This window comes from Equus caballus, chromosome 1 (assembly GCF_041296265.1).
Source record: "Equus caballus isolate H_3958 breed thoroughbred chromosome 1, TB-T2T, whole genome shotgun sequence".
In the NCBI taxonomy this organism is placed as follows: Eukaryota; Metazoa; Chordata; class Mammalia; order Perissodactyla; family Equidae; genus Equus; species Equus caballus.
The window spans coordinates 86,721,910-86,793,998 of NC_091684.1; the positions used below are offsets into that span (position 1 = coordinate 86,721,910).

At 44.4% G+C, this 72,089-nt stretch overlaps 1 protein-coding gene across 2 annotated transcripts; it reads right to left on the reverse strand.

The window, feature by feature from the left end:
• Positions 1 to 1,426: 1,426 nt before the first annotated feature.
• EDARADD (EDAR associated death domain) lies at positions 1,427 to 58,706 on the reverse strand. Of its 2 annotated transcripts, XM_005602664.4 has the most exons (6): positions 58,053 to 58,706; positions 48,666 to 48,724; positions 44,612 to 44,651; positions 36,818 to 36,876; positions 14,462 to 14,507; positions 1,427 to 3,387 (listed from the first exon to the last, which is right to left on the reverse strand). In XM_005602664.4, exons 1-6 carry the CDS (start codon positions 58,081 to 58,083, stop codon positions 3,005 to 3,007), a joined length of 618 nt encoding a protein of 205 aa, XP_005602721.2. In that variant the 5' UTR covers positions 58,084 to 58,706; the 3' UTR covers positions 1,427 to 3,004. The 2 variants fall into 2 exon arrangements, with proteins under 2 accessions (XP_005602721.2, XP_070084960.1); XM_070228859.1 differs by lacking the exons at positions 44,612 to 44,651; positions 48,666 to 48,724; positions 58,053 to 58,706 and adding an exon at positions 37,169 to 37,289.
• Between the last annotated feature and the right edge of the window lie 13,383 nt (positions 58,707 to 72,089).

Consider the following 72,089-nt stretch of genomic DNA (forward strand, 5'->3'; position numbering starts at 1 on the left):
CAATCAGGACTTTGGAAATAATGATGCCAAACGGAGAGAGGAGGGGGTGGTGTTCTGTGGTCACAAGGTTTTCCTGTAATTCCTGAATTTAAAGATAAAGGAGCACTTGGCTCTGCCCGCCTCTGAGCTGCCTGAATTCTGTGTCTTAACCTTTCTGATCCAACTCAAACGTAAGTTCAGCTGACACTTATGAACAACAGCCATGTTCAAGATATGTATGATGAGAAGTTCAGTGTAAAGTCAGTTTCGAGATTGGAATTTTGAGTGCGGAATTTTGGAGCCACGTCCCATGGAAGCAGCGCCGACAGGGACCCATGTTCCCAAGCCAGCCCACAAAAAGCTTTTAATTCAGAAATGTGTGAAATATAGAACTGACGGTTCTATAGAAACTAATCACTATTTATATCAGCATTTTCATGGGAAAATTTTCATCCCATTTTCTAGATTTTAAATCTGGGATATTAGGAACCTGTTTTGATTTTTCATTTGTAGCCGTGGCCTTATTGGAGGGAGTTAGAAGCCTGCCTCCCTCAGCTGCTGTTCCAAGGCACCGAGATGGCCCTCGGCCTGCTGTGGCCTCCAGTCAGCAGGGCCTCAGGGAGCTGGGAACTAGGGAGAAGACCAGGGCAGCGCGTGGGGGCAGCAGGGGAAGGAGGGCAGGGTGTTATTCCCATCCCCTCCCCCCTCAGGCTGCCCTTTCTTTTTGCTGCTGCTCTGCCCCCTGTCAATCACAGGTGGGGGGAGGCTCCGGAAATAAGGGAAGCCTTCCCAGCCTTCCTCCGTAGGAATGATGGCTGGGGCTGGGGGCGGAGGTGCCACCTGTTGCGCTTTCCTGTCTCCGGGGAGGTTGAGGCCTAGACGTGGGAGGAGGAAGGCGCAGGCTGAGGGAAGGGAGCAAGAAGGGGTTTTCCCTCCTCCCCTCCTCCCGCTCTCCTCTCCCACTGCCTCTATGTGGTCACAGAGCCTGAAGGCTGGTGTCGAGCTGAGGTGACAAGTATGCCTGGGTGGGATGAGGGAGGGGCTGTGAAAGGAAAGGAGTGGAGGCAGCTCCCCAGCAGTGTGGCGAGGGAAGGGACTTTCTGGCCAGGCAGCAGTTAGCAGGACATTTGTCAGGCTGGGACCCACTCCTGACATCCCAGGGGGTGTAGGGTCCAAGGAGTGATGCCCGTCTGACTGCCGGGGGTCTGGGACCACAGAACGAGAAATAATCACCCCCTTTTAGTTCCATTTCCCTAAAATGTCAGCAATGAATGCCAGAAGCTCATCTATATTTTCCCACAGTCAATTTTGGGCTAACATATGAGGACGTGTCCCACGTAGAGGACATGAGAACATGGTACATAAAACCAAATTCCTAGAAGACAAGTTCTATACGGGGCCTAGAACGTGGCTGACAATAAATATTTAACAACCACCTCATTAAACATCAAGTTGCAAAAGAATCTATTTTTAAAAATCTCTACATTTTATTACTGGCTGTTACTTTACATACATCTTGCAATAAACCTGACATTTATCTGATAAATCTGACAAGGAGAGATGAGCTGGGTGTGATTAACCCTGAATCAGAAGTGTGAATAAGTCTCTTTGGTAGATTGTGCTAGTTTAGAGCTTACATTTGATGGTGAAGCCGACTTCATGTATTAGCAACCCAATAAAAACAGCTGTAATCATTAGTGGAAAAAAATGGTGGTGGTTTAGAAAATAACTTTCTTTTGAGTTGATCCTAATCTTTCTTGTACTCCAATCAATGTTATTCATCATTTTTGTCCATTTTAATCAGGGTCTTGGACAGAATCCCCCCAAAGTGAACAAAGTGCCTTAACTTTCTAAACCTACAGCCAAAACCAAACAGCACTTTTAGGAAATTGTCAAGCAAACCAAGGCTTTGTATTCTTCTCTCTCTCTCTTTTTCCCCCCAAAACTAGAAAAATCTGATCTCTCTCTCCTATCACCATACTTTCTCTCCCTGTGAACCATCAAATAAGAACATTAGATATTCTTTGGATCCAATTTTTCACTTGGTTTTAAAAATCCCTTAAAATTTGGATTTTAATGCATATCTTCCCTCCCAGCATCACCATTAAAGACCCCCCTTCTTGGCGAACCTGTTGTGTAGTGTTATTGGGCCCTGTTTTAAGCTGGGACAGTAGGTGCTAGAGGTGGTTACGTTGTACCTATGGGCCAAGTGATTTTTATTTATTTTTTATCAGAGCTTCATCTCAGGGGTGAGACCCTCAGCCTTAGACAAAAGATGTAAAAGTAACTTTTAAATTAATTTTTTAAAAGTCATGGGTAATACAAGGGCATTTTGAGCACTCTTTGCCAAACACCTTTCCCATGGTCTTTATCCCCCTCCTAATTCCTGACTGTGCTCCCAATAGTCATCGGTTTATTTCTTTCAAAACTACTTGAGCAAATGACATTTTTGATAGCAGTTCATAAAGTATTTGAATAAAAAAGATGGCACATGTGTTCTGAAGGGTATCACCACATAATACCAATATCCTCTAATTCACCTAAGCATAACAAAAAAAAGTAACAAACAGACCAAGCAAGGTGATTTCTCTGTGTCATTTCCTTCTAAGCTGTGGGAGTGCCACTGTCGTCAAGGATCTTATGGATGATGACTGTTTGGTGCCATCAACAATCTTAGTTCCTCTTTCAATCTTCAACAGTATTTAAGGAAGAGGATAATTTTATTTTCATCATGGCACGAATCCATTCGGATTGTGGGCTTTGGCCCTGGTCCTTATATGAGCCTACCAAATGTTTTTCCCAGTTCCAGATTCAAATATTAAATTAAAACAGATGTGCAAAACTAAACAAATGAAAATCCACCACCGAAACATAACCTACCCCTCCACAAAACCACCAGCTTTGGAGAAAACCAATGTCCACTGTTCCATGTCCTTATCCTAAACTCTTAAAAAAGAACAGATTTGCAGTCCTCCTTAACCTGTGGCTGTTTCAACGTCTGAAGAGGCCGAGAAGAAGCAGAGGTCTAGAAGTTCCTGGCGTGGTCTCCATGGCCCCTCTTGGGCCACTCCTCATCCACCCACCTGCGTAGGACCCTCTCCACATCGGCCCTGTGGTAGAGTCTGCAGAGCTCCATCAGCTGGCCCACCGATCTCTGACTGTTCCGGAGCAAGAACTCCAAGGTGGGGCTCTGAGGCCTCTGCTCCAGGAAGCACAGTTCATCATAGGGCATGCCCCATTTGCTTGCAAAATTCCTCCAGTTTTTGACTGTTGGGTGACATGGATCCAGCTTTATCCTGATCACGTCTAGTAAGTCCTGATCATTGAGCAAGTCACTTATGGTGGGGGCCCGGGGCGAGCAGGAGGAACAAGTACAGTTCTCCTTGCAGGACTTGTCCTTGCTTCTATCTGCAGGAACAAACAGGACAGTCCACATGTCAGCAAGAGGCCTGAAATACGCCTTCATCTCCTCTGTGCTTTATTTTCCCTGCTGAATCGTCAATAGCATCAGTGTAAGTATAACACAGCATATGTTACGGAGGAAGATTTCAGGATCCTCGTTTCTATATACTCACACAATAACGTGTTGTTCTTTATGGCCAAGGACGGTTGCTTAGCTGGAAGCAGTAGTAAGATTTCATTAAGCCAGTTTCCCTTTCTTTCTGAGACTCTCTTGTCTTACAAATGTGCATTTGTGAGACTGCTGGCCAGAATGAGGGCTCCGAGGAGCAGAGCTCTCGCTGTGGCAGATTGCCAGTCCAGCAGGGGTCAGACTCGGCTGACCCACACCTCAGCCATCACCCCTTCCAAGTTACAAGTCAGTCCCGACAGCTTTTTAATGCCAAACAATAGCATCTTAGGGTGTAAAGGACTGCACAATTCTTTAAAAGGTCTTAAAAAAAACACACTGAAAACTGGAATATCCACTCCATACACATATTTGAAAGTGAGTGATAATTAATAATGCCAGAAAACTTTTTAAATTTATGGCCACCTTATCATTCCTTTGCCTTTATCTGTGTTTTCTTCACCCCTGGGGCTGACTTTGAAGTGCAGCCAATACCCTGAGGTGTGTGCAGTGGGATGGATGAGTGGGGGGCTTGTGAGCTGAGCCTCACCAAGAAGAGCAGCCCACGCCCAGAGGAAGGACAGCATTCTTCCAACATGCTGCGAAGCGTGTTAGGAGGAGGATGAAGCCAGCAGCTAAAAGGTGTGAAGTCATCTATAACAGAACTGCGAGCAGTACTGCACAGCACAACAACCCCAGCGACTTAGATTCCACCACAGCGCTGGGTCTCCTGATCCCTCTGACTAGGAATTTCAATAGCCAAAGGCTCCGCTAGACTTCGCTGGCTTGGAAAATTCTGGAAGGTTGTTATGGTCTTTACCACACTGAGCTATGGACCGCCCAATTGGGAAAGTAAAGACTTTGGATAAAGGGAGTCACTTTGGTGAATGTAAGGTTGAGAACCAGCAATTTTGAGGCAAGTACAAACGATAACAAGAGCCTTGAAAATTATGTCCATACTCTTTGACCTACTAACATACCTTCTGGGAATCCAGCCTAAGGAGAAAATCTAAAAATGTACATACATGAAAATTTTTATTAGTCTTACGTATATTATCCATTTTTTAAAACTGAAATGTCAAAATTAGGGGACTAGTGAAATATATTACTGTACTACTTGGAATATTACTTAAATAATTTCGAAAGCTAGGTAGCAACCTAGAAAATGTTTGCGCTGTAATGTCAAGTGAAAAATGCAAGATAAAAAGAATGTATGTACTCTGATTAGAACGATGTGAAAACTCTAGGTTAACATTCCCATGGAAGGAAATGTACAAAAGTAATAACAGCCATTGTGTTAATTTGGTAGGATTATGTTTCTATTTTCCAAACTTTCTCTAGTGCTGTTATATTTCTGTGATAACTAAAGCAATGTATTACATTAACAAATACGTTGTTTAGCTTAACACAGAGAAGATGTATCAAACAGCATCCTTCCTGCTTGGCAAGTTTTACCCACGGTTGAGCCTACCCCTTCCTACCTTCTCCATGATTTGTTTCATCAAATATCTCCTTTCTTTCCCCTCCTCTCCACCACCCATCTCTACTGATTCTCTTTCCTTTATCTACAAATATGTCTAGGGCTCCTCTATCATAAAAAAACAAGAATCTCAAACTACCCTCCTCTGGTTTCATAACTTGCCGAAGTCATCTTCCTCTTCCTCTTCTTTTATTCCCTGTTACATTTCTGGAAGGAGAATTCAAAACCTGCTGCCTCCAATGACTCACCATGTTCTTAATCTTCATCTTCTTTGGCTTCAAGCAGCATCTGACCGAGCCTAGTTCCCGCCAAACCTTGTGGAGACTGGCCTCAGTTCCCTGCACCCCAACTGTTGGCCAGAGTCCAGTTCTGATTGGGCAGGAAAATCCAGAACAGAGAAGGAGATCCCCACCTGACTTTGAGGATCACCAAGACCTCCTGTTGCTGCTTATGCCCCCATCGCACTAGCTCCCCTTGGATGTGGCTGCCTCTGGAACCGGACCCAAGGCTCTTTTGCCCTTTGGACACGGTATATTGCCTTGCAGGCTGCATCCTCGATGAAGGTTCCTTCTGATAGTCAAGCCCCATATCACCAGACACATCCCACCAGGTCCCGGCCGCATCCCTTCCCCTGTCTGCCTGACATGCTGCGATCCCAGCCTGTCTCATCGCCGAGGCCTCAGGAGATATAAGGAGGTGCTCCAGTTAGGTTCTTAGCCCTAAACCTTCCCCTTCCACGTTCTCTCCTTTTGGTCATCTCCTTCACTCCCACCAACCCCTACAAGGCTCTCCCACTAGCATGGAAGGCCCTTTCTTATTGTAACTGCAGGACTCAGCACTGCCCCTGGCATATAGTAAATGCTTAGCCAATGTTTATTGAATGAGTGGGTGAATGCATGAGTGAATAAATGAATGATTAAAATTGCCGGCTCTCCTGTGTTCCAGAACTGACTCCTGGAAAGCCCCTCTTGATGTCCAGATGACATCTCTAACTCCATGGATCTAAAACAGCACTTAAATGTCTCCCTCGATGCACCAAAAGCACCTCGACTCCCCTATTTACATTTGCAATTCCCTGGCATCCTTATAGACTTCTTCACTGTATCCAACCAGTTCCCACGTCCCAGCCTCCACCAGAAGCTCTCCGTGCTACTACGCCTGTCTTGTTTCCCATGACTTCCTTAATATAACCTGTGCTCCCGACAAGCTAGACTATTCTGTTTCCTGAATAAGACACCCTGAATCTTCTTTTTTAAAAAAGCTTAATTAAATTACAAGAAAACTAACAGAAGCTCAGTATAGAAAATTTAGAAATTATATATGATTATGGATTTTTTATAAACTATTGAACATTTAGGATTTTCCTAAATTTTCATGACTCTCAGTAACAATTCCATGCAGACCCTGGCATGTGTATTTGGCCCCATCTTTAATCACCTCACCAGTAACTGGATTATTAGGCCAAAAGGTATGAGCATTCTAAGGCTATCAATGCATGTGCCCCAAATTGCTTTCCAGAAATAAAGGCCGGACCAATTTACACTCCAACCAGAGTGTACAGTAAGGGTGCTGATCTCACTTCACCTCTGGCAGTGCTAAGGTTAGCTTTAAAAAATCTCTGTCAGGGGGCCAGCGGTTAAGTTCGTGTGCTCCACTTCAGCTCCCCAGGGTTTTGCTGGTTCGGATCCTGGGCACGGACATGGCACCGCTCATCAGGCCATGCTGAGGCAGCGTCCCACATGCCACAGCTAGAAGGACCCACAACCAAGATATACAACTATGTACTGGGGGGATTTAGGGAGAAAAAAAAAAGCAGAAAAAAAAAAAAGGAAGATTGGCAACAGCTGTTAGCTCAGGTGCCAATCTTTAGGAAAAAAAAAATCTCTGTCAATTTCATAGGTGGAGAAAGTATACCTTCTATTTTTCTGCCTCCCTGCTTCCTCTGGTGTTTTCTCTCCTCTTCCCGTCTCCCTCTCCCTGAGATTCCTCTGCTGGCCCTCCCTTCCTCTACTGGACGTCATCCATCCTGTAAAACCCGCCTCAGAGACGCCCCTTCCATGAACTCTTCCCGGCTACTGCCCGGAATGCCGGCTCGCTCCAACTCCCAGGATTCTGTTCACATCTCCTGACTCTGCCCTGCAGGGGGACATTCTGCATGATTTCCTTGTTCCTCATTATACCTTCAACGCTCTGAGAACAGATGCATAGGCTTCGGCAGTGTGTTCCACATCTTAGAGCTTTAAAATGTGGAATTACGTTTCTACGTAATGTAGGGAGAGTTATGCTCCAGCTACAGTAATCATCGTGTATAAAGAAGACTTTAGCTGCATGGTGAGACAGAAGCTCATTTATCTAAAGAACTTTCTAATGGTGAAGGTGGCTTCTCACAAAAACACGGGTATAAGAGGAATTTTGCAATTTTCTTTGTCCTTGTTTAAAGATAAGGTCAACTTAACAATATTCTGCCAAGTGGAAAAGAAAGCAGGTTACCAAAGAGTATGCATAATTCAGTTTTTGTAAAAACAAATAATACAGTCGCTCATATCCATGTAAAGTATATTATATACACATTCATAGGCATAGAGAAAAATCTGGAATTATGTATAAGAAAAATGTTAACAATGGATGTTTCCCAATTTTCTATAATTATTGTGTTTATTTGGATACTTTAAAAGTATTTTTTAAATGTCACAGAAAAATAAACTAAGATATAACCTCGAAGTCCAGAATTTAATGGCTGAAGTTCCTCCCTGCTGTTACTTTTATAAGATTCAGCGTTGGCAATGTTTTCTCCTTTAGCGTCAAGAAGAAGAATAAAAACATGAGTAAGCTTTCTGAGAAGCTCCTTGAAACCTTCTAGTGTCTGAGAAGGTTTCATTTCTTTGAACAATCACACTGACCACTTACCAGTTTGTTTTAAAAATAAATGATGCGCCAAAAGTCTCTGATGTTTTTCTTTGTATTTACAATGACGCAAATGACAAACCATTTACTGAAGTGGAATCTACACGAACTGCCAACACTACTGAATTTAAAGCTGGCTTTCAGAATCATAAACTATAATTAGCTCTCTGGGGGACTTAAGTGGGGAAACGTCTTTTTTCTATCAGATACATTTAGTCCTGCCACGCTTTAAACACCTATCCGTAATAGTGCACATAAAGGATGGACTGGGTGATGCCTTGGGGAAGAAACAATCGTGGGGAGAGAGAGACTTAGGACCAAAGAAGTTTTCATCAGAAATGGAGGAAAAATGGGATTAATATTTGACGCCTTGCAAATGATAAGCACAGCGTTGTTGTACAGTAGAAACTCAAAAATTGTTTGCTAAATGAATGAATGAATGAGAACTGTGCTTTGTCCTCAGAACAAGTCAGGCAGATTTGTTATTATCATTTAACGAATTTTAGAACCTGAAGAGAGAATTAATAGTAAAGGAAAGAGAATGTTGCTGGTGTCTGCTGGCAGTAAACAGATATCGGTGGAAAATAGTACAGAATTGGTCTGAAAATACAAAAAGATGGATCGATTCTAGATTTGGGGAGGAAAGGAGAGGGTTGTTGAAAATAAAGAAGTTAATTATGAATGAAAATTCACTTAGATTCTCTAATAATTAGGGTCCTCACTTGCCATATTTGGACCTGTGTATTTTCCACTGATGCAAAGCAAGAATGGAACACACTGTTAATTTATGATGACTTCTTATTTTAGAGGTGAAAACCCTGGAAGGACTTGCTCTCTGTAACTCTAGTTTGAGTGCTGATGTGAACGAAGGAAGAATTTATCAGAGGAGGAAGGGCCCGATTTCTCAGTGGGTTTTCATCATCACAATAACTCATTTATCAAGTGCCTAGTGTCTAACTAGTCCTGCCCTGAATCCTTTACATGCATAATCCTGAATCACACCAATTCTGGATCCATATTAGATGAGCCTCATGAAATCCCAGTGCTCCAACTTCTGAGAGCTTATGTTTATTGCCTGTCACTCCCAACTAGCATGTAAGCTCCTAGAAGACATGGACTTTGATGTTTGATGTCACTACTCCATTCCAGGGACACAGCAGGCATTCCATCATATTTGTTCAGTAAACCAAATCAACGAAGAGTGTGACAAAGAGAAATAGTCAAATTGGAAACCTCTGGGCAGCCCATGAAGAGCTCTGTAGACATTTTCAAATCAACTGAAACTTTTTTTAGTGCTGAGTATATACAAGGCAGAAGCAAGATTACTGGTTGCCATGGAGAAGGAGCACCCTGTGTACCATAGAGATTAACAAGAAGAGCTTTAGAGGCATGCCAACTGACTGTCAATACCAGTTAACACTGTGCAGGTGTGCGACTTGGCAGTTCTCGAGCTGCTAAGCCCGTGTCCTCACTCCCAGTCCAGGCAGAGCTATGCCTATCTCATACAGTTGTTGAGAGGATTAAATGAGATCATCCATTAACGCCTCATCCGAACACGTGGTGAGCACGCAATAAAGAATTAGTCACTGCTGGTGAGGGGTCATAACCCACAGCCTTTTTTAAAGCAGTGGTTCTCAACCTTGGCTGCACCCGGGGGGTGGGGAGAGATGAAACTCTCCCCATCCCCACCCCCCAGGAGATTTACAAAATCCTGATGTCTGGTCCCACCCACCGAGATCCTTCTTTAATTGGTCTGGGGTGCAGGTAGGACATGGGAATTTTTAAAAGCTCTCCTGGGAAGTCTAAGGTGCAGCCACAGTTGAAAACTACTGCCTTAAAGACATCTGCAGAGCAAATTCTTAGTCGGAAGGGCCTGCCAAAGTTAGATTCTGGAACTACAGCTGCTCGTCTTTGAGAGATACCATGTCCGTTCGGTGATTAGGAGTCTGTGGATAGATAACGTGTCCCCAGACGCATGAGCAGATGAATGGATCTTTCTCTCGGGGTTTTCCGACCCTCGCCCCTACTCTTCATCCTCTCTCACACACATTTTGCATTATACCTAAAGAAGAGTTCCGGAAGCAAGTAGTTCATCAACAAAGTATGTCTACGTCATTGAAGACAACTGTAAGAAACAGGCAGCCTATAAAAAATCGGTCAATTAACAGTTGTGAACGGGAACAAGATTCAGAATTCACAAAGGTCATGATTAGCTGAGCCTAGAAAATGGCTCCAGTCAGGATGTTGGCAGTGGATCACAGATTGACTTAAGGTGCCTCCCTGCAGCGGAGGTGCTGTCTTAGCTGTCTTATCTCGCACACTCCGGCTCTTCGACCCTGTTAGCACTGGGTCTTTCCCTCCAAAGCGCTCAGTGCGACTGTCAGCTCTCAGGTTGTTTATATAATAATGCTCCCAGATAACTAGGTCTTGAGTTAGTTCAAATAGTTAAATAGTAAACATTTTACGTTGGCAACTTTGCAGATGGCAAAACATTGTGGTTCTGAAATAAAGTAACTCTATCCCAGGTGTCTATAAATTATCAGATTTGGAGCCTACAAAATACCAACAAGTGTCAAAGTAGAGTCAAATACTTCTGCAGTTACGTTTATGAAGGGTGTAAATTCGTGCTTTTTTCTGTGTGTGGTTTCCAATGTGGTTGGAAAGAAATATATTTAAAATGCCAGTTCATGGCTTTGATATATCATTGGGGCGTGCACACCACATTATTCATCAGAGGTAGGTAGTCACATGCTATGAGCTGGAAAGTGATGAAGAATTATTTTTATCTACTAAGAAACTGACCCAAGGGCTTTTGATGGGCGTTTGATCTCTTAACCAAAGAGAAAAACAAGATGATTTCATTTTCTCTCTCCAAAGCACCCTTCGAGGAGACAACAAGTTGGCGGCAACACTGGGGAGTCTAACTGACAAATTGGATGGATCCAGGTAATCATGCTGGGCCTCAACCTTGTCATCAAGCAAAATTGGAGTGTAGAAGGCATGCGAGAAAAATGAAACTCTTACAAAAGAAAGGACCCAATTTAAATTCAGCACAGAATTTTACGTGAATTTGAAGTCTGAAATTATGTGACACAACATATTAACAAAGTGTCATTTTATGGACCTAATTTGAAAAAAAACGAAAATCCTATTTTACATTCATTTCTATGGGGAAATTTGATTTAGATCAGGCAAGTGCTGACTTATTCGAGGTCGTCAGAAAGTCATCCTTGAAAAACTGGCAACTGTTGTGAACAGGTGCAGAAAGTGTTATGGTCCATGTGAAATCTACTGCCACTAGAAACGAATACGAGAAGAGGTTTTTATTTTCCAACTTGGGGAGTTTTTTTTCTTACAACTGAACCTTTTTTCTTTAATGCCCAAATGTCTTCATTTTGAAAATCTGTATAAAAACACTGTACAACTTCAATGTCTCCTTTAACAGGGTGAACTGAACATCCTTTGTTGTTTTAATCCAGGGCATTGCCATGAATATCTTCTCCTTTCTTGTGCTCTGCCCTGGGGCTGTCTGCGTCGGTGTTCGAGGGTTCCACAAACACGGCACTGCTTTTTTGGTGGTAGCTGATTCTGAATCACATTCTTTTTCTTTCCTCGATTACAAACTGTCAGCTGTCATGTCTCACTCCTGTCTTATGCCTCCTTTTATCGGATTACCCTCCACCCTCCTATCTTAACCAGCTAAAACTGGATCCCAGATGACTAAGGTTTTCAAACTACAAGAATTAAATAAAAAGCCAGGCTCTGAGTTAAGGCCGGAGGGCCTGATCCAGGGAAAAGTAGCAAGCTTTTGTGAAAGGTATTTCAGCGGCTCAGAGATGGACTCGTGGGGGGGTGGGGCTGACGGACTTTTGGCTTTGTTCCAGCTTAAGACACTGAGAAAGCTGGAAGTCTGACCTTCACCCCTTGTAGGACACAGAAGCATTCAATGGGTGTACACAGAGGTGGGGCCAGGCCAGGGGTTTGAATCCCACTTAGGACCTGTGTGACCTGGCGCCAGCCGTGTGACCCAGCACTGCTTCCCTCGCATCTACCTGGGGAAGAAAATAATTGGACCTATGCACAGAGTTGTCAGGAGCACTTTACGTTTGTAAAGGGCTTAGAAACAGGCCTGGTATACATGGTAAATGCCACATTAGCATTTGTAAGTAAAACAATAAAATAAATCTTTCTTAAGTTGCTACTTTCATTCAAAGACAAACTACGCAGATCTGCTTTGGCCATTTCATCCAAGAGCAAAGCCATTATGGCCAGGTCTCTCATATACTGGTTTATGGGGGAAAAAAAAACCAAACCCAACCAGACACCTGAACAGTCCTGTGTCAAAACACCATGCTGGGTGCTACAGATGCCACTTCAACAGCGCAGGTCCTGCTCTGGGTAACAGGACCGCCATCACTGTGAAGTTTTCTCTTTGAGAGTCTTCCATTTTATTCCCACACAGGTAAAATTTTTTAGAGATAATTTGAAACTTGATGAAAGTTAATTTATTAATCATGACCTTAACACTTAAGAATCCTTGAAGGGTTTATAGATATTCCTAACCAACTTACTTTATTCATTTTCATTTGAGCTGACATTTCACACTAGTGTGTGGGCTGTTAGTTTTTAAAAAGTTTAAATGTACGTTTTTTCAATTAGAAAAGAAATATGTGCTTGTCACAGAAAATCTGAAAATTTGCATGAGCATATGGAAGAAAAAATTCACACTCTTACCACCCAGGCCAATCACAGTTAGCCTTTTAGAGATTTTGTTGGTTATTTTACCATGCATTGTATGTATTTGCCTATATCTGATCTTTGTTATATACATATTTGTATATACAGATTAAAGTTTTTGGCAGGGGAGGAGATTTTTCTGATACCCACTCATGTTTAAAAAAAATTTTTTTTTTTTTGAGGAAGATTAGCCCTGAGCTAACATCTGCTGCCAATCCTCCTCTTTTTGCTGAGGAAGACTGCTCCTGAGCTAACATCCGTGCCCGTCTTCCTCTACTTTATATGTGGGACTCCTAGCACAGCATGGTTTGCCAAGCAGTGCCATGTCTGCACCCAGGATCTGAACTGGCAAACCCCAGGCCACCAAAGCGGAACGTGTGCACTTAACCACTGCGCCACCGGGTCAGCCCCTAAAATTTTTAAATTAAAAGATTTTTTAAATTTAGAAATTTAAAAAATATAGGATAGTGGAAAGAAAATAAAATTTGTCTCTGCTTGTATGCAAAGATGCTTTCCCCTCCTCCACGTCACCCAGCTAGGTGCTTCTAACTTGAGCCTGGGTCCGCAGCAGCATTTATGGATGAGGAATAATTACTGGCCAGTGGCCCCAGCCTCTGGTAGGAATAGGGGGTGGTCCAAGGAAGGTGAGTTCCAATGAGGTATCCAGATGGGACCCTGGACACTGGCCTGTCCCATGAAACCTGGTGGGAAGGCTCCACCGGAAGTTTATCTGGCCCAATCTCTCCCTTGACTTCTCTAATCACAGCAAGGTGGTGGCTGGGCTGGAACCAGAACCCCAACTTCTGTCCCCCAGAGCTGCACTTCTGCCACATGGCCTCCTCAGAGAGCCTGGCACACAGCGGGTTCTTAATTAATAAAAACATGTTGAACGAATAAAAAATCACCCAGATCTCACTACCCAGAGATAACTGCTGTTAACATCATGTTTCTAAGGGAAAAAAGGAGTTGATTATGCACCGCGTGTTCTGATTTTCAGCATGGTTACCCGGGCACAGTCTGGGACTGAGGACAGATTCTCCCGAGGGTCTTACGGCCCCCAACCCCCACTTAACAAAGAAAGAGAGAAGGAAACCCTGAGGACTCAGTTCATTCAATATGTGTTTTAAAAGATGTAGAAAATGTTGGTGAGGTTTTTTGCTTTTAATTAGTATTTTGGCAGCTTATTTTAATGCTCACTCCATATTTTCCCCATGGTTAATTCATAAGAAATCTAAACATTGCCAAAGTTTCTGTCTCACAATAAAAAAAGGGGGGATGGGGTGGGGAGACAAACTTTAATGCTTCTTTGGTTAAACTCACTAAAAGCAGAAAAGGTGGGGCATAGCACACGGCCACTGTCAGGAGGGCACAGAGAGCGAGCGGAGCAGCCGATGGCTGAGCTGGCCCCTCCCCTCGCTCCTGAGGGTGCCCAAGGCCCACTGCTCCTTCCGCCTGGCGGAGCTCTCCACCGATCCTGTCCCCCTGGACGCAGAGGGAGGGAGAGAAGGAGGGCCTCTGGGTTCTGACCTTAGCCCAACCCCAAACCTGTCCAATTCACAGCCCTGCTATGCCCCTCACAGGCAAAGGAGCCTTAACTCAGAGACAACGCTCTTTGAAGGCTTTTGTGAAATCTTCTAAGATTTCCTTGCAGCTCACCATGGCCTGTGGCTGGGAAGTTTCTCTAGTCTGTAATACAGATTTTGAAAGTTAATGCTAAACATATTCTCCAGTTATCTTTAATTTAGCCACGCCAGTGACCACTGCCGCCCAGATCGTTCAAGTCAATCATTTACCTGAAAGGGGGTCTCCAGTACTCTCTGGAAAGCCATTTTCTTCTTCCTAAAAACCAAAAAGCAACTGTCATTAAAATCATACCATATGTGAACAGAGATGGTATCGATTTCCCAATATAGTTAAATTTCCACCCAAACCTGAGCAGGGGAACAGATCTTGAGAACGGCGCTTTAATGGGTAGTGAACTATGCGTCTGGCTCTAGAAGGGCAGCGACTCCCGCCCATTTGCTCCCCGTGCTGGGTCCTCAGTGCCCGACACACAAAGACAATCAACAAACGCTTGTTAAGTGAATTACTGTCCCTGTTTTTGAAAACAACGTACCAATGCACACAACAAGGTGCTATGATTTAATTTTATTTCTCATCATGGATTATTTTCCTTATTTTATTCCCTGTCTACTTTTTGTTGGGCTTGTTGTTTGTCTGTCTAGGTTATAATTCTTTCCTTTATCGATTACACTTTTTAAGTATATACAACAAAGCAGCAAAGAGAAACTGTTAAAAAGCATGTCCAAATCTCTTGAGAGGTAATCGTGCTTCTGCCCAGCTGATTCGGGTTCTATTTTGAGAGCCAAGGACGTGCCACAGAATATGCTAGATGGAGGGGTTTACTCTGATCTTCTTGGAGGGACGGTGTGTGTGTGTGTGTGTGTGTATACGTGCGTGCGTGCGTGTGTATTTTCAATGAAGCCAGCAGAGGAGACCAGCCCCAGGATATGTTTCTTCACGTTAACTCCATCTTTATACCACTAAAATCCCTCTCAGTAGCTAAGATCGTCCCCTGCAGCCACAGGACTGCAGAGGAAGCACTAGAGTTCAGGGTCAAAGCCCTGGGTTTGGTCCAGCTGCACTCATGACCGCGGGCACAACACTGACCAGCGCTGCTCTCTGATGCCTCGTTTGTGTACGAGATGCTGAGGGATGAGCTTACCTGGAAGATGCTCAACATCCTCTGGTCTCTGAGAGATTCACCCTTAAAGACATGCTAAGTTGACCCTCAAGATGCCAAACATTTTATACACTCTCTTTCTCTTAATCTTCTAAGAGGTCTTTCTCCTCGCTCCTGGCTCATAAATCCCCATGGCTCAGCAGGGTACACACATTTGTCTAATTACAAGCCTCGCTTTTTTTTCCCACACCAGAAGCATTCCTATGTCTTATCAGCTAGATTTTCCCCCTAACCAGTCTAAATATTTCTTGCTCCTGTCTGAGTCTCGTTCCTCACCGCTGTCCTTACTGGGACAAAAGCAACCCGCTCACCATATGTATATAGAGTTTGTAAGAGTTACGGGAAGTCTCTGAAAGAACAAAAATGTTTCTGCGCAAACTTTTTACTTTTACAAGGCTAACCCCAGAGGCTCTGCAATGCCGGGGCCACTAGGCACCAGTCGCCAGGTCAGGTAGGGACCTGCCTTTTCGCATCTGCCTGACTCCAGCAGGACCGGGCAGGTCTGCTCTTTTATCAACATGGTCACGGTTCTGCTCACTGAACTGGCAACCTACTGGAGGAAACAGAACCAGGACCTTCAGGTAGGGTTAAGAGACACGACTGTTAAAACTTGACACACTTCGCAGCACAATCGGGGTCCCTGCTAACGCATGAACTTTCATCTAAGGAAGGACTACACTACACGGCATATTGGACTTGACTTCTCAGAAGCTGGAGAAAATTTTACCAAAGTCAATGTCTGGCCAGAATCACACCCATGATGTAGACAAGGGACACGACTCAGAATTACCTGTGAAGGGTGAGGAAGACAGAATTCAGCTTAATATCTGCGATCTGTGTTCTTGCTCTGATTATTATGTTATGCTACTTCTTTTAGGTTAGTTTTCTGAGTGAAATTAGTAAAGACGCATTTTTGTGTTTTTTAGGGTCTTACTGAAACCACGTTCGTGCCTTTATTCAACACCTCTGTATTGAGCAGCTACTATGTCAAGCTCCTGTGTTGGAACCTACACACAAAGATAAAAGGACCTCAGCCCTGACCTCAAGGCCTGCCCTCAGATGTGCTGGGGAAATAGAGACGCACACGGATAACTAAAACACAAGGCAGAAGACGGCGAGTCCAATAGGGAGGCAGAGACAATAAAGTCAGAGGGGAGAGGTTCCTCCCAAGAGAAAAAACAGTGGCGGTTTCTTTCAATCAGAGACGTCTGAGATGAGCCTTGCTGACGATTTGGAGAGCGAGGACTTGGGAGGAAAGGGCATTTAGCCAGAGGTCCATGGGAGCCGGCAAGGAAATGGAAAATCATGGGGCACCTCTCGGGCATTTTGTCTTAAGCAAAGGCAATGAAAGGGGAAATAGAGGGAAATGAGACAGGAAAAATGAACTAAGGCAGACTGAGGCCTGAAAGCTTGTCTAAGGAGCTGGACTTCCTATCACAGATAATGGAGAGTCATTAAAGGACTCACCAGAAGCAGGGCATCTCCAGAGCTGTCTAGGAGCAGAGTGGGAAACACCCGCCTGGCTGAGGAGTGTAGCGTATACCTGGTAGTCGGGGAGGGTGTGGAGGCAGGGGGACTAGGGGGTGGGAGAGCATGACTGACTTGTGGGAAATGATCAAGGGGACCCCAAACCCGAGGAAGGGATAAAGCTGGAACCACTGCAAAGATATAGCCATTAAGGGGATAGATGAAAGAGGCAGAAATGAAGAACGAACTGTGAAGAAGTGATGGATAAGATGATGAGCTGTCTGTGGGAGGTGAACACATGATACTGGTCCTTGTGGGAGGCCAGGGCTAGAGACGGAAATACAGATGCTGAAGCGATTATGGAAGAAGAGTGGGGCTGTGGAGAGCAACACGTGAGGTCACAACCTCGAGGAGTACCCAAACACCTCCCTTTTGGTGGCAAGGGAGAAAATGAGAAAAGGAAGCAGAGAAGGGAGGTGGGAGAGGAGGGGAGAAAAGCAGGAGGCAACAGCATCAAAAGCCGCAGAAAGGTCAGGGGCTCTGAGGGCCACGTGGCGACAAGATTCGGTGAGGAGAGGAGTGGTGATTTCTGAAAGGAGTTCTAGCAGAGTGGTGGAAGCCAAAGCCAGCTTCTAGCAGGTGGGCAGGGAGACATGGAGGTGGCGGGAGCACACATGTGCAGCTGTGTCTGCCCGGAATGCTCCCCTCGCCCAGCCCTTCTATCTGCTTAACTTTTTCTTATCTTTGAGGCCTCGGCTGAGACACCACTTCCTCTAGGCAGCCTTCTCCAAACTCCCTGTCTGGGTTAAGTGCCCTGGGTGCTCCCATGGCAGCCTGTACGTGTGACCCCACAGGGTGCTTGTGACACTGAGTGTAGAGGTTTGAAGAATCTTTCTTCTGCACGAGACTCCAAACTACGAGGCAAAGGGTCTCGTCCACGCTGTACCATGGTGACTAGCACATCTGAGACACATAAGACCTAATATCTGCAGAAGGGAGGCCGAGCGAGGGAGAGAAGGAAGAAAACCTAAATACAGCACGGAGCGAGTGTTTTCCAAACGAGGGGAAGGACTGCCTTCTTCAAGATGCTCTCCTTCCTTACCCCTCCCTCTTTCCCTCGGACCCTGCTCTTTGGCTTCATCTCCTTGGCCACCAGTTGCGTGGCCTCCACTCCCACTCCATCCTTCTGGTCTCACCTGGGTTCCTGTCCACTCAGTCATTGTCAGGCCTCCTAGTGATATGTTTAAAAATACCCTAGATTTGTCCGTCAACTGCGGGCCCCTTGTCAGTACTTAACTCTGCGTGAACTCCACTCTACCAGTCTTGCTCTAAACTGCCGAGTGTTGCTGGGGAAAAAGAAGTGACAGAGCTCACGCATTCAAGAGATCTGATCTCAGCTGGGCCCAGAAGCAACATGGTCATTCTTGGTTTCCCTTCTAATTGTCCTCCTTAAGGCCCTATTGGGTCCTGTTCCAAACCTTCTCCAGTCTGCTGGAGGCCCCATACCCATTCGTGCCCTTTATCCCCTGAGACGTAGGCAGGGCCGATGGATTTGCCCACCTTCTTCCCCTTCAATCCTATCTCCAAGGAGATGGTGTCTTTCCATCTTCAAGGCCAGTCCTTTTTCCTTGAATTATGGTTCTGTGCAGATGTTTTTAATGGAACTTACTGCAAAGGGTGGGGCATGTCTTATCCATCTTTATATCACTAGCACTGAGCTCAGACGCTCTGTTCAAAAAATGTTAGCTGAATTTAAATGAACTCAGAATCACTGCAAGGTGGCCTCTTGCTACAACACGAGACTTGCCTCCAGGACCAGATCAGCCCTGAGGAGCAGTCTGACATGGGCAAGGGAGCGGAGGTCCAGATGACCGACAAGACATCGGATGCAGAGGATGAGGCAAGTTCTCTGATGGTTCTGGAAGCAGCTGGTGCAGGAATTTCCAAGAGGAAGATGTGGGGCTCCACTCGGATATCAGAGAGCTGAGATACACCAGCAGGGAATGCAGGCCGATGACACCCAGTGACAGGTAGGGCCAGTACCCATCCTCAGGAGGGAAGCTGGTTGTGGGAACCCACTATACGTGCAGTTCTAGGACTGGAGTCCAGGGGCCTGGGGGAGCTGTGACTTGGGCCTGGAGGCTCAGTCCTGTGACATCTCTACGACACTGGGTCTGGGTCTGAGGGAATGAATGGTGTTCAGCCTCACAAGCTGCAGCTTGAGCACTCGCTGCTCCCATTCAAACTGATCCAGGAACACAGAGGACAGCGTCGGGGGTCAGAGCCTCAGTGGGCTTACCCATGAGCAACCCAGGAGAGCAGGAGAAATGAGACAGGGGCTTAAAATGATCCCCCTCCAGCCCCTCCCTTGAATGCTTGTCCCTCTCCCTCCAGGGGACCCTATCCCTGGGGCTTGAAGCACATACTACCATCCCCAATTCTAAGCCAGCTCCCAAAAGCAACCCCCCCACCAGCCCCCTCCTTTCTTCCCTCCTTCCTCCCAGATTTCCCAATGACTGACTTCTGCTGAGTGCACATTATGTGCCAGGCAAATGACGCTTTATTGGGTTAGCTCATTTACTCCTCCAAATGCCAAGGAGCTAAGAACTGTCATCGTAGAAATGATGAAACACTGCAGATATATGGTCAAAGGCCTTATTTTCATTCTGAATGAAGCTCATGTATAAAGTGTGGGTTTTGCGGAAGAGAATAGTTTCTGGATACGGTTGGGTCTGTATGCCCAAGGAGAAAGGTGTAGATAAGAAAAAAGATGGAAATGACCCAAATGTCTATGACACATGAATAAATTAATAAAATGTGGAATACTATTCAGCCTTAAAAAGGAGGGAAATTCTGGGGCCAGCCCAGTGGCGCAGTGGTTAAGTTCACATGCTCTGCTTCAGTGACCTGGGGTTCACTGGTTCGGATCCCAGGTGTGGTCCTATGCACTGCTTATTTAGCCATGCTGTGGCAGGCGTCCCACATATAAAATAGAGGAAGATGGGCATGGACGTAGCTCAGGGCCAGTCTTCCTCAGCAAAAAGAGGAGGGTTGTTAGCAGGTGTTAGCTCAGGGTTAATCTTCCTCAAAAAAAAAAAAAAATGGAGGGAAATTCTGACACATGCTACAACATGGATGAACCTTGAGGACATTATGCTTAGTGAAATAAGTCAGACACAATAAGACAAATATTGTATGATTCCATTTATATGAGGTACCTAAAGGAGTGAAAAAGAGATAGAAAGTAAAATATTGATTATCATGGTGTGGGGTGAGGGGAGAAAGCAGAGTTAGTGTTCAATGGGTATGGAATTTCAGTTTGGGGTGAGGAAAAAGTCCTGGAGATGGATGGTGCTGATGGTGCTGATGGTGCTGATGTGATGATGGTACATTCACAACAATGTGAATGTACTTAATGCCACAGAACTGTATGCTTAAAAATGGTCAAGATGGTGAATATTATTATTACGTGTATTTTACCATAATATAAATTTTTTTTTTAGTCTCCTTAGTTAACGTGAAGGTACTGCCAAGTTCAACACCAATGTTGAACACCATATATTGAAGTAGGCTAAAGAAAACTCCCGTTTTGTAAAACCTCACTGTGAATATGAGGGAATTACCTGATAGTTGGTCAAATGTGTTAACTGCTGCCAAGAATTCTTTGAGCAGAAAGAAAGTTGGCTAGGTTACACTAATTTTGCTCTTTGGTTAGTTTATAAACAGGTAGTCAGGTCCTATTTCTGCTTCGGGAGCTGACAGCACTGGGTGCTGAAGAACAGCCGTCTCTGGAGAGTTGCACCTGGTGATTTCACAGCAGGCCCCAAGCACCAGAGACCCTGGGGCCAGGAAAACACCCCGGGAAAGCTCTCAGCTCAGAGGTGAACATGTCTCTTTGCGTGCAGTCCATGTGGGGACGGACTGAAGGGCCCAAGACACTGACAGATTGATGGGGAAGGTTCTGACTGGCACCAAGAGGGTAGTTTTCCGTGAATCATACTCTTCTGGACTGTCTAGTTCCATCTAAGGGGAAGACAACTGAGTAGGAAAGCACACGACAGGTTGGTTAACCTGATTATAGCCTAAGTCTGGTTGGAAACCGCCATGAAGACCCAAACCATGTCATCCCTGCTTATCTGGTGGCAGCAACCTAACTCACAGGCAAAGAGCCTGAGAAGAAACGCCTCCCATGTGGATGACTTACACACTTGTGGTACCAGCTTGTCAAACTACTTCACTGGCTTCTTTGGGAGAACAACCAATGCTAAAGTTTGATCGCTCGGTTTTAAGAAAATATTTTAGTAAGTACTTTGAAAATATGATTTTAAACGCCTAAGCGTGCAACAGAAACAGGGCTTAAATAGCATGGATTTAGCTATTCTAGCATAGACATTTGAAACTCTCTCCCATCACACGGTCAGTGAAACTCAAGTTGCTTTCAGAGGTATGGATTCCCAAAACAGACCAGGTATACACATCACTCTTCCGAATGCATTTAACAATTATGCACTTCTACACTTTTAGACTAGACTATGAGTCTCCTGTTGGGTTTTTCTAAAGCAATTTATACTCAGTTCTTTCTCTGCAAATTAATCACTATTATTGTAATAACTGTTTCTACTTACTTTTACTTTTTATTGAAGTATAATATACATATGGAAAACTGGACATATCTATTTGTTTGAAAGTATATTCCAGAAATTGGCTTTTAGAAATTCATTTAATTTAGGATACATTGTATGAAGCACCTATGCAGTGGAAGGGACCATTGTAGGCCTGGAATACAGAGACATACCCCTGTCGCCTCCAGGTTACAATCCAGTATGGAACAAAGACATGCATAATACTGATATCACAGGAATAACGTGTTACAAAGGCACAGACAGAAGGCCAAGGGAGCACAAACGTGGGCAAGAATTCAAGTGAGACCTCAGGGAACAGGGAAAGTTTCACTGAGGATCAAAGAACTAAATATGGAAGGATGGAAATTTGAAATAAATGCTACGGTGCTTTGCTGGGATGAGAGCAAACATGCGGGTTTGTGTACATTCGGTTCTTTCTTCTCCCACCGAGTTTTCTATCCAAGTACAAGACAGACCTGCTACTTCTGGAGTAGAAGTGGGGGTCAAGGACTGTGGTAGCTGCTCTGCGAGTCTGAGGCCGGGCAGGCTCAGGTGTAATTTCATACCTTTGCTATGGTTTCAAAGATGAAAGAGGGATTTTCCCTTTGTGTGTGAAGTATAGCCGGTTACTGCTCAGAATATCATAAAGCATTGCACAGGAGATTATGGTTTGCACGTGCGAATGCAAGCAGACCACGAGGCTCTGGATGTTACAGAGAGGCAAGGAGTTTTTGCCTGTATTCATCACATTCACAAGCCCTAGGCCGTGGGATACAAGCGGCACGAGAGCACAGGCTAACCGAAGGCTGCGAGATGAGGACGAGCATTCATCAACTCCTCATTTCATCTATAACTTTCCTGTGATGCGTAATGATATGTTGGCTGAAGAAAGATGACTTGGTTTCAAGTGCCAATATATGAAAAGTTTATTGAGCCTAAACACCACCTAAATGTTTGGGTCTTGTTCCATTAGTTGTTTTTTTAATTTGAAAAAAATACCAAAAACGTACAAAAATAAAAGTATTCAAAATCATACTTTTTTTAAAAAAGCAACAAGAGATGTAAAAATCTTTTTCTCTCAATCTCTCATCCCATCTCTCTATCCCACCTCCCGCCTCAGAGGTTACCGGTAATAATCTGGAGCACGTCCTTCCAGATTCATAGTTACAGCCGCATTTACAACCTATATAGAGACATTTTTAATTCCAAACCATATTAGTCTACAACTTGCTTTATTTGTTTAATAATATATTACAGATATCTTTTAAGGTCAGTGATCTTGTCTCTTTTTAATGGTTTAATTGTATTACACCTTGTCAAAGTACCGAAATTTATTCAACCAGCTCCTACTGATGGGCACGTAGGTTATCTGCAACATTTTTCTATTTCAAACACACTCTGCTATGATTTCTGTAGCATCAAGTCCTTAAAGTGGGATTGCTGGATCAATGAATACTAGACGCTGCCAAATCATCTTCTGAAGGCCGTATCAACTCACATTCTGAGCTGTGGGTGAGGGCGGCGGCACCCTGACACCCACACCTACTGGAAGTTTCAGTGAAATTCTAACCCACTTGTGAAGTTCAAAGGCACTGCAGTTAATGGAGCACCGAACAATAATGAGAATAGAAGCCCTTAAGTCAAACAATTAGAGCCGACACAATAAAGGACTGTACAATTTAAGGATTAATAAACAATCTTCCCTTATGCAGTTCTTAGGGAAATAAGCCCTGAGTTCTGGAAAGCAGGCATTTTTGCCCTTTGGCTTGTACATGTCTTACGACAGTTTTTTGACTTATCCTGAAGTGGAAATAAGTCACAGACATAGACGTTAATAGACGACATCAAATTCGAGTCATCAAATAATTTTTCTTTTAAAATTTCATTTCTGGGAAGTTCATCACAGAAAAAAAGTATTCAAGTCCCTGAAATGATGGCTGCGGTTTGGTGGCATGAATTTATAGTGGGAACAGCGGTTTGTATTTCATCATTTTCTCCAGCAATCAAAGACAGAGAATGCAGGTGGCCCTGGTTTACCTAAGCCGAGGGCTTGGCAAGGCAGATTCCACCAAAAATCAGCAAGAGCATCACCGAAATGCCCAACGAGTGGAGGCTGTTGAAAACTCAGCTTACATGCAGAGGACGTGAGGAAGCGGAAGGAAGAAGACGCAAGGTTGGATCTGAGAGGGGAACTTCAGAGTCTGAGGCGGAGGGTTGGCGCCCAGTGATAATGTGCTATGAGATGCGACTGGTGCCCTGGATGGCCTGAGCACAGGAGGAGGAAGGTCACTGGAAGATCGCCATCCAGGACACATAAATTTAGTCTAGAAAAAGTAGGTTGACACAACTTGAGGAAGTTAGGTACCAAATGGCAGATAGAATCAGATCATTATCTGTTTTACGCAAAACTGTCTAGAAAACAGAGAGAAAAGATCTATGGCTTTTAAAGACACTAATCAAGTTCACCTGGTATGACTCACTTATTTTTAACTTTCTAATGGTTAGGGTATCTACCCATCTATTCTAATGTGGCACCTCCATCACCCCACTAGAGGTGAGATGGTCAACGCTACAGACTGACGGGAGGGTGGGGTAAATGAGGAAGAGCAGAGGGAGCAGGGGGAGGGAGGAGCACAAGGCCAAGAGAGATCAGCGATACTTAAATTCACAGCATAGAACAGGTGACTTCCAGTCTACTGAAACCAACCTTTTGAAACCCCTTCTCCCTCCTCTAAATGCCCAGACAGCTCTGCATCCAGAACCCTTTCATAGCCTGCTTCAAGGCAGTGCAGTCTGTTAGGACTGGCAGATAGTGACTGCAGGGCTGACCTGAGTCCCTCTCACCAGAGTTAAAATGACCAAGTATAGGCTCTAGTTTTCTAGTTTTACCTAGTAGCACTGGTTCCCCATTCTTTAAACTTCATATCAGGGATGAAGCGAGGAACTACCAAGTATTTCCTAAAAGCAGAACTATCTGATTTTCCCTTCGAGAAAAAACTAAAGGACTCGCCAATCTATTAAACAGATCTTGTTGGAGCTTGAAAGGATTGTTGCATATCAAGCAGAGCAGGCAGGGGCCTGCTGGGCTGACTCACACAAGATATCATCTACAGCGAGTGCTGGTGGGGTCCATTCCCTGTTATTATAAGGCGTGTAATTGCTTCGGGTCTGCAGATAGTCTGGTGGGCCGGTTGCTCTGCCAAGGCAAGGAGGCTGTTGGATGGGATCCTGCCGACTACCTCGCAGTCCAATTTAAAGAAAAGAGCAACCCTTCCATTTACCAGCTTTATTCGAGTAGCTTTTACCCACAGTAGTGCGCCAGACTGATACCATTTAGAACTGTGGACAAGCCTGAAATCTCCCTAGCTTAGACAGGGCAAGAGGCCCAGCAGCACCGGGTAACCCAACTGCTACTGACTCAGAATGCTGGGCTTTGGGGGCAGAGGAGGGGGGAGTGATGCTAGACAAGGCCCAGGTCCCAGCTCAGCCACTCACGGACTGTCTCAGGTCCCCTCTGAAACAAGCGGCTGACCAACATGATTTCTACGGTCCCTTTCAGCTTTAAAGATGCCAAGTTGTCAACTTGGGCATCTGGGCCCAGATCCACTTTCTAAATTGTCAGGATTAGCAATGCCAAGCCACCCCTCTGATTTAGTACCGAGTGGCACCGAGACAAGGCACAACAGACAGGATCAGCATATGTCAGGATGGCAGGGCGTGCGGGGGAGCTGGGAGGCAGGTGAAAGGAAGGCACAGACGGTGTGTGAGGGGTCAAGGCCACAGGGGACAGTCCCCCCTAAGATACAAAATATGTGTCCTTGGAAATAAAAGACTTCTGTTTCTTTGGTGAATAAGAAAGACACAAAATGAGTCACAATTTCTTGGGCTGCTACTTTAGCACCAGTCATTGACTAGGAGAGCTGTCTGGCTTACAAGGGACCGAGAACTTCAGCCCTGGCCACCATATTGTACTTTGTGTAAACTATCAACAGACCAGCATGCTTGGAGTTCCATGGCCTAAAAACTGGGTGTGTGCCCTCTGCCCACCATTTACTCAGGGAAACAAATGTGGAACTTTATTTTTGAAAGATATTTAACTTCAAAGAACTCAATGAACTGTTGATGGGCTTTCAACAAATAAAACTGCATCTTTCTTTTAATCTGGTGGCATTGGTAACTAGGAATTGACTTGGAGCTCATGCTGCTTGCTGAGTGGAAGAACACACGGGCAGCCTGGCCTGTTCGGTCTAGTCTGTAAACAGGGATGTACACGGAGTCTAAGGAAACATACAGCCTCACATCGCAGGGGGAGGCGGGGAGGGATACTTGGACGTTCACCACGGCAGTATCTAGAAGAGCAAAATACTTGAGACAATCTCCAAGTCCCATAATAGGGACACTCTTAAGTAACTCTATGGCACAGAATATAACAGGATATGAGATGGGATGTTTTCCTAGTGTCTTAAGAGTTTTGATTGGGGTCCCAAGCTGAGCACAATGGTATGCATACATTCCACAGAGAGGTGCCAGGTAAACCCCGAAGGACCAGCTAAGAGGGGCCTAGAATAGTGGTATGAGCCCCACCTTCAGCTTAGACAAGGGGAAGAGATTTCTTTGCAGGAATTAGTGGAATAAGTACGAGCTGTGGCTGCTTCCCTTCCTCTGCCCGTAAGGAGGAAGGCATGGCTCTCCATCCTACCCAAGCCAAGTAAGGGGGGTTTCAAGATCACTACTTGTTGGGGGTGCTTGCCAGAGGGGGAGACCAGCCTCTCACTCCTCAGCTGGATGCTTATTGATCTGTAGATACCCATAGTTCCAACCCTTCTGCCATTGGGAGACCCTAACCTGTGTGTATGAGGAACCAGACGCTAGCTGGAGCTGGCCTTCAACGTGGGACAGTGGGGCAAGTTTTCCATGGCCAAGTGGACCAGAGCCATCTTGAAAGGAGCCTGCCCAAGGTAAGAGGAGCGTGATGCACCACCATGAGAGAAGGAGCTGGGTTAGCTGTTGGCGGCAGATGCAAACACTCAGCCGGGAGCCCGGCTTCACCATATCAGGCAACTGCACAGTGCTGAATTCTCACTCGCTGGGGAAGGGGAGGAGAACCGGGTCCGCCTGCCCTTCTTCTGGGCCTCCACATTTCAGACCCGGCCTGAGTCAGAGCGAAGAGAGAAGCTTTGAACTGGATGAGAGATTTAAGTTCTGTATGGAGCTCATTTCACTTAAACATAACACTAACCAGGTATTTATTGAGCATCTATTGTGTGCCAGGAGACTGGTATTATTACACCCATTTTACAGAGGTGGAAACTGACTGGGAGAGGTTAAGTAACTAGTTCAAGGTGACACAGCTAAGTAGCAGAGCTGGGGCCTAGGAGGTCTGTCTAGCTCCAAAGCCAACGGTGAGGCTGGTATCAGCTACAAGCATGGACTCTGGAGGCAGACTGCCTGGGTGGTTCAAATCCTGGCTCCACTACTCAATAGCTGTGTGATCTTAAACAAATGATTTAACCTCTCTGTGCCTCAGTGTGCATCTGTAAAATGGGCATAATAATAGTTCATCCTGCATAGGATCATTTTGAAAATTAAAGGAGTTCATACAGGTAAGCGCCTGGAACAACACTTGGCCTTAAAAATGTTAACTATAATTATTATTCTTTTGATTACATCAAATTAATTTCTTATAAAAATGCTTATGACACTATATTAAGTGAAGAAAGGAAAACATTTCATTGTCTATAGAGTGTGATTATAACTACACAAAAAGTGGTTATACTCGTGCAAAGGAAAAAAAGAGGAAATAATACTTCCCTCCTCTTCTTTTAATAAGCACATTACTTTTACAATGGAAAAGTAATCATTTAACAGAAAGAATTTTTTATTCCTAGCTGAGAGTTACATTTCACATTTTAAATCAATAATGAATGCCTAGCATATCCAAGGCATTGTGCTTCAACAAAGGCTCAGTAAACATACACAGTGTATCCCAGATGGGGGGAGGACCAAAGAGAACACCTCGAAGGTGAAATAAGTGTGACCTATACAGACAGACTGAATGACAAATAAAGCAAAATCATTCATAAGAGTTGAGGTTGGTTAGTCGGGAAAGCTCTGGCATTCTGCTCAGAGGAGAATGTAAACAATCTGGGGTGTGTTTTCTGACACAGATTAACTGCCACACACACACACAATACCCCGGATGCCAGGGGTTATGGGTCCACCTATCCACTCTACTTATTAAACACTGACTGGGTATCAGATTCCAAGATAAATGCTGCAATAGAATCAACGCCAAATCACTGCATGCTGCTGTGAGCTGAATTCTACCCCCCAAAACTGATATGTTGGAGGCCTAACCGCAGTGCCTCAGAATGTGACCTTATCGGGAAATAAGGTCTTTATAGAGGCAATCAAAATGAGGTCATTAGGGCGCACTCAATCCAATATGACTTGTGTCCTTATAAAAAGTGGAAATTTGGACACAGGCACCCACACAGGGAAAACGCCATATGAAGAGGCAGAGATAAGGGTGATGTTTCATAAGCCAAGGAATGCCAAAAAGTGCCAGCAAACTGCCAGAAGCTAAGCGAGGGGCATGAGCAGATTCTGCCTCCCAGCCCTCAGAAGGAGCCAACCCTGAAAATCCTTTGATCTTGGACTTCTGGCCTCCAGACTGTGAGACCAGAAATTTCTGTTTAAGGTGCTCAGTCTGCGGTACTTTGTCACAGCAGCCCTAGGAAACGTGACATGTTCATTGCTTCTCTCTGGGCCTCTGTGTTCACATCTGCAAAGTGAGAAATGGACCAAATGACACAGTGTCTTCCACCTCTGATGTCTTGAAGGTCTCCATAACCTCAGTATCAGAACGCACATTAGTTAGGTGAAGACCAAATCTAAAATAGCCCAAACTCTTACTCAGAAAAACACTGCATCAGCATTTCCCAATGTGCACTCCTCGGATTCCTGGGCCTAAGAGATGAAGAATGGGTTTTGGGGTGTCAAGGAATCCTCTCTTCCATGCTCTGTACTGGCAGCTGGGGCTGTCCCCTTGTGCCTGCTCTGACCATAGCAGGGGACTGACTCCAGGATCAGGCCACCCAGGGTGCCCCAATTCTACTTCAGCTAACTGGGCCACACCGGGCAGTGGGTAGGAGCAGCCTGCATGCATGCCAAATGAAGAGTTAATGCTGCGGACATGGACATGTCCGGATTCCTCTACTCTGTGGACTCATGGTCTAGCCCAGCCTTCCTCACTCTGGCTGCACAGTAAGTCCTGGGACATTTATGAAATATCAGTGCTTGGAGCCTAGCCCAGACCACTTCAGCTAGAATGTCTGGGGAACGGGACCCAGGCATTGGTATTTTATAAAAGTTCTCCAAGTGATTCTAATGTTCAGTCAGGGTCCAGAACCATTGGTCTAAACAGATCACAGGTGGGCACAAATAATTTCAGTAAGAATATCTAAATCTGTTTTCTGTGGGCCACTAATAGGTGCTTTTCATGTTTCTGGGGTTTTTTTTGCTGGGGAAGATTAGCCCCAAGTGAATACCTGTGCCAATCCTCCTCTATTTTACACGTGGGTCGCCACTACAGCATGGCTAACAAGTGGTATGGATCTGTGCCCGGGATCTGAACCTGTGAACCTGGGCCACGGAAGCGGAGCGCACCAAACTTAACCACTAGGCCACGGGGCTGGCCCCTCCATGTTTTTAAAATCTGTCCTCAAGCATTCTCATTACCGTGTATAGTGCCAGATCACACAGCAGCCACTTGACGAGTACAAGACCTCTGCCCCTTTCCAGGGCCAACGTCTGAAGCACCTTCTATGTGCTAAGTGATGTGCCAGGCTCACAGATTATCCAAAAATGGCCCAGAAGGATAGGGTGGCAAGAGGATATGACAGATGAAGCCTAAGAGGTACATTTTCGACTAATCTCACAATAACTTCCACTGTAGATTTATGTTAACACAAACTAAAATTATTCATACATCGACTTTGTTGTGGAAGAGGTGAATTTCACCCACGGGCAGACACTTTATCCCTCCTATACAATATTTTTTGGGGGGGAGGGAGTGGGTGCATCAGAATCACCTGTGAGGTTTCTAGAAACTTCTCAGGGGCTTGGGAAAGTTCTGCTCTTCCTCTTGCTGTTCTGGAAGCTCAGAGCTCTTGCAAGCCGGCTCCATTTCCTTCCTTCTACCTCACCTGCCTCTCTTCTCAATGATGACCAGCAGGATGCTCTTACTAATGCATCTCCACTCTCCCTCCTGCCCCCAGGTAACAGGACCAACCCACTGCAGGAGCGAGTCCTGGAGAATCCCTGAGCGCCCAGCCTTTGCTGCGTGTGCCCAGCTGGGCCCCACAGTCAGTGTCTCGAGCTGGGTCTGTTCACCCTGTGTGTGTCCTGCCAGCTCAGCTCCTCTGTGGGTTTCTGGAGGGAGGAACCTGGCCTTGTGAGTCCTCTGCAAACCACATCGACACACCACGGCCTGTGCGGCGGAAGAGGCAAGGCTGTTTGAACCTGAATTAGCAGAAGCTCTTGGTTTCTGGGGACTCTCCAAATCTATTGCTTTCATGGCTTTCTTTAACACTTTCCAAAAATACATCATGTGCTCTGATTCCCTGAAAACCGCATAGGTTGTTTCCGATTCCCTGTTACAAATGGCACCTCCCACCAGTCTTGGCTCTCCCCATTCCCCTCCCCTGCTTTATTTTTCTCCACAGCACGATTACCATTAGAAACGCCCTATATTGCACAGATTTGTTCATGGTTAGTCTTATTCGTTGGCTACATACCCAAAAAGAATTTATGATGTGCTTGATGACATTTGAAGAGCTTAAAAAAGATTAACCCACTTTTTCCCCCCACTGCTCAGACAAGCTATTTTCCTATTTTTGGCATTGCCCGCCACGCACCACTGGTCACCAGCTAGGATTCTCTGAAGGAGACCTTCAACTCTTCCCTCCTTTTCACTCCCAAATCCTGTCGGATACTGAATCCTTTTCATCTATCCTTCGAATATGTTGTTATTGTTATTGTTTTGCTCTCAAACATTGCTAGGGGTTGAATTGTGTCCCCAAAAGAGAGGCATTGGAGTCCTAACCCCCAGTACCTCAGAATGTGGCTGTATTTGGAGACAGGCTCTCCACAGAGGTAATGAAGTTAAAATGAGGTCATGAGGTAGGCCCTACGCCAATACGACTGGAGTCCTTACGAAAAGGGGAAACTTGGAGAGAGAGGCAGACACACACACAGAGGGAAGATGATAAAGAAAGACACAGGGAGATGACAGCCATCTATAAGCCAAGGGGAGAGGCCTGGAACAGATTCTCCCTCATAGCCCTCAGAAGGAACCAGCCCTGCTGACATCTTGATCTCAGACTTACAGGCCCCAGAGCTGGGAGACAATAAATTTCTGTTGCTTAAGCCGTCCCATTCATGGGGCTTTGCTACAGCAGCCCTAGCAAACAAATACAAATGTTTTTGGGTTGCGCTGTCCCCTCTTCATTCTCCCTTCCCCAGCCTGCATCTAAGTCCTTGGGACTGTATTCCTGGATGATCGCCAATTGCCACTTGGGACCTCCGGGCCTCAGTCTTTCTTCCTACCCATCCCCGTGACCAGCCACTGCTGGGATAACCTTTCTAAAACTCTGTTTGTATTGTACCATTCCATGGAAAGACTCTTTCAGGAACTTCCCAGGGCCTGGGGGATCAAGTCCGTACTTCAATCCTAGCACTTAAGACTTCCACCAGAGCAGTGCTTCCCGAAGTAGCGTTTAGAGGAAACGCTGGAGCAGGGGGGTGAACAGGTACGTGGTGGGAGAAACAAGTCTTCCTCTGTTCAAAGAAGTTTGCTTACCCGTTGAATGAACTCAATCTTGGGTGTCTTCTCTCTCTTTTCCCTTCTTATGCATATGGGCAGAGATTCTCTAAGAATCTAAGGGAGAGCTTCTTAGCTTATCTGCCTATGGAGCCTCTGTTCTGGGAGCATCCATAAAAATTCCTACTCAGCTTTCCAGGCCAGACATTTTAAATGCTAAATTTGACCCTTGCTCTAAGTATTCACCATTGTACACCTAGCACCTAAGAGAGGGGTGGTAATACATTCTTCGCGCTCAAATACTTGATAGATGAATGGATGAATAGACGTTTCATCATTTATCCTCTTGCAATCTGTTTCCAATTTATCAGATGCTATCATACCACTGCCTACTTCACGAAGGCCTACGGCCACCCGCTGTATGAACAGAACAAACTCCTTAGCCCCACAACATCTTTGCTGGGTTTCCTCCCTTCCTGCCCCATTCAAGCATCATCATTTAAGGCACAACTCAAATTTGACATCAACTAAATCAATTTCTTGTCTTTAATCTAAAAAAACTGTTTATAATATCTTTATCTATCCAGGCTTCCTTTAATCCCTCCTCTGAAAAAGAATGGAAGGTCTTACTTTTGAAATGCTAACTCGTCTATCTGTGCCTGTGATAACTTTATTTATCCAACATACGTGTACATACATCTTATCTTCCCTGCCGGATTACAAATTCCTGGAGGGAAATCAGTGTGTTCCACATTCTCCACAAAACACTGCTAAGTATACCATCAATAAATACTTGCTAAGAGGGGCTGGCCCCGTGGCTGAGTGGTTAAGTTCACGCGCTCCGCTGCAGGCGGCCCAGAGTTTCGTTGGTTCGAGTCCTGGGCGCGGACATGGCACTGCTCATCAAACCACGCTGAGGCAGCGTCCCACATGCCACAACTAGCAGGACCCACAACAACGAATATACAACTATGTACTGGGGGGCCTTTAGGGAGAAAAAGGAAAAAAATAAAATCTTTAAAAAAAAATACTTGCTAAGAAAATTAATCCTCTTTACCTTCCACAGGGAAAACAAATCCCATTAATTATTCCATTTCTCTCTCTTCTCCCTCTTAGTTTTTAATCTCTCCACTCCTTGGAGATACCTTACCCTTTAAAATCTGATGTTTCCCATTCTAAGCTTTTTCTGTACGTTCCAACAGCCTCAAAGGAGAGTTTAACATTTTCCCTTGCAAATTTAATGAATTTGACAAAACCGCATAAACTTCCTTCTCACCCACTCACTCCTTAAGTCTTGCCATTATGTTTTTGTCCCCATGATTGATTTCCTTACTGAAGGGTCCCAGTAACATCTGAATGGACAAGTCCAGTGGTGTCTTTGTATGCCTTCCCCTTGGCCACACTGTGCTCCCTGGTGATGCTGACAGTCCTTGCCTTGGCACTTAAGGCAATGCCTACTCCTGGCCTTTTTCTCTCTTTATTCAACATATATTTAGTGAGACTTACTATATACGAGGCATTGAGGATACGGTTCTGAGCAAAAAGACACAGTAGTTTCAGCCCTCACGGGTCACAGGTTAACCACTGGGGGAGACGATTAAATCATCAGAAACGGAACTATAAACTGGTATGTGCTACGAAGGAAAGTACAGTTGCCTTGACCAGATAGCTTTCTTCTCGGGCTGCTCCTCTGTCTGCTTCTGAGCTCCCTTTCTTCCTCTGGCCTCTAAAATGAGATCTTTCTCGAGGTTCCATCCTGGGCTCTCCTGTTTGCTTTCCTACGAGGACTCTGTCCTTGACAGGCTCATCCACTCCTAGGGCTTCAACTGTAACCTCCTGGAAGGAGGAATCCTAAGCCAGTACCTAGTGCTGCATTTTCTACCACTTACTGGGCACCGCCACAAATTTCACAGACCCCACACTCTACAAACCTTTATATCCTCTTTCGCAACTCATAAACAAACAAAACTCAATCCTAAAAACACACAAATCTGATCTTCTTCCTGAATTCTTTTTTTATATAGTTAGTAGCAATCGTCTTCCAGTCACAGGCCTAAAACCTAATCTCGTCTTCTCTCCAGCACCCCCAGGGTCCCAGATATGGTCATGGGACCATCACTTCAAACCCCTCAATACCTTCCATGTACCCCTCGCTGGCCTTGAAGGCTCTGGGGCCCTGGCTGCAACTTATCTTTCAGCCTCATTGCCTGATCTCCCAATCCTTCAGCTCCAGGCAAAGTTCACTCTTTGCCATTGCCGCTCCTCAGAGCCCTTGCTTTTACCATTTCTCCCAGAAGGACTATTCTCATCCTGCCCTCAGACACACATCCGAGAATCTATTTCTGTGTCAGAGATGATAATAGAGGCAGCATTCAAACTGATGATAAGGCCATGCAGCAAACTGGATAAAATGTTTGTGAGATAATGCTATACAACAAAAGCAAGATATACAATTATTTACAAAGTTTTTATAATTATGCACATAAAATGTATCAGGGAATACATCAAAATAACAAGAATAGTTATATTAGAGTGGTGGAATTGTGGAGGAGTTTTTTCACTTTTCTAGATTCTAAATTTCATTGTGTATTTTTTAAAATAACTTTTTATTTTAGAATAGTTTTAGATTTACAGAAAATTTGAGAAGATAGCATAGACAGTGCCTGTATCCCCTACAGCCAGTGTCCCTTATTAACATCTTACACATGCAGGATACTTTTGTGACAACTAAACGAGCCAGTAATTTAATGTGGTCTTTAACATTTAAAAAACTTGAGTTTGGTAAAACCAAATAAACAACATAAATAGAGGAAAATGTCCTTCTTTCCATAACTCCAACTTAGCATCCTGATATGTGCTATTCTTATTTTTATTATTACTTGAGTCTCCTCTTGGCATGGATTCTTGGCTACAAACTGGAACAAGTTTTGCTTTACAATCATTTGCTATCTATTTGTATATGTAGTTAAAACTTTATTGCTTGATAAAGACTCTGGGAAATGTTTTCTTTAACATAAAGGACCGTAGGAATTTTTTCAACATATGAACCATGTCTACATGTAGAAGAAGCTAATGTTGTGTGCGCTGCCTCTCCAACAAGGCTGTAAACTCTGCTTAGGGTCTTATCTCCTCCCCACTCCCACCACTCCCCCCCTCCCCCACCACTCCCCCCCTCCCCCACCCCCCTGCTTTTTACGTCCAAGAATACCCACTCCAAATCTGGTCTCAGAGCTTAATAAATACCGGTTGTAATAAACTATAGGAGTAGTATAGCCCTAGGATAGCCCTGGTAGACGTGGTATTGATTTCCAATTACTAAAAGTAAATGGTTTTTTATAAAATTTGGTCTGAGACGTCCAACTTTAATCTTGACACCAAGATATCACAATGTTTTTCCTTTGCATCATTCAAAAAAGGCAGCTAAAATTAAATCATAGTAGAATTGGATTTTAGTGTTTAAATTATAAAGATCAGTAAAACAGCAAATATTAAATATTCTAAAGAACATATTTTCAGCTTGATTTTAACGTCTGAGCCATAGAAAATGGAGTGTGGGATTTTTTTCCTTGTTTTTTTTTAAAATGTTTCTCCTCTAGTGCACTTTCTTTGTTCTAACTGCCAAGTTGGTTTCAAAGTATCTTTCTGGATATCTACCAGTTCGAAAAAATCCTATGGATTAAACAAAGAAATTACCAACTGAAGCAGCTTGGTAGAGTGCTACTTTTTATAGGAATATAAGACATTCTGTTTTAAAACAGAACTGAAGAAAAATCTTGAATCAGCTGTTTGCCCTTTTTTTTAGTTGACAAAAACATTTTCATCTTTTAGGATAGTCTTTACTTGATGTACTCAGAACTATAACACTAAAATTAGAAAAATACTGAACACAGTGTCCCAATGTATATTCTGTACCTAATCTTCAACGGTTTTGGAAAATGCCTACAAGAAACTAAACAAACAATGCTACATTCTTCTATCTTCAAGGGAATCCATATCATGTAACAAAAAATGTGAGGAGTAAACTTTGTTAAACAAATTAAAGATTGCAAGAAAGAAAACATTTATACTTTAAGTTTACTAAAATAGCTTAAATTCAGTCAGTGCCAAAGTCAATCATTAGATTGTAATTCCAGAGAAAACGCTGAGCGTCAGGCCTAACAAATAATATGATATTCACAGCAAGTGACTGAAGACCCTCAAATCAAAGACAAAAGTAGCACCATTGACAATTTTCAAGAGAGCTGTGTTTACAATTAAGATTGCTTATTTTATCAACTATTATATAACTTGGCTTTACTACAGAAGTGATTTGACTATACAAGAATATCACTATTGATTTATTGCAGACTGATTTTTTTTTTTTTTAAAGATTGGCACCTGGGCTAACAACTGTTGCCAATCTTCCTTTTTTTTTTTTTAAGGATGGGCACCTGGGCTAACAACTGTTGCCAATCTTTTTTTTTCCTGCTTTATTTCCCAAACTCCCTGCCCCCCGCCCCCCCGTACATAGTTGTATATCTTAGTTGCAGGTCCTTCTAGTTGTGGGATGTGGGACGCCGCCTCAACGTAGCCTGACGAGCGGTGCCATGTCCGCGCCCAGGATCCAAACCCTGGGCCACCGAAGCGGAGCACGCAAACTTAACCACTCGGCCACGGTGCCGGCCCCTGCAGACTGATGTTTTAAAAGCAAGCCTAACTAAAATTTCAAATTTGTCTTGTTAAAAATCAACTTGGTGTTACAGAAGGAGCAGGACCAAACCAGCCTATCTTGAGGCAAGACATGCTTTTTGAGATATTTAATGCTCTAAATATAGTTTAGCAGATATGAAGTGTTGTGCAATTTTTCTAATAAGCTTTGAGTGAGTGAAAAGAGATGTACTGGACAGTACATGAAGTAACTGAAGCACACAGTGACCCAAGGAAGCTTCTGGAAGGATCTACCTTAAAAGGTGAACAGTAGAATGATAAGCAATTCTTGTTTGTTTTTGTACATTTTGTCTTGTCTGAAATTTAAAATAACAACCATTCTTTTATAATCAGAAAACAATAAATGCATTTGTTTTTTGGAAAAAGACAATAAAAATAATATGTTAAAAGTTTGACTTCTGATATCTGAAAGAAGTGAAAGTTTTATAAAAACATTATAAAAATGTTATTAGTATCCAGTTTTGTTGTGGCTTAAAAAAACATTTCTATCCACAGCATATCAACTACATCTGAAAGAAAACAACTCTCCTTTCTAACTCACTAACATTGATGGGTCTGTCTTTGGCATATAAATATTTATTTCAAAGAATTAATTAAAGTACCATAGTTACTAGAAATAACAGAAGTTGTATAGATATGCTACGTTACTGGGATGCTTAAGGATCCTTTCCAAACTTATTTAAAAATCCTCTTCTTTATTTTTAAAGCTCTAGAAGATAATTCCTAAAAAATTATAGTTGGATTAGCATGTACCTAAGAGTAAATATGTAATTGAAATTATTCTTACCTGATGCTGCACATGAGAATTTGATGGACAGTTCATACTAATTGGATCACACTCCTCAACTAGAGGGGAAAAAAAGACACAAGGTTGGATAAAGAAAGCACACACTCTGTGGTGTAAGGCCTGAAATGAAGACTCAATCTTCTGTGCTGCCTTGACATCTGGTAAAATCAAGAGGGCCTCAAATGGCCCAACTGCCCATTCCCCTCCCCACTCTGCTCCATGGGGAAGGTCCCCAGCTAAACAATGCTCCTTATCAAGGCGACTAAGCACAGTTCCTGCTTATCACTGCACAGTGGGTTTCAGTTCCCGGCCAGCCCACAGGATGATTCAGACAAGCCAATCACATCCCACCTGGGGAACCAGGGCCACCACATCCTCTTGATACTACAATGCCTGTCTCCCACAGTGGCTGGTTGTTCACTCTGTTCCCGAGTGCAACCCCTGTGTGATGCTGCATGGAATGCAGTGTCCTCCTCCCCTAGGCTGTGAGTACATGTGACCCATAAACTGCTGTTATCTCCTCTGTCCCTTGTGATGGGTGTTGCGTGGTTGGTCACTCCCATAGCCCCAGGGCAGGATCCCTCCCCCATCCATGGGGTGAATAGGAGGTGGTCAAAACAAGTGGCATAATGAGCAAGATGGCCCAAACGCGACAGAGGATGCCTGGTCAGATTTAACTAACTTCAGGGATGTGGAGAAGGCTGCCTGGGATGGAATTGCTAATTGCTGGCAGACTTCACTTTGGCCTGTGCAGTACCACGTCGTCTTTGTTGAGTGTCTGTCCTCTCTTCCCACCTCAAATGTTCTCATCCCCAAGACGAAGACTGTTGTTAACTGACTGTACCCCAGTGTGACGTGTTGTCAGGTTCAACCTACGTTTGGCAGGCGCCCCTGAGAATCCCACCTAGAAGAATGTGGTAGCACAGCGCTCTAACAGATCGCTGCTCACATCTCACTTATCAGGGGTTGGGCTAGAGCTCTCTGGGCACTGTGTCTAGCCTGGTGACCACCACTGGCTAATTAGTGGCGGGGGGGCGGGCAACCATACAGACACTGCGCTGGTACACCATGAGACATTTGCACACTTTGTGGCAAGGAAGGACACTGCCGCCCCAGGGAGAATTAAGCAAGGCACCCTGGTTGTTGTTGCTCAGGCAAGGGTAGCCACCTTGCCTGTCTCCTGCGCTGCTGCTGCCACATATGCTCTCCTGACCCCCAAGGGTATCACAGTGCACGTCCATGGTAGCCTGTGGCCCAGGAGCTGATGAAAAAAGGGGAGGGCAGGGAACATCTGGTACTCGACTGCTCTGCCAATGTCAAACTCCCAGCCGGCACACCGGGGCTGAGCACAGCTGCTCACCAGCACGCCAAAAGCCGAATCTTGCAGTCATGGGCTTCATGGCCCCCACCCGGGCCAGAAACACAATGACCTTCCGGGATGTGGACCCCAACCCCAGGGAGACTGACGAGAATTCCCTGGAGGAAGAGGTGGTTGCCTGCAAAGTGGGCCTCACAAGCCTCTCCCAGTAACTACCCAGAAAGTCTGCACCACGGATGATCAGACAGAGACAGAAACTGAAAGCTGTGACTTTATGCAACCAGAAATCCAAAATATTCTGAGAGAATGTAGAGAGAAGGAAAAAAACCCAAAAAAACCCCAAAAAGCCCATGTGGTAGGAAAGGCGGGGCCGCAGCAAAGCTCGGTTTCAGTGTATCAACCTTTAGGTTACAGGCCTAGTGCTCTCCCACTATGCCACTCTGCTACCTCTGCCTGGGTGCAGCCAAGACCCTGATCTCAGAGTCACAGGGCAAAGCCCATGGTAGCTGGGCGGCACAGCAAAGGGGTTAATTCAAACCTGACGTGAGCCTGGGGTTCTTAAACCATCTGAAAGCAAGCACTGCCATAGGGAAGGCCCCTCACCCTGACAGGAGTGATCTGAGGCTCTCTGGAGGAGGAAACTTATCAATACGAGCAGAGTAGGGAGGATCTCATCCCTTTCCCCTCCCACCTGCACCCAAAGTATATCCAGAGACCAAAAAAAGGGAGGGAGAATGAAAGAAAGATGGCTAAAACCTGGATACAAAGAAGGAGACAAAAGGGAAAGAAAAAAGAACTGAAACGAGGTCCGCAACTTGACCCAACTGGAAATCTAAAACTTACTAAAATAATTTTAGGTCAACAGATCAAAGAGGGCTGACTGGCTTTGTGCCCTACAACACAGGTTCTGAAGTAACTTACTATCTGCTGAAACGTGTGAACTGGTAAACCTTCATGGACTTAATCTCAGTCCTGGGGCTCAAATTACAGTTATACCTGGAGATGCCATTAAATTTAAACATGGCAGACGCCCAACATGTTGGGGGAGTTCCTAAATATAAAAGGGGACAAATAGGCACGCCTCTCCCCAACCATCAGAACTACTGCTTTGCCTAAACATCCCATGGTCATAGCACCCATTTTCCTAGAGTGTCCCATCATGGGCATGGTTTCTCTGACCTGATAAATGAATATTAAATTCCATCTTCAGCAGTTAGAAGTTGACTTGACAAAATGGGACCCTGTGAACCCCCCAGTTAAAATAATTAATATGGCCCAAGGTATATTAAACAGGACCTTCAAAGATCAAACTTCTTATATAAGACCTAATGAGTGAAGAGGTGACTATTTCCACTGGCTTCTCCATTTAATAGCCTAATTTGGCCTCTTCCTAAACTTGAAAGAAAATGAATGGTGCCTCACGGTGCATTACTCTGACCATAATACTGTGGTCCTATCTGTTAAGGCCCCCACACCCAATACCCAATATTATTGAAATTACTGACTTCATCTGATCAGTAACCAGTAGTGTTTGGCTATTACAGATTTAGCTAATAAGTTCTGCTCAGTGCCTATTTGAACAGCCTCTCAGTTGCAGTTTGCCTTCAAACTTCCAAAGGTACATAATACATCGTGACCAGGTACCCTCGGGGTACCTAACAGCCTTGTCACAGCACACAATCTTTGCAGGTTACAAGATCTTAACTGCATCCAACTTTCTCTAGCATCACGGGTATGACATTACATGGATGACATCCTCCTCTGAGGACATTCATTTGACATACTCATCCAGGCCACACAAACACTCATAAAAGAGCTCCCAGAAAGGGGATGGGCCATTGCCCCAGACATAGTGCAAGGCCCTGCCACCTTGGTTAAATTCCTAAAAATTATTCGGTAAACTAAGGGCTCCTCCATTCCTGACACTGTCAATACAGAGCTATTAACCCTCTCAGCACCCACCAGTTCATACAAGTCCAACATCTTTTAGTTCTTTTGGGTTCTGGAAGCAACATATTCCTCATTTACGTATTTTACCTAATTTCATGGATACTGTTACTTTCAAATCAGCCCACTGTAAATTTGGCCTCCTTCAACAAAAGTCTACAAAAGGCATTCCCGTTAGTACCCCCATAGACTCCTTCACTGCAGGGGTTTTAGCAACCTCCCTGCATTCCTCCTGAAGTCTCTGGACCACTCCTGACAGCTATAAGTTGTCCATATGCTTCTGACGCAAGAAACTACCCTCCTAGGCCCTTCTCTATATACCATTAGAGCAGCGATCGCTGGCTGCATACTGGGCTCTTTTGGAAACAGACGATCTCACTGCCCCTGAGCTTGTGAGCCTCCATACCCTGCTACCCATTACGCTTTGGATCATGGAAGCAGCACCATACAAACTTGACACAGCTACTGAGGCCTTCTTGCTACTGGATGGAGCTAAACCTGGCATCTCTGGCATATTCCACCTTCAGGAAGGGATGGCCTCCCCTATCCTCAGTCCCTTGCCAGATGCCATGGTACTAGAAGAGGTTACCCCTCTCCCGGATTTCTAGGTTACCTGGGGAGCCCCTTCAGATCAACTGATGAACAGGAATAGGAGTTTGTAGACTTTACAGATGATATCATCACCATCATAAATGATGGAGCTCAGGAGATTGCTGCTGCTTTCCATTCCTTCACCAGGATGTCCCTGATAATGGATGGGACCCAAGCGTCAGCACAACCGGCCCAACTTCGGGCAGGCATCTTAGTGCTGGAGGGCCTGGCCAACAAACGACCCCATCTGCACATTTTTTTTTTTTACAAACTCTTGGACCATCGCCTAAGAGTTGCCCCCTTTGGGATGAAGAACTCTGGAAATCTCTTGCCTCACAGATGAACAAAATATAAATCAAGGTAACAGATGTCTCTACCTATAGTAAGGCCACAATATAAGGCCTCACTAGAACACTCTCTCCCATTCAGAGTTCCAGACATTACTGACAGTGACCAAGACATTCATTTCACTTCTCAGAATACACAATGCTGGTCTCTGAAAGAAGCCATTCAATGAACTTCCACCTACTCTTTAGGAAGGTGGTTTAATCAAGAGATATAACATTACCTCAGATTCCACTGTGTTCATTCATTTGTCCAACATTTTGCTAAACCTTTCAGATGGCAGAGAGTAGGATTCTACCTGTCTTCACAGCTCATCCTTCTAAAAGTCAAACCAAAACCATTGCACTTCCACTGTTACAGCGGGGATCGCCGGCAGAAATCAAAGAACATGATATGCATGTGAAATGTTCAACACCTTTCAACATGAACCCTTAGGAAGGAACTTCCATTCCTATGTTGTCTCACGTACATAGGTGTTACCCTCACAGCTCCCCACCTTGCGGTGAAGATTGTACAGATGTGTTAAAACTGATTTAGTTCCATGAGATTTTAATCTCTTATCACAGAATTCTTTTTCCAAAGACAGTTTTCTCTCAAAACGTGAAGAGTCACATTCTCTTCAGAACTCAAGCCAGCAGTTTCTGAGAGACATCAGGAATTCTGTGATACAAAATAAACCCCAACCTTAAACGAATCCTGAGTTTAGTGGCTGCAGACTCACAGAACGCTCATCATAAAAGAGGCCTGACCCCCTGAAATCTCGTTATCAGGGGTTGGCTGACTGAGGCGGAAGCTACACATTTGTCCCCGATGAGAATACAGGTATAATAAGATGTGTAACCTCAAAAACGTGCTGACCACTGAGATTGCAGTAGATCCAGTCAATTTAAATCACATCATTCAGAACCACTCCTGTCTGAACTGTGTTAAGGAAGAGCTTTACACTGTCCATGAATAAAATAGGAATTAACCAGAAGTATAAGAAAGATTTTGTGAAACCCGCCTAATTGGCTTCAGAAAATAAAGTCTGAGGACTTTTCAACCATATGGAAATTGTTCAAGCTAATTACAAATGACTTCTATTAAATAGAGTAGCCCCCCAAATTCACTTAAATGCCAGAGTCCAAATTTGTACATAATGTAATTAGATTACATTTCCCTTTAAATCTCTAAATTAGTCTCTTTGCTAATTCATATTAGTTTTGTTTCCCTAAAAACAACTTCAACGAGAAAATTACAATGTTTAATGATGATATTGGCCCCACTGGTATGTTAAAAAAATACTAGCAGACACTAAATTGGTAATATTACTGAATAAAAGTGGTGCAGTAAGTTTTTAAGCTTCTGGAAACGTCCATTACATAGAAGACCATGTATTTCTTTGGAGACAAGAAATTATGTGCTAATAGTGCTGTTCCCCATGAATAAGGACACAGGAAAGATCTAGAGTATGGTTTTCATAGTTATGTTACCTATAAACTCATCACCATTTTAATGAAGATTTGGTAAAACTCAAATTCGAGGAGAAACGCAATAGTATGGTTACTGTAGTATCAGGTTGCTAAGCAGCAATCTTTTTCTTTCAAAACAGGAAATCACTTTTGAGGGTGACAGAAAGATCTTTAGACAGATCGAATCATGACACTGCACTCTCAGGGCCCCTGTGGCTCAGGCTTTGTCTAAAACAGGTCCGCTTTTGCCACTCTGCTAGGAAAGTTTCTGACAGTCCTGGACCCTGATTTTTCACAATTCTGCCAGGTGTCCCTCCACACCTGTCTGACGCTCCATGTGCCAGGCGCTGTTCCAGACTCATTTCATTGAGTCTCACAAGCGCCCTGGGAGGTGGATGCTAACAGTGTCCTCCCTGTGCTGCAGACAGGAAACGGAGACCCGGAGACATGAAGTCGTCTGCTGAGGCCACTCAGAGCCGAGCAGGGCGGTTTGGCTGAAGTTTGGTTCTCTCATTATGTCTCACAGGCGGGCACACCAAATCCTTGAAGCTTCTTAGGCAGGTTCTTAAGGTGAGGTCTGCGTCCTAACCACCCCGGTATGCGATAAAACACAGCTGCCTGGGCCTGACCTCAGACCCACCACATCATGACTTCGGAGCAGCAGGGCCCGAATTGGTACCTCTCACACGCCCCCCAGATGACTCTTCACGGCACACTGACGTCTAAGGAGCACCACCCAAGCCCGCCTCCCACCTCTCCCTGGCTGCCTCGCTTGCACCTCCCACTTTCTTGCTGAACTAGAGAATCACAGGTTGGGGGATTCAGGACACCTAGAAGTCATTCATGGAGAGGGGAAAGGAGGAAGTGAGCTTCCAGAAGCCTCCCCTGGTACAGCCATGATTTGGGCTCAAACCTGGCCTTCAGCCTCTTTTCCCTCCATCACTGCCACTCCCAGGACACGCACTCATGGTGTGATTTCAGGAGCAGGGAGAAGAGTCTGGTGAATAGGGAATGGAGGGGAGGGAAGACTTGGCAGAACGCTGGGCTTAATCACAGCTGGCCCTGACAGGGAACTCCCAGCCCGCCAGGCCAGTGACCCTGTGAGTACCCAGACCACAAGAACTGCCAGGAAACCCATGTTAGCTATGCTTGGAAGTCCTACTTCTTGAGGGGGCAGCGGGGCGGGCATCTCTGAAGCTGGTCAGATCTGATTGTTCCCCATGCCCATCCCATCCAAACCCTCCTCTCTATGTTGTCTGCAGAGCACAATGTGACAACCAGCAGGTTGGCCTCCATAATGGATACAGCCTTGCAGACTGCCCCACAGAGGAAATTACGAAAGGCTAAGGCCTAGCCACCTTTATGGTCTGCATCAGGGCTAAAACATTAGTCTACGGGTTTTTGTAAAAGATAGCTGCTCTTGCTTTGGGGCCTGACAGGCATCCCTCGGCCCTTCGTCTAGTAACAGAACCCTTTTTCCCACGGTTCACGTGGAACTGACTCCATACCCAACCCCACCCAACATTAAGGCTCGTTCCTGGCCAAAGTCCTCCATCCTCCTGATGAAAACTGATTTCAGGGATGGCCACATGACCAAACTGTTCATAGCACAACTGTCCTTAACGTTGTGCTATGGGCGCTGGAGGAAAGGCGCCCTCTTTCTCCGCCATCTTGAGCAGCACCAAGTAAAGCTGGAGGCGTTGGCAACCACCTTTCCCGCCCTGTGGGGAAAGTCTGCCCAAGAAAGGAGCCAACAGAGATGACAAAGCCATGAGAGAGAGAGTGAGCCTGAGACATCACTGAAATGCTTGTACCTAGCCGGATCCAAAGACCCCAAGCTGATAAGTCCCTCCCCTCTTTCTTTAATTCGAGTTAGGTTTCTGTCACTTGCAACCCGGAGTCCTGGCTACCTTCACTTTATTCACGTTAAAAACCCCAGAGGAATTGCATGTAGAATTTGTGACAAAAAAACTTATAGATTTTGATAAGAAAGTCATGCCTGAGATAATCATAAACAAGCCATGAACTCAATTTTTGGTGTCTGTTTTACAATTTTAAATAATGAAAAATTACTTTGACTAGTGCTTTGTTCAAGATATGAAAATAATCACAAGTTCAAGTAGTTATAGTAACTGTACATACCTTTAGGGAGTCCTGTATCTTGAATGGGATATTTGTCTGACTGTAGAAACCAACAAAAGAGAGAGTTATTTTTAAACACCATAGTCAATTATAAGATCAAAGTGAAAGGAAAGCTTTGTCTTGACAAAGTCATGATTTTAACTCAAAACCTTGCAAATTTTTAGCCTTAGCCTTATCAATAGGCCTGACGCATTGTTTCTTTTCATTTTCAGTTTAGAGAAATGGAATCAAGGTTGATGAGGAGTTAATGTTGGAACATGAAACAGAATAAGCCTTCCTCGTTTCCTCAGCTCTGACCACTAAACCACACTTCCTCTCTTTTCTGCAGTGCTATTCTCCCTTTCTACTTCCTGCAGTTCAAAACTGAGGAGCATTTGTTTTCATGAATCGTGGGGACAGACCCAGTTCTTCTCACCATTTCTGTGACGTTCATGCAGGTCAACAGCGTGTGCTCTGAGCAGTACTCACTACTGTAGAGCTCTGGCCCGGATTGGCTGGGACAGGATTGAAAAGGTGACCATCCTACTGATTGCACGAAGCTCTACAAATCGGTCACTCATGATACACAATTACGTACAGTTCCCCAATGCATTAGGTGAGGGCAGTACTGTTCAGGGAATTCAAAATAGCAAATGCTCTCACAATCACATGTTTTTTTGTTGGTATTTACACGCAGGTATCTAATGTTCTGGAAACTTCTATTTCAGACAAAGCAATATAGTCATCTCTGAAGACTTCCAAGAGAGGAGTGAAAGTGTGCCCAATTTCCCTATCCTGTTCCCTAATCCCATATCCACCCCATCTGGGCCTTTGGGTCCACTGTTCTCCAACTTGAAAAAGCTGCACCTTCCAACTTTCCTGTAGGTCTCACCCATGTCTTCCTTTGACAGAGGAGGAAAACAAACTTGGAACCAAGGATTTTGTTTTCAATGCCTTTTCTTGGAGTTTCTTTGGAGCTGGGCTATAAAGTTTCAGACCTCTAGGAGCCTCCAACCCCTTTCCACAAAAGAAATCACTCATCAATCACAGAGAACTTAAAAGTCAAATAGTTTTCCTCCAGGCTAAACCCTTCCCGATGCTCTGCTCCCCAGAGCCTGGAAAACACACCTGCACCTTGACACTCAGCAGGCTCTTTTTAAAGTACTTGCGTGTTTCCTCAGATAGACTGGGAGTTTTTCAAGAGAAGGGGCTATGATTTTTGCATTCCCAGATTTTGACAGTGTTGATTAAACATCTACCAAAAGTCTGCATGAATGAACAAACAGGCTAGAGAAAGTGCAGGTTTCCTGGAGAGATTGACATCCGAGCTAGGCCTGGAGGACGCCCAGGACTCAGATGGCTGAGGGACAGAAGGGTGGTAATTGCAGATGGCGAACACAGAGGAGCAAGGCCAGGTGGTTCGAAGAATGGGAAGTGTAGGAGACGGGTCAGCCTGAAGCAGAGACGCACGTTGGAGGAGGAAAGAGGAAGACAGGGTTAGATATGAAATGATGGAGCCAGTTTGCATGGAAGACCCTGGAAGTGAGGCAAGGGATTTCAGTGGGGTGCTGTTCCAGGTTCTCGGGAAGTTTGGCTGGCTCATTGAACATCTCCTGCCGCCTGCCTCATGCCCAGCTCTGCCTGTGGGGAGATGTCTTGTAGGAACACAGACAAGCAAACAATTCCAGCACAGCGTGATAAAAAGTAAGGATTGGGCTATGAAGAAGGGAGCATCTGAAGGTCCCGGGGCAAGGCAAAGAAGGCTTCACGGATCAGGGCGTGCTAGAACCGAGAGGAGAGGCTCCGGAGGAGTTCAGTAAGTGAGGGAGCAGGGAGATTTTCCTCGCTGGAGGGAACAGCGTTATCAGTATCTAGGAAGGTGAGAAGGCGTCGGGGATTTGAGGAGCAGCAAATAGCTACACACTCAGGGGGATGTTGAGATAAGGCCACGGGGACCTCCTCTGCACTGTCAAAGAGTATACATTTACTCCTGGGAGCAGCAGCCATGTTATGGGTTGAATTTTGTCCCCAGAAAAGATACACTGATGTCTTAACCCTTAGTACCTCCGAATGGGACCTCATTTGGAAAGAGCGTTGTTATAGATGTAACTAGTTAAGATGAGGTCGTACACAGAGCAGGCCCTTAATCCAATATGACTGGTGTCCTTATAAGAGAAGAAGAGACACCGAGACATAGACACACAGGGAGAAGACGACCATGTGCCAAGGAAGAGAGAATGGAGTGGTGCAGCGAGAAGCCACAGAACACCAGGGCCTGCCAACAACCACCAGAGGCGAGAAGAGATCCCTACGGGTCCCAGAGGGAGCACAGCCCTGCCGACAGCTTGATTTCAGACTCCTGGCCTCCACAGCCGGGACTCAGTTTGTGGTACCTTGTTATGGCAGTCCTAGCAAACTAATACAGGAAAGCTTCAGAAAAATCCCTTTGTGCCCAGAGCAGAGAAGTGATTAAAGGGAGCCCAACTCCAGGTGAGCAGTAAGGAGCACGGCTCAGAGGGAGGGAGGGCCTGGCATCTGGGAAGTGAGTGGGAGACCAGTCACCAGTGGGGCCCAGGAAGGGCGAACTGAGTAACACTTTATAGAAACCAAAGGCTTTAGTAATAGACTACACCTGAGGGGATCATAAAAGCGACCACAGCGTCCCTGTGCGTTCTGTGTTGATGAGAGTTAAGAGATGGAGTCTTCCATGTGAATCCCACTGTGTGTTAAAGCTTGACCCCTTACGCGGTCCACACTTAGCAACCCGTGCAGTGGTAACTACAGGACACGAAACTCACACCGCAGGTCTTCAACACACTGACGGGCCTTGTGAATCACCAAAGCCTTGAAGACATTTCAATTAATTATATTGTTAAGTGTATTTGATGTCATTCTAACTAAATTAATCAGAATTTTTCATGACTCACTAGATCCCATCCTCCAAACATTCTGAAGAAAAGGACTATGTCTTACACTATCTGCATAGTGACACATGTAGCTTTGTCAAAGGCGCTTACTTGGTCACAAGTAAGAGCAGAGCAGGGCTCCAGTCTGGGTGATTTTATACAAATGAGCTACTCTCCGTTTCCTCCTCTGTAGAATGGGGATAAAGGCACCTGCCCCGCCACCTCAGAGGCTATCCGGAGGATGAGAAACAGCGTGTGTGACTCTCTGGTACACCTAAAAGCAACAGACACCCCACAGGGGGTTCCGGGAGGGCGCGGCAGGGGTCTGAAGCCAGCTGCTGGGCTTGAACCCCACCCAGGCTGCTTCCAAGCTGGGCAACTTGCCTCAGCCCCTGGGCCTCAGTTCCTCAGCTGTGAAACAGGCAGGGCCTACCTCGTGGGCTGGCTGCAGGGACTGACCTGGTAACGGAGGTCAGTCAATAGCATGTGCCCACCTGGCACAGAGGCCACACTCAATTCCCATAAGGTAGCCCGGTATTTTGAATTCTGAAGAAGGGGTAGTTAAAAATAGACAGATAGTATTAAAAGTAGACAAGTAGGGGCCGGCCCTGGGGCCGAGAGGTTAAGCTCGCCAGCTCTCCTTCGGCGGCCCAGGGTTTCACCGGTTTGGATCATGGGTGCAGACACGGCACCACTCGTCAGACCATGCTGAGGCGGTGTCCCACATACCACAGATAGAAGGACCAACAACTAAAAATACACAACTATGTACTGGAGGGATTTGGGGAGAAAAAGAAGGAAAAAAAAAAAGATTAGCAACAGTTGTTAGCTCAGGTGCCAATCTTTAGAAAAAAAAAGAAGACTGGCAACAGTTGTTAGCTCAGGTGCCAATCTTAAAAAAACAATTAGACAAAGACCTCACGTCAATCTAAGAAGATCACTTCTCACACGTGCAAAACAAGGACAGAGGCTAACCCCATTTTTAGTCTGGAGAAGCCCAAAATTTATTACATCACAGATAATATCATGATAAAGAAATTTAACTTGGGAAAATCTCATTTTGGGCTTTCTGATCTTCATGTACATACTGAGTAATAAAAATGTCAAGAAATAAAGGGAAAGAAGGAAAAACAAGAGTCGTCACCATTCATGTAAAATTTGTAACCTACCATGTTAAAGGATAAAGTGCTGGGGTCCGTGTCCTCCACTGGCTCCTTTGCCATATGATCTGTGAGAAAATAAAAAGGAGAGGATTTTGTTCAATTTAAGAGCACAAATGCATCCTTTGATAACCGTCTTCACAGAGATGCGAGCTACCCTAGTAAGCTTGGAGAAAAACACACTTTCAATCATTAGTGGAGACAAAATAAGAAGGAATGGGTTCAGATTTCATCAAGAAAGAGATTGATATAAATTTTGTTTTTAAAAACACCATATTTTCAGTTTACTTACAAATATCTACAAATACCCATAGTTACAAACAGCCACAAATCATGCAGCCATGATATTAACAACTCATTTGCATATTAGATTTGATCATAACTTTGAACAGGAATGATTTAATTCTGACTTCTTTCCTTATTTTCTACTCTTCTACAATTCATATTTATCATTTTAAAATATTAAGCCTCTGAATGTGGCTCATGTGAATCAATAAAGTCAAAAATACCTCACAGTATCTTTATCAAACAAAAAGCGGTTTTTTTTTTTTTTGAGGAAGATTAGCCCTGAGCTAACATCTGCTGCCAATCCTCTTCTTTTTGCTGAGGAAGACTGGCCCAGAGATAACATCTGTGCCCATCTTCCTCTACTTTATATGTGGGACACCCACCACAGCATGGCTTGACAAGTGGTGCCACGTCCCTACCTGGGATCCAAACCAGTGAACCCCAGGCCGCCGAAGTGGAACGTGCGCACTTAACTGCTGTGCCACTGGGCTGGCCCCCAAAAAGTGGTTTTGATATCTCAATATTTTGCTTCTTACGTTTTACCATTTGTTGCATTTAAGGAAGTTAATGAGGAAATACAGAAGAAGGTACAGGCCACCACTACATCTTATGAATTTGTACAAATTAGAAAAAAAAGTCTCCCTTTCCAAGACACTTTACAAAATATCTGCCAGAAAACTATCTTAATAAAGAACCAGATCTGTTTAAGTGGGGTCTTCTAGATTTGTGCAGTGCACAACCTGCAAAACCCTAGGGCCAGCCAAGATTCAACTTTCATTTTTTTCCCAAATCCTCATTAAGTCCATGCTGTGGACAAGGTGCTAGGTCCTGGGAATGCCTTTGGGGATCCAAACAAGCACAGTAGGACAGTTTATTGAGATAATGTGTTTGCTCTCCCTAGACGTTTCCCACCCGGAAATGGGCGTTCCACATGCTGCCAACAGCCATAGGAGAAACTGTGAAGGGAACACCTCTTTGTTTGTTTTACGACAGCCCACAGTCACTGGAGAGATTAAAGGAGGTGACCTCCAAGGGAGCAGGGGATAGATGTCTGCAGCTTCATGAGTGGGGACTGTGCCCTGGTCCCTGGCAGAGCCCAGAGGTGCAAGATCACATTGGGGAACGCACAGAGGGCGCTAACCCCTGGGTCCCAGGGTTCCCAGCCCCAGAAAGACAGCCGTCATTCGTGTCTGGCACAGAAACGTGGGCTGCTGGATCTCAAGGGTCTTCTCAAGGGTGGACAATGAGGACATCAATGCCTACTCCAAGGCACTAAAAAGTCAAGGCCCAGCCCTGTTTTCCAAGCACCACATCATCCTCTCTGATTCCTACGTGACCCGAAGGAGGGGGCCAGGGCTCCAATTTTGACTGAAGTGGAATTTCCTGCCAGCCCAGTGGAATATAAACTCAGATTTGGATTTAAATCAACTAAAGAAAATAAGAACAGGGGCCGGCCCGGAGGCACAGCAGTTGAGTTCATACATTCTGCTTCTCGGCAGCCCAGGGTTCGCCGGTTCGGATCCCAGGTGCAGACATGGCACCGCTTGGCAAAAGCCATGCTGTGCTAGGCATCCCACGTATGGAGTGGAGGAGGATGGGCATGGACGTTGGCTCGGGGCCCGTGTTCCTCAGCAAGGGGAGGAAGATTGGTAGTAGCTAGCTCAGGGCTAATCTTGCTCAAAAAAGAAAGAAAGAAAGAAAGAAAGTAACAAATGTTTTGCTAACTCCATGCTGAGTTTGCAGAACTCCTGCTGCCCAAGTAACAGGTAATTATAATCTAGAGCACTTAGTGTTAAGACAGTAGAAGTGCAGAATGATATGGAAATACACGGGAAGAGCTCATGCCCCGTCTGGTGTGTAGGGAGGTGGGGTGGAAGAGGTCAAGAAGAGCCTGCAGAGGAACTGATATCTGAGTCTGGAAGGCTGAGTTGAAGCTAGCCAGGAGAGGGGGTCAGGGAGGGAAAAGCATTCTCAGCAGAGGGAACAACACAGACAAAGGCCTAGAGACAAGAAAGAATATGACACACTAGTGTACTTCAAATAGGTCCAGCCAGATGCACCTGCATTCGGCTTTCTAGTTTTTCCTTTCCATACTTCTCCCATTCTGCTTCCTGGCTGGGAGAGATGGTCAGAGTCACCACTAAGTAGCCTCAAGTCGCTTCTTTCCTCCTCCTATCACAGCCTCGTCCCAACGATCTCATCTTCACTGAAGTGTACCTGGATGATATACTTTAAAACATTACCTCCCCTAGGGGTGTGGTATTTTACAGGTATCGACAACAATGGGATTTCAGGTCAATGGGCTCTGAAGGACTTCGAGTGCTGGGGTACGGGAGGAGTGGGGGGTTTCTAAATAACTCAGAGAGTATCCTGTGCAGATGCTGCCCACTATGTTTAGGACAAGTTAGATCTGTTTCTTACAGAAGAATTCGTATGACAGCAAGAAAAAAGAAAAAGACAAAGCAGAGAAAAATGGAGGAGATGGCTGGGAAAGCAAGGATTCCACCAAAAGCGGCAGCGAGGATGCCAATAGTGCAGGAAAAAGGAAGAAACACGGGGCTCGGCTGGAGGACGCCTGAGTCCTCACTGGCCCGCCTCTGAGACCGGAGGTCTGGCCTTGGACAAGCCAGCACTGGGACCTTGGAGGACTCCCGTAAGCGTGTGCAGCCTCAGGCTCTTCCTCTGCAGCACGAGGGGGCCCAGGTATCTGGTTCCCACCCTCAGCTGAGCATCATTCCTCTGGTCAGGCCAGGTTGGGAACCACCAGGCTGGATGAACTCGCACTCCCCGTCAGACTCTGACGGAGCTCTGTGACAGAACTGAGCACGTCTCACAGGGTTATGAGGCGAACAGGAAGATGCAGACAGGGGACCACAGGGTCTGGAGGTGCAAAGTCTCTCACGCTGGTCTGAAATCTCCGAGAATAAATGGAACTTAAGGTGGGAAGGGCACATGGAATTTAGGTTTTTTGTTGTCTGAAGCTTGACAGCACAGTGAGAGGGCACTCGGGAAAGGCCACATGTTTAGAACAGGGATTGGCGGCACCTTCAGGTCTTTTTCATTCTCATTCGAGTGGCTGTGACCGCATCAGCCTCTGACATCCATCAGGCTGCAGACGTGGTTCTTCCTCAAGTGCTATCCCAACGCGCTCTGGGACCCAGGCCCGCGCGGGGCCCATGTGCTCTGTTGACCCCCCCACCTCCCTGGCAGTTGTTGTCGTTCACGCAGGGCTGTCTCTGTTCTCACAGGCCCGGACTGTTGTGTACCAAAGAGATTATCTGGAGGAAGCCCATCCTGGTTGAGACGGGTCTAGAAGCAGGAAGTTGTCCTGAAGTATTTCTGAGAGCTCTCGGAGCTGCATGTTTACAATACGAAGTCAAATCCTTCATTTAGAAGCTTTAAAATGTTTACTTGTACAGGTCCCAGGTAACAGCAGGCTGAGCCCCCAGGCGAGGCTCTGATCTCAGATGGGACATGGGAGCTGAAGCAGAAAGGGGGATCATGCGGGCTCTGAGGTGGCAAAACCAGCAGCTGTGCCAGTGCTGGGTGGGGACCTTCCTCCTGCTCGTGGCTGTGGTTCTAATGTCTCGGGAGATGCTTTTCTCCCTAAGCTGTCTCCACTCTCCTGGATCGGTCACTCTAAACGATGCACAGAGCACCCCAAATTAGCTGGCAACTGCCCAAGGGGATCTCATTGGTGGCAGTGAGAATGATGTTTAATTCAGGTGAGCATCTTCTGGAGAGTTCCTCAAAAGGCACGAGAGAAACCCACAGTGAACTGATGCAGCACTGCCCTTGGAGAAGGCACGTGGCCTGGCTCTCAGAGGCCTCAGGTGACAGCAAGCTAGGCGGGCTGCACAGTCACTTCTTTCTCTGGGCCTCAAGTCCCTGACCTGTAATATTCGGGAGTAAACAGAGAGCCTCCCCATGCCTTTCCAGCTTTAAAAGTCCACAAGCGGTGAGAAGTAGTGGCCCCACAAGTCAAAGGGCATCTTCAGGCTGAAGGTCACTATGACAAAGGACGCCCGGGTCCACAGCACTTTCATCTCCAATGACAATTAGAACTCCCACTTACCTAGTGCGCCCCCCCGCCCCGTGCTGCATGGTTTACACACAGTCTCAGTTCATCCTTACAGTAACCCTAAGAAATGCAGTGTCCTCCTTTTTATATACTGAGTGCCCAAGGTCACGGGGTAATGGAAGAGCCAGAATTTGCATCTGGGACTTTCTGGCTTCAAAATCGACCTGTTTTCCACTACCTCCAGGGTTCTAGAAGTGGTTCACACACTGCCCACCTGACAGGGTCTCCTGGGGGAGTCTCCGTGTCCAAATTTCCCCTTTTTATAGGAGCACTAGCCATACTGGACGAGAGCCCACTCCAATGACCTCACTTCAGCTAGAATACACCTGGAAAGACTCTATTTCCAAATAAGGTCATGTTCTGAGGTACTGGGAGTCAGGATGCCAACACAAATTTTGGAGGGGGCACAGTTCAACCCCTAACAGCCCACTCTTTGACCCCCCAAATTCACATCCATCCCAAATGCAAAATACATTCATCCAAAATCCCCAGAGCCTTAACCATTCCAGCATCAACTCTAAATCCAAAATCTCATCCACTCATCAACCACTAGAAGAGCCAAATCTCCTCATCTACTGACTCCGAACCTCTCCAGGAGCGCCTGGGAACCGTGCACTGCAGCCAGCAGCCTCTCCAGAAAGAATATTCGCGTAGTAGCCAACACAGACACTGCTGAGTTGCCCAAGAGCTGCACTGTCACGTTCTGACACCTCCCTTTATTAGTCACATTAGATAAGGGCCAACAGTTCCTAGAGATAGTTTCTCAAAGGAAGTTCAAAGATTTCCTCTAAAGATGACCTTTCAGAGAAAACAAAGAGGAAAGCTTGTCAGAGCTTCCTGGCTTCCTCGAGCTTCGTGAGCCAAGAGTGGGCTTTTTGTGCTTTCTAGTGAAGAATTAAAGGCAATTCTTTGAACTTGTGATTTCAGAGTGAATTTATTTTGATTTTTTATTATTATTATTTATTGTACCACAGCTTTTCTTTCGACCTACAGCTGTTATTATACATTATTAGTTATTATAAAGAAACCCTAGAGTCCTAACCATATTCGAGATTACAAAAGCTTTCAAAACAGCAGAAATGCTGTGTGGCAGTGCTGACATACTGTCTAATTTATCTTCTTCTCTGTCCTTTGCAGCAACGCCACTCTGTCACCCTCTGACCTCAGAGCAGGAGCTGAATCAGCTGAGAAAGGACCAGGGATCAAGAAGGAGCCCTCCTAGAGTGACTTCTCCGGAGGGTGGCTGAGCGTGAATTTAATTAAGTGTGTCAGTCAGGGCCTGGCCCTACAGAGGGGATCAGACCACAGAAGGGTGAGGGCAGGGGAGGAGGAGGAAGAGACGAAACAAAGGGACGAAAGAAGAAAACTTGGAAAACAGAGGCATTAGAAGAAAGGAAAAGAAATGAAGTGGGCATTGGAAAACCCCACAGGGAGGGGAAGAAAAGAGGGAAGAAGGAGGGGAGAAAGGAAAACCAGACTGCCATTACTCTCTGGTGGATTTGGAGAAAGAATTGGCTGGTCCAGCCTTTCAAATAAGGGTGCTCCTTGAAGTGGTTCTCCTTGAGTCCTGGCTTCTGCTCCCAGGAGCAGCGAGGAGGGCAGGTTGCTGCCTCGGACCCATCTAAGCACTCAGGAGGGCTCAGAGGCTGGGTGACAAGTAACATGCCACCTAAGGGGCTGTCCTGAGCTGGTCTCTTGGGCCAGGGCCCCCAGGGAGAAGGCTCGCTGTGCGTGCCAACCAGTCCTTGGGAACAAAGAGAGAACATACGTTGATGCGTTCTGTGGCCGTGGGCACTTCGCTCATTGCAATGAAGCAACGAATTGTACCACCTCCCCAACCCAGACTTTCAAAGCCTCTTTCTTTGTTTCTGCTTTGAATATCTGTATGAACACGAACCAGATTTTATTCACATTTGACAGACAGTTCCGACTTATTCTGTGTTACATTGTTTATCAGTGGTAGAGACAGCCTGAGACAGCTACTCTGTAACCAGCACGACTATTTTCCTTCCATGAGACCTCAACAGTCTTGTAAATTTTCTTAGTGTAAAAAGTTGTTATTTAAAATTAAGCTCATAACATAGTGTAATAATATATATACACCTTTGTTATATGCATGTGGATATACAAACATCTTTTTTAAAAAAAAATTTTACAAGGTAAACTCAGTTAACATATCTAACTTGAATAAGTTCCTAAGATGCCAATATGGGAAGAGCTTTTTCTGTCTACAGTTTGAAGCATATGTGCTTAAAATTTATATCTTTCATGCCTTCCCTGAGGTGACAGTACTTAGCCAGGGCTTACTATGTGCTGGGTACTGCGCCAGGTGTTCAAGATAAGCTGCCAAGCTAAACAGACATGCACTCGGTCCAAGAGCGTAGTCTAATGGGGGAGAGAGACTGGTGAAATACTCACAGCTACAAACGGTGACGATGGATAGAAAGGAGAGGTACAGGGTGCGCCAAGAGTGTATAATGTGGGGCTTGATCTGCATCGCTTTTGAGCTGAAATCTGAAGGATAAGGAGGAGGTAAAGGAGGTAACTGGAGTGGAGGGAGGCGAAGGGAGCCTTGCAGGCAGTGGGAACAACCTGTGCAAAGGCCAGGAGGCAGGTGGTACAAGGGCTCTCGAGGAAACACAAGGAGGCAGTGTCGCTGCAGCGCAGAGAGGTGGGGACTGAACAGGCACCAGTCCGTTGAAGGGATACGTAGAGATGGATGTGCAGAATGGGGACACCACTTAAGGACTGAGGATTTGTCGGAGTTAGTGCAGGTTTCTAAGTAGAGGAATGACAGGATCTGGTTTGTTTTTAAAAGCTCACTGTGGCCACCTTTTGGTGAATGGGTTGGTAGAAGGCAAGAGTGGTGTGAAAACACCAGCTGGGAGGTGAGGGTAGGAAATCGGGCTAGAGAGTATGGTAACTTGGTCTGGGGTGGAGAAGTGAACACTCTATCTAACAAGTTCCACATGTTGGCACCATCTGTGGCTTCATTACAGAAATAGAAGGGGGAGGGAGAGTGTCCCGGAGGTTACAGAAACTAAATGGAATTCTAGAAAGGGAAAGTCATTTTCAAGTGTTTTTTAAATGGAGGAACTCTCATCTTATTGATAGAGCTCCAGAGTGGGACACCTTTCAGATGCCTGGATATGTCCTTCAACATCTCCAGGAGATGTGACAAGGAGATCTCTACCTTAGGAGGCTTCTCTTTTCTTTGTAGGAAGCCAAAAAGAGTTCACCTAGAGGTGTGGTTTCCATCTCGCAAAGTCAAGGAGACAGATTCCTTCCAAATGACACCCTCCTGCCATCACATCCTCAATTCTCACATCATGCCACAGGTGCTGGGATTTCCAAGTCTCTTTGTTCCAGGTTGCCCATTTGTTCCAGGTTGTAAGCATCCGCTTTGGCTGGGCCAAGCAGACTAAGAGCACCATCACCGCAATTCTAGATCTGTAGCGTTATGACCGTTATCTAAGATTATCTTTGCTGCCCCGGTGGCCTCATCACACTATTGACTCACTGAGGCTTTTTATACACTGTGTTGCTATTAAGCTGTGTTTCCCAGGCCCCACCTTCTCTGATGCCATTGATTTCGGGGGGCCCAAGCAGAGTTTACATTTATCCCCATTCGATGGATCTCTATCAGGATCTTTTGGAATCCCCCTCACCATCATCACTTAATGAGATCTGAGACCACTTTTACTAGAATCTGTCCTAACACCTCTTGGCACCTTGTCAGTTAGGTTCTCGAAGAGGAGGTGGAGGTGAGAGAGGGGAGGGGGCGGGGGAGTCTTTCTCCTTCACTGCCCCTGCTGTTTTTCCAAACAATGGGTATGGAGGGAGGGAAGGATATCCAGACAAGTTATTTTCCATCTCCAATCCATAAAATGTTTACCATTCCCCACTTTAGGAAGAATTTATATCTTTAAATAAAATCTCCAGGAAACTCTCCCAAACCCAGCATGTCACAATGCCAATTTAGTTGTCTTCTGACCCACACACTTCTCCAAACACTTTGTCTCCTTCTTCTAACTGCAAAAGCCACAAATTAAGGATGGACCATTCAAACGGCCCCTGCCCAAGCCCAAGAAATAAAATAGGAAACACGTTTATTTAAGCAGTTCAATGCGGCTCTGTATCTGTATATGTGGTTCTCTCCCCAGCCTTTCCAGCCTCAACAAGACTAGGAAAAGCTCCAGTGTGCTGTGGGGGATATATCATTCATTCACTTGTGCGATCAACAAACATTCAGCGAGGATCCAGCCTAGGCAATGGGAGAGCAAGGACAGAGAACTCCTGGAAGGTGAAGTCTGAGGTGGATTGTAAATTCAAGTGAGAGATTAAAGAAAAATCTAGATTCTGGCCTCAGGCACAAACACAGTATTTTAAAATAAGCATAGAACTAGAGGCCATTGTAATCAAAGGCCTGTACAGGTGGGATCCCACAGGTGGGAGCGGCCTCTTGGTTTTGCGGATACCAGTTTTTTAAATAGCTCACAAGACCAATATTTAGAAGAAAACCATTTGATAGAAGTGAAATAAGGAGAGAAGAGGAGAGAAGAGAAGGCACGTGAGTAGGGAGAAAGGGAGAGCCTGGAAGGAAAAAATGAAATCCACCCCTTGCACTCTTTACTGCCAGAGGGACTTGTTTTAACCTGGCATCCGAGGTCCAGAACAAAGCGGCTGGGGCCACAGAGTTGGAAGAGGGAAGGAGCGTCTTAAGCACGCGTCGGGGGACGAAGGCCAGGGAGCCGTGGGGGTCGCAGGGGGCCAGCGCGCCCCCAGTGATGGGCAGCCCCTCGCAGGAAGAACTCGCGCCGCCCCCTCGGGGCCCGGGCGCTGCTGCTGTCCCCTGCTGGGCCCCGCGCGGACCCGGGTCGGGCGCAGGGGTCCAGGGTCGTCCGGGACGCCCCTCGGGGATCGCGGGAGGCTTGGCCCCGACAGCCCCGCCGCGGCCGAGGGCGCCTCGCGTGCTCCCGGCCTGCGGTCCCCGCTCCAGGTGAGGGCGCGGCGCGGTGTCACTTTACCTGCGCGCAGAGGGTCGTCCGGAGAAGCCATCGTGGCGGGCTGGTGCCGACGAGCGCCCGAGCCAGGACAGGGTAGGAGAGCGGGGCGGCTGGGACGGAAAGTCGCGCTGTGCCGACGCGGCCGCAGCACACCACGCCGGCTTTGCGCGCCCCTCCTCCTCCTCCTCCTCCACGTCCTCCTCCACCTCCTCTTCCTCCCCGGCTCTCCGCAGCTTCTTCCTCGCGCTCACTTCCTGCTCTGGCAATTAGCAAAACCCCTTCTCCGCGCGTCCCTCCGTCCCTCCCTCCAGAGGCACAGGGCGGGAGCTGGGGTGCCGTGGGCCGGGGCTGGGGCCCCTGGGTGCCCGGGGCCTCCCCAGCGCCCAGCGCGGGCGTCTTTCCTGCCGCGCGCGCGGGTCCCCCTGGGCAGGTCCCAGCGCGGAGCTCACGCGATCGCAGCCCGAGACGGGCTGCGAAGGAATTATTAGCCTCAGAACCCGGCTGCGGTCGCGGGTCGCTTTCCTGACTCCCTAAACACGCCCTCAGCCGGGACACAACTCTCCGTACACAGGTCTGGGCTGAGATGCCTGCCGGCGATCTGATATTTAAACAATTTCCTGATCTTTAGGCAGAGTATGCCGCTGCATGATGGCACACGCTAATCATGTCTATTTTGATTTTCTTTGGCATTGGTTACTACTTGACCTCCAGGGTAAGTGCTACGCAAAGCGGTGAAAAGAAGACGCTGGATACTCCCAGCCTCTCTAGAAAAAGAGCTTGGGGTTCTCTTGGAAATGCTGACTTGGTCCTTAAAAAACCCTGAGGTTTATTAAAAGGGATTTTTATACCACTTACTTACGTGAGCACAGATTGGAATCGGTTACTAAGAGTATATTTAAGATGGTTATACTCTAATTAAACCTATCATCAATCATAAATTATACAAAGGTTACAGGCGAGTGAAATTTAATAGGGTTTGAAAGCAATTTATGATAAAGGAACACCTCTGGCTAAAAGCTCAGCTCTGAGAAATGCGGGAAAGCAGCGAATGTTACATACCCTCTTGGTGAGGGGGCGCTGGCTTCGTGCCTCTCCCCATCTGTTTGGTAGTCCTGAGGCCCGTGGATTAGCGTCTTACTCTCTGCAATGTGCCATGGAAGCAGCAAGAGGCTCAGAGAAGAGGGTCCTGCCGGGTGTCTAAAGAGAGCAAAACCTTCTAGATGGAAGGTTTCTGGGGAATTTGTGGGTGGGAGGATAAACTTCCTTTTAGTCTCCCTTCTGATAGGAAGGAAATTTTTTAAAAGGTATTTTCACTTAGAATCCATTCCGAGGTTTGGTTTGTGGTTCTTTCTGTGCTTCTCTTGAATTGCTTCTGAGGTAGGTTGTCAGGAACCACATATGAAGGCCTGCCCCCTTGTTAGCAACACGACCTCAAGAGCTGCTCTAAAGCTGGCTTGCTTTTTAAAACTCTGAACTATAATTCGTCTTTTTATCATTCCCATTCTTTATTATAGCAAATAGAAAGTGAGCGGCAGAAATGCATTTTAAAGGTTAGATTTTTTTAAAGCAAGATGCCCACGTAAATGGCTTATTATTCCCTTTCACTCCATTTCCTCCTACCTCCTTTCCTATGAATTGCAACCATACATCTCATTATCTTTATTTTTCCCATGTGCTTTGTGAATTATCAAGTGTAATGCAAATAGGAGCTATGATTTTTGCAGTTTACTAAAGAAATAATTTAAAAACATTCTCCAATGCAGTTCCCAAAGGGTTCCATTTTCAACATTTCTTTTTTTTTAAGTATGCTTTTTTGTGTGTGTGAGAAAGAATTGGCCCTGAGCTGACATCTGTTGCCAACCTTCCTCCCAAAGCCCCAGCACATAGTCATATATCTTAGTTGTAGGTCATTCTAGTTCTTCTATGTGGGACACCACCACAGCAGGGCTTGATGAGTGGTGGGTAGGTCGGCACCCAGGATCCAAACTGGTGAATCCTGGGCCACTGAAGCAGAGAGCACAAACTTAACCACTTGGCCATGGAGCCAGCCCCCTCAGCACTTCTTATAGCACCTAAATACTTATGAATCTCGGCATCACAGTAAATGGGGATGGTGAACTTGGTAATCATGGAGTCAGACATGCTGGATTTGACTCATGGGCCAGTCACCATGAGTTTGTGTTACTTTAGCAATCTCTAGGTATGTAAGAATTTGCAGGTTTGTAAAAATTCAATGAAATAATGTATATATATAAAAATACCTAAACCAGTGCCTGTCACATATTAGGTACAAATAAATCAGCTACTTTCCTGCTTTCATTCTTCCCTTGAATTTAGTCTGAGAAAAGCTCCTATTGCCTTTGTTACAAGAAATGAAACAATATTTATTATTGTGTTTGTGCATAGTGTGGATCAAGGGATTGATTCACAGCATTTATTAATGCAATTTTTAAACTGCTCCTCTGCCCCCCAGCCCCAAATAAAATGCCAAGTCCTAGGGAAACCAAAGTGAGAAGTCCCTGCCTCTTAGGAGTTTATAGTCCAGAGAGATTTGCAAATATTGTTTAACTACGGAACTGGGGTAATGGTTACGAAGAGAGAGTGGAGATAATTCTCAATCTTAGAGAAAGAGCGTTCATCACCAAAAAGTGAAGGGTACTGGTTATCACTTTTATACCATGCCAGTGACTTTGCTTTTTAAATGACTAGACAATGATGTACAGATTTTACTGTGTGGCTACTGGTTTAAAAAAATGCTGGCTGTATTTTCATTCAGTTGTGTGGGAAAGAGGGAGAGGGACTTGTACGTAAGCTCAGTTCCTGCTTCCCCAGAATCACGTCAAACGTGGCCCACAGTGTGGGTACAGAAATGTCGTTAGTTGTGCATTTGTGATTTTATCACTCCCTTGTTTGTGTGTGTGTGTGGAAGAAAGGCACTGAAGATACCTGGAAGCCAATGGCTTGGTGGTGACCGCTCACAGACGGACAGTGTGCCAGGGAAGCCTTCTAGCAAATTCTGAGGCCTTCATTCATGACAATACGGCTACCACCTCAAGTAGGGAAGACACTGTCGGTCTTGAGTCTTTTCACAAACAGATGAGGACAATTATGAGACACGTTATCTTCAAATAGGGAAAACAGCAACTCAAAATATATTTTATTTGATTCATCATGGAATATGTTGCTTTTGTTTATTTTACAACATTTTGGGTGTTACTTAAATTTATGCAACCTAAGATAAAAAGTTATCTTATTGAACCACATACTTCCTTATTTCAAAGGGTATGTCCATTGTGTGCGGATGAACCAGCTCACTGGCTCCCCAACAGGGTCTGATCTCTGTAACAGTGGCTAGAGCTGCCGTGGTAGTGTAGACTCAGGACTCTAGGATAGGAGACTCTTAGGTTCTGGGTTGGGACAGTCTCTCAGTTGAATTTGCTTGGTATACCCATGTGGAATTGTGTGTGGTGGAAGAGGCCCTAGTAAGAGTTAGTAAGTTTGTCTCCTCATTTTTGGAACAAATATTTGTTAAATTTTGTCCAGAGTGTGTTAAGGCAGTTGTCTTTGATTTCTGTTGCTTTGCCATCTAACTTCTCATAATAACGCCCAGTTTTCTTTTGGATAACCACTGTTCCCACTCTCGGTCCATGCCATTTGGTGGTAGCAACATCACCCCTGAGTCCTGACTCCAGGGGTTGGCATGTGACCCAGTAATAGCCTTTCAGAAGATTGCTGAATGAGCCAGTGAGCCTAGGAGATGTGTGGGACCTTTGCTGTGACAGTTGGGAGATGAGTCTTTAAATAACTAGCCCCAGATCACACAGGTGGTACGTGGTGGAAGAAACGAGCAGAGTGAAACGTTCAGGAGGACCACATCATAGAGAGCCTTGAATGCCAGACAAAAGCATTTGAAATGAATTTTCAGGCAACAGGAAGCCAAGAAGCTAGTTTTTGCAAAGTGGCATATGAAAATTGATGTTTTTGGAGGATTAGCGTGGCAGCTGTGCGTAGGATAGAATGGAGCAAGGAGAGAATGCAGGCCAAGAGACCATTTAATCTTTACACTACACTGTAATTTATTACAGAGCTGAATTCACGTCCTTGCCCAAATGTGAGGGAGACTTATATCTGAAAATTTAAAATGTTCTTTTGTTGCCTTTTTAAGCATTCATTGTCTCACGTGAATTGATTGCCTTGTAGATTTGCAGATATGTATAAAAATGATGTATTCCAAAATGTTAACAGAGGGACTAAAAACTTAAATAAATAAAATAATATTTTTGCTGATTTGAATCTTGTTCGACAGGGGGACAACATTCTGGTGCATATATTTAAGCGTGAATAGTTCTTAAAGGCTCCTCTACTCACTTACGCAGTGCCCTTCCACGTACCGGAGATTACATCTCTCTTGCCTACTCCTACCAGCTTACTTTGAATTATTTACCCATTAAGTTGCATGAGCTAGAAAACCACAGTTTTGGTGCTTTTGGTTTCCCACAGAGAATGGCACAGTGTGGGTGATTCTCAGTATGATACATTGCTAAAAACACTTCGAATGCCATGGGTGGGGAGTGGGAGATGCGGAGAAGAAAAAAGAGACGGGCAGAAAAGGTGCGGCTGTGCAGCAAGCACTTTTATTCTAGAAATCCTCCTCCAGCCTCTGGTTCCTCATTCAGCACTCACAGGTGTGTCCTGATGCCTTGATCTTAGATGCTGTCATACTGAGCGTCATTTCTAGCTGCTTTCTCAGTGAATATCTTTATATATAACAATTTATTTCCTGCTCCAGATTTGGAGAGAAAAATCTGTTCAAACAGATGAACTTTATATATTAAAACTTGAACCCCAACTAAATAAAGTCAGCTGGAGGAGATTTTGTTTTGTTTTTCTGTTAGGAGAAAAGGGCAATGAGAAGAAAATCCGGTGTTATCAGTGACGGAGTAAACATTGCATAGTTGGCACATAAGAGCCCCATTTCCTGGGCTCTGCAGCCCCAGAACGCAGGAAACAGGCTCAGGTTGGTGACTAGACCATCGCCAATCTTTAAAAAAATTAATTTAACCAATTGTCATTCAGAATTTATTCTGAGCTAAGACAGAAAGGTGGGCTTAGATCCAAGTGAGTCAACTGAGAAACTATTAGAATCATTGAAGTGAGTCTAAAGGAGGGAGAAAGCTCGATGTGTCAGACGCCAACAGCTTTCTCATATATCGACAAAAACCGACTGCGAAAAAAATGTCCTGTTTACAGTGGCAAATAAAGCTATAAAGTAACTAGGAATAAATTCACTAAAACTACAAAGCTTTGCTGAAAAACATAAAAATAAATCTGACTAAATAGAGAGCTATACCAGGATAATAGATAAGAAGCCTCAACACTGTAAAAATAGTCATGATTTCCTAGTTAATCTATAGATTCAATACAACCCAATCAAACTAACAAGATTTTCTTGAAACATCAAACTGGTTACAAATTCATACGGAAGGGTGAATTCAAGATAATTTTGAAAAATAATAACAAAGAGAGGGGATTTGCCCTACAAGATATTATGAAGTAACAGTAATTAAAACAGTGAGTATTGGTATAAAAAAAGTAAAAAAGGATTAATGGAACAGAAAAAAATTCAACACCCACACTCATGTATCCTTTCGGAACTTGCTATATGATAGAGATGGTTAAATGACAAAAAGATGGACAGTTCAAAAATAGTATTGGGATATGTTGCTATATACTTGAATAATGCAATTTATATCCCCACCTCACCCTATACTCAGAAGTAAGCTTCAAATAGATTAACTATCTAACTGCAAAACATTTAACCTTAAAATTATTCAGAGAGAATGTAAGAGAATCTCTTAATAACTTCAGTGAACAGGAAAGGCTTTCATAAGGCAAAATATCAAAAGACTTAGAAAAAAATCTGATAAACCCAAAAAAGATAAAAGTTTTATTTCTATGCCACAAGACAATAGAAAATTATAAAACAAGACAAAAAATTATATATATGAAATATTCTATCCTACAATTATAAAATATAAAAAGTAATTATAAAATATTTATATTTGTAATTATAAGATAGAATATTATATAATATATAATTTATATATAAAACAAAAGATTAGTATCTAAATTTTTAAGCACTTATTTAAATAAAATATGATGAAAAATAATTCGGTATAAAGTTAGGCAAAGACTAAACAGAAAATTCCTAAAAGAAACAAAAATGACCAATAAAAATATTAAAATGTACTCAACCTCACTAAAAATGAGAGAAATGCAAATTAAAACAATAATGAGCTAGCAGACTGGCAAAAATCTAAAAGCTTGCCAATATCAAATATTGGCAAGATTGTGGAGAAACAGTCTTCATACACTGTAGGAGTATAAATTGATATGGCCACATTGGAGAGCCATTTGAACTATGTACTTCCCTAAAGGAACTCACATATGGTACGAGGAGTCGTGCATCAGAATGTTGGTTGCAGCATTGTCTGTAAGAGCAAAGATCAGAAACAACCCTAATGTCCATCAATAGGAGAATGGATGAATATGCTGTAATAATCATGCAATGGAATATCTTATAGAAAGTTATAAAAAAAAAGCTCAAAGACATTTTAAATGAAAAAAAATAAGTTGCAGAATGATATGAGAGGGAGACATAAACCAATGTATATATTTTCTATTACTACATATAAAATTTTTTTCAGTGGATACATGTCAACTTTGCCTTGCAGCCAAGACAGAGTAACAGGAGCCAGATTTACCCTGCTGCCTGAAACAATAACAACAAAAAAACCCCGACAAAATATATGCAACAACAGTTTTTAAGGCACTGCACATCAGGCGAAGAAGGACCGTGACCCCTTAGAGCTAGAATATAAACGAGGTGATTGCTACGATCCCTGCTTACTGCCTTGAGAGAATTTCCAGTTAGTGCAGAGAAAGGGAACCAGGCAAAGCCTGATGGACTCCCTGATTTGAAGAGATGTAGGTGAAAGTGGGAGGAGACCAAGGCAGCTGGAAGTCACAGGACAGAGTGCTGTAAAGACTTCACAGAAAGGTTCCTGGAGATCCATAGAATGTTCTCCTTGACTACTAAGCATAACACTTACTGATGGGTGCACTCATGTTGGAAATTACCCAAGGCTGGGGAAGGGAGGATTAGAGGGAACAGCACCTGGTCCTCACTCAGGGCCAACAATAGTGCTTGTTCCCACCAACCAGACTGAAAAAAACCCTTATAATTCGTGGGCGTTTGATAGAGTGCACAGAAGGGTCTTGCCTCAGTGGTGGGGAATAATTAGCCCTAGACTGAGCAAGCACTAGCCCAGTTCCATCTAACAAATCTTAAAAACAAGACCCAAAAGAATCCAACTCTTTTCAAGTAACTTGCTGCGTCCCAAGAAGCTTGAGAAGATTTATAGAAATACAAAAATATCCACTGCTCAACAAGGTAAGTGCACAATGTCTAGGATACAAAGATTACCAGGCTTGCAAGAAGTGGGAAAATATAGGCTGATAATGAGGAGAAACAGTGGTCAATTGAAACCGATCCAGAATTAACAGAGAATTACATTAAACTTTTATTTTAACTGTATTCCATAGGTTCAACAAGCTAAGGAGAGACGTGGAAAATATTCAAAAACCCAAAATAGAATTTTCAGAGATTAAAACTGTAATACCTGAGACAAAAAATGGGATTAATAGAAAGCAAGATGTTGTGGAAGAAATGATTAGTGACTTGAAGACTTAGCAATTAAAAGTTTCAAAAATTAAACTCAGAAAAAAAATTTTTAAGTGAAAAATAAGAGAACCATGGGACAACTTCAAGTCCCCGAATACACATATAACTGAAATCCCTGAAACGGAAAGAGGGAGGGGGACCAAAAGATGTTTGAAGAAATAATGGCTTATTGGGAAAATAAAGTTTTCCAGATTTGATGAAAACCTTAAACCCACAGATTCAAAAAGCTCAATGAACCCCAAGAATGAGAAACATGAAAACAACTTCACCAAGGCACAGCATAGTCAACATGCTTAAAGCCATGAAGAAGACAAAATCTTAAAACAGTCATAGGAAAAAAGACACAATAGAGAGGGAGGAAAATAAGGATGACAACAGATTTCTCATCTGGGTTAAGCAGAAATTTCTTAGGTAGAATACCAAAAACACAATACTATAAGAAAAAAAATTGAAAAATTGGACTTCATCAAATTTTAAAACTCTTGCTTTTCTAGAGAAACTGTTAGAATAATGGAAAGACCAACCGCGACTGGGAGAAAATATTTGCAAAGCATGTATTTGACAAAGGACTTTTATCCAAAATATAAAAAGAACCCTCAACACTTAATTATAAGGAAACAAACAATCCAATAAAAATGGACAAAACATTCAAAGAAACAATTCACCAAAGAAGATGGCAAATAAGCTTTTGACTGGATGCCCACACCAATAGTCTTTTGGGAAACTCTGATTAAAACCATAATGCGGGGCTGGCCCCGTGGCCGAGTGGTTAAGTTCGTGCTTTCCGCTGCAGGCGGCCCAGTGTTTCGTTGGTTCGAATCCTGGGCGCGGACATGGCACTGCTCATCAAACCACGCTGAGGCAGCGTCCCACATGCCGCAACTAGAAGGACCCACAACGAAGAATACACAACTATGTACTGGGGGGCTTTGGGGAGAAAAAGGAAAAAAATAAAATCTTTAAAAAAAAAAAAACCATAATGCGATATTACTTAACACCTGTTACAATGGCTACAATTTAAAGACTGACCATATTGAGAGTTAGCAAGGATGTGGAGGAGCTGGAACTCTCAGACCCTGGTCGTTGCAGTGCTAAGGGTTACGACCTCTTTGGAAAACCATTTGGCAATTTCTTAAAAATTTAAATATACACCTAACATCTGATCTTGCTAGTCTATGTATTTATCCAAGTTTTTAGAAAGCACATGTCCGTACAAAGACTTGTACACAAATGTCCACTGCAGCTTTATTTATAATAGCTTCAAACTAGGAAAAACCCAAATGTCCATCAACAGGTAAATGGGTACAAAAATTGTGGTATATCTTTACAATGGAATATGACTCAGCAATAAAATGAATGAACTATTGATACACATAACAACATAGGGGAATCTCAAAATCCAGGCATAGCTCAGAGATATTGCAGGTTCTGTTCCAGACCACCCCAATAAAGCTAATATCACAGTAAAGTGAGTCACATGAGTTTCTTGGTTTCCCAGTGCCTATAAAAGTTATGTTTCCACTATACTCCATTAAGTGTGCAATAGCATTATGTCTAGAAAATATACACACCTAAATTAAAAAATATTTTATTGCTAAAACATGCTAACCGTCATGAGCATTCAGTGAGTCATAATCTTTTTGCTGGTGGAGGGTCTTGTCTCAATGTTGATGGCTGCTGACTGATCAGGGTGGTGGTAGCTGAAGGTTGGCGGGGCCGTGGCAATTTTGTGAAATAAGACAACAGTGAAGTTTGCTGCATCAATTGATTCTTCCTTCCACAAATTTCTCCATAGCATGCGATGCTATTTGATAGCATTTTGCCCACAGTAGAACTTCTTTCAAAATTGGAGCCCATTTGCTGCTGCTGCTTTATCATCTAAGTTTATGTAATATTCCAGGTTCTTTGTTGTCATTTCAACAATCGTCGTAGTATCTTTACCGAGAGTAGATGCCATCTCAAGAAACCACTTTCTTTGCTCATCCATAAGAAACGACTCCCCATCCGTTAAAATTTTGTGATGATATTGCAGCGATTCAGTTACATCTTCAGGTTCCGCTTCTAATTCTGGTTCTCTCGCTGTTTCCACCACATCTGCTGTTGCTTCCTCCACTGAAGTCTTGAACCCCTCAAAGTCATCCATGAGGGCTAGAAGCAACTTCTTCCAAACTCCTATTAATGTTTATATTTTGATGTCTTTCCATGAATCATGAATGTTCTCAATGGCATCTAGAATGGTGACTCTTTTCCAGAAGGTTTTCAGTTTACTTTGCACAGATCCATCAGAGGAATCACCATCTATGGTAGCTAGAGCCTTATAAAATGTATTTCTTAAGTAGTCTTCAAAGTCAAAATCACTCCTTAATCCATGGGCTGCGGAATGGATGTTGTGTTAGCAGGCATGAAAACATTCATCTTGTACATCTCTATCAGAGCTCGTGGGTGATCAGGTGCATTGTCAATAAGCAGTAATATTTTGAAAGGAGTCTTCTTTTCTCAGCAGTACTTCTCAATAGTGGGCTTAAAATATTCAGTAAACCAGGTTGTAAACAGATGTGCTGTCATCCAGGCTTTGTTGTTCCATTTATAGAGCACAGGCAGAGTAGATTTAGCAATTTTTAAAGGCCCTAGGATTTTTGGAATGGTAAATGAGTATTGGCTTCAACTTAAAGTCACCAGCTGCATTAGCCCCTAACAAGAGAGTCGGCCCGTGCTTTTAAGCTTTGAAGTCAGGCATTGACTTCTCTCTACCTATGAAAGTCCTAGATGGCATCTTCTTCCAATGTAAGGTTTCATTTACACTGAAAATCTGTTGTTTGGTGTAGTCACCCTCATTAATTATCTTAGCTAGATGTTCTGGGTAACTTGCTGCAGCTTCTACACCAGCACTTGCTGCTTCCCCTTGCACTTTTATGTTGTGGAGACGACTTCTTTCCCTAAACCTCATGAACCAACCTCTGCTAGCTTCAGACTATTCTTCTGCAGCTTCCTCACCTCTCCCAGCCTTCACAGAATTGAAGAAAGTCAGGGCCTTGCTCTGGATGAGGCTTTGGCTTAAGGGAATGTTGTGACTGGTTTGGTCTTCTATCCAGACCATCAAAACTTTCCCCATATCAGAAATAAGGCTGTTTCACTTTCTTATCATTTGTGTGTTCACTAGAGTAGCACTTTTAATTTCCTTCAGAACTTTTCCTTTGCATTCACAATGTGGCTAATTGTTTGGCTGAAGAGGCCTAGCTTTTGGCCTGTCTTGGCTTTCTACGTGCCTTCCTCACTAAGCTTCATCATTTCTAGCCTTTGATTTAAATTGAGAGACATGTGACTATTTCTTTCACTTGAACACTTAGAGGCCATTGTAGGGTTATTGGTTGGCCTAACTTCAATATTATTGTGTCTCAGGGAACAGGGAGGCCCAAGGAAAGGGAGATAGACCAGGGAACAGTTGATCAGTGGAGCAGTCAGAATACACACAATGTTTATCCATTAATTTCACCGTCTTATATGGGCGCAGTTCATGGTGCCCCAAAGCAATTACAATAGTAACATCAAAGATGACTGATCACCATAACAAATATAACAATAATGAAAAAGTTTGAAATATTGCAAGAGTTATCAAAACATGACACAGACATGAAGTGAGCAGATGTTGTTGGAAAAACAGCGCTGATAGACTTGCTCCATGCAGGGTTGCCCAAACCTGCAATTTATAAAAAACTCAATGTCTGCAGAGTACAATAAAATGAGCTATGCCTGTAGTTACATCGAGAAAGGCCAAGTAAAAAAAAAAGAGTAGATACTATATGACTCTATTTATAAAAACCTATTGAAATGCAGACTCATCTGTAATGACAGAAAGCTGACCAGTGGTGCCTGGGATGAAGGATGGGGAGAGAAGAATGACTACAAAGGGAAATGAGTAAACTTTTGGGGATAATGGATATGTTCACCACATAGAGCTTGTGGAAATGGTTTCATAGGTATATACATATGTCAAAACTTATACTTTAAATATATGCAGTTGGTTGTATGACAATTACACCTCAATGAAGCTGTTTTTCTTTAAAGAATGGATACATACCAAACTCATAACAATGGCTAATAATGGCTGTCTGGGCAATGGGGGGAGGACCAGGATTGGGAGAGAGTAATGCTTAAAGGAGACTAGGTTTTTCTGTAATGTTCTAACTTTGTTTATGAGTATTTATTTGTGTATATCTTATTTAATTAAAAACTTTTAAATAGAAAATTTAGAAGAGATTTTCATAAAGGTGTCTGCTTAACAATATCAGTCTTGACTTGCTCCCCCCTCAAACACTGTTTCACAGACTGATCTGTTTGCAAAGATTTAGTCACCCAAGAAATTTCCCTCCATTATCCTCATTTTCCAGACTATGAAATGTTCAAATAAATATGGAAGTAATAATTGATTTTTTTAATCCATTCTACAGAATAAGTGGAGGTTAGCATATTTGAAGTGATTTGAGACTTTTCCTATGTGAGATTACACCATTAGCATTTCACTCCTTTGTGTCACACTATTTTGATCCCCTTAAAATGCAAATAGTCTTATGTTATTTTCAATTATTTTTATCCAATCAGGTTTTCTCTGGGGAACATGGGAACTTTATGAAGGAAGCAAATAATGAAGAGGAGCAAGGAGATGGAAGTGCACGGAAAGGGAAGGTAGGGGGCACCAAAGGCAAAGGAGAGCGCATAGGACCTGTGCATGAAACACCACAAACCAGCAAGGCACATCTGCAACACAGCAGTTTCAGGGGAAGACACTTGTCAATTTTCATCAGTAAGTTACACTTGGCACTGTTAGCATGGAGAGAAGTTTAATTCAGGTGAAACAAAGGGGAAATTTAAGTTGCACAATGTAGAATCTAATTTCTCATAGGTCAACAGAAGCTAATTGACCTTTCTCTTTTGATCATTAAGAACTTGCACTTTAGAAATGCCCATCACCAGTGTTTCAGTAAAAATGCTCCCAGTTTCAGGACTACTTATTTCTTTTGTAGAGAGAGGGGATTGTGACTCTAGTTATTTCAAAAGGCCACTTGCGATGATGCTCATAAATTTTCCACTTCAATCAGTGCAAAGACTTGAAGCTCTGGAAAGAGGACTAACCCCCGTCTCTCTCCCCTACCTGCCCTCTCTCCACCAAAAGATCCAACCACTTATGACTAATATAGTCATTTTTTAAATAGAGTTTGGGATTGAGGATTATGGACATAAATTTGGGGTATAAGAAGAAAATAATCCAAAAGAAGAATAATTTTAAGTACACAAAGAATAATTTTAAGTACTTAAGTATAAGTAAGAAAGAAGGGAAAAGTAGTACCCCAAAATGTTTCATGATAGTAGAGTGGTTGAATTATGGTACATAAATGATGATCACAAAAGTAAATCAAGACAACAATAAAATAGTTACTTTTCTTTCAAATACTTAAAACTTTATAGTGGCCAGCATGTAAGGAGCTTGGAAGTCGTCATTCCTTCCTTACAAGTAAAAAGCTCAAGGAACTGAAAAATCAACAGTTCTTCTTAGATCTGTCAGAAGAGTGATGTCAGAGCTCAAACTGCTGCCCTCAAAATTGAAGAGACCAACAGGCCGATCCAGAGAATCACAACTTACCGAAACAGAAACCCACAAGCAGAAACTCTCACGGGAACCAGTGCCGGGGAGAAAAACCTGAACTGTAACTGATGAACTCCTGAGGGCTGAGTATGGACAAGTCTGAGAGATAAAAACTCCAGGAGGGCTGCCAAACTTTTGTGTTTTACCTCCAGGAGTTTGACCAGGTTCTCACAGTGACTATCAGCAGGCAGAGGAGAAAAGGAACCATTTTGAAATACACAGAGCATTCTGTTCTTGACAAGGCCTGCCCTCCAGAGAAACTATTTTACCAAAGCCTGAACTGTTGGGTTTTATCAGAACCTAACCAATCTGGAGAAAGGAAATGCCCAACTCCAGCCAGCTCTAGCCTTCCACATGTGGGAAAGGAAACACCCACCTCCGACATGCTCTAGCAATCCTGTCCCACCCAAGGGGGCGAGGGGACTGGGCAGCGTTTGTGAAGGTCACAGTCCAGAGGCACAGGCTCACTAAAAGACTGAGACCGAATCCTGGGACAATAGAATGCTTCCCCGCCCCTCATACCTCACAGCACGTTACTAAAGGCCTGTTTACTGCAGTTCCTTTTACCCAGTGCATAATGTCTGGCTGTCAAGAAGAAATTAAAAGACACACTAAATGCAAACAACACAGTTTGAAGAGACAGAACAAGCATCAGAACCAGTCCCAAATAATG

Excerpts from the sequence above, each read along its gene's own strand:
- EDARADD (XM_005602664.4), bottom strand. The coding sequence starts at position 58,083 with ATGGCTTCTCCGGACGACCCTCTGCGCGCAG. Across the intron at positions 36,877-44,611 it reads AGATACAGGACTCCCTAAAG|TTGAGGAGTGTGATCCAATT; the intron begins GTATGTACAGTT and ends TTTCCCCTCTAG. Across the intron at positions 3,388-14,461 it reads TACTGGAGACCCCCTTTCAG|ATAGAAGCAAGGACAAGTCC; the intron begins GTAAATGATTGA and ends TTGTTCCTGCAG.